The 56256-nt window shown below is 32.5% G+C and overlaps 6 protein-coding genes across 7 annotated transcripts; 4 read left to right on the top strand and 2 right to left on the bottom strand.

Annotated features, from left to right (window-relative positions):
- Nucleotides 1–9364: 9364 nt before the first annotated feature.
- On the bottom strand, nucleotides 9365–19897 carry LOC122592776. Of its 2 annotated transcripts, XM_043765086.1 has the most exons (15): nucleotides 19479–19894; nucleotides 17692–17819; nucleotides 16888–17020; nucleotides 16386–16542; nucleotides 15291–15369; nucleotides 15076–15116; nucleotides 14437–14553; nucleotides 14218–14298; nucleotides 14036–14098; nucleotides 13880–13931; nucleotides 13163–13237; nucleotides 12068–12115; nucleotides 11439–11474; nucleotides 11279–11353; nucleotides 9365–9643 (listed from the first exon to the last, which is right to left on the bottom strand). In XM_043765086.1, exons 1-15 carry the CDS (start codon nucleotides 19651–19653, stop codon nucleotides 9560–9562), a joined length of 1344 nt encoding a protein of 447 aa, XP_043621021.1. In that variant the 5' UTR covers nucleotides 19654–19894; the 3' UTR covers nucleotides 9365–9559. The 2 variants fall into 2 exon arrangements, with proteins under 2 accessions (XP_043621021.1, XP_043621022.1); XM_043765087.1 differs by lacking the exon at nucleotides 11439–11474 and having other exon boundaries at nucleotides 19479–19897.
- A 16177-nt stretch (nucleotides 19898–36074) lies between these two features.
- LOC122594688 (protein LURP-one-related 5-like) lies at nucleotides 36075–37266 on the bottom strand. The gene is made up of 2 exons (XM_043767111.1): nucleotides 36970–37266; nucleotides 36075–36613 (listed from the first exon to the last, which is right to left on the bottom strand). Exons 1-2 carry the CDS (start codon nucleotides 37162–37164, stop codon nucleotides 36131–36133), a joined length of 678 nt encoding a protein of 225 aa, XP_043623046.1. The 5' UTR covers nucleotides 37165–37266; the 3' UTR covers nucleotides 36075–36130.
- Nucleotides 37267–43401: 6135 nt separating this feature from the next.
- On the top strand, nucleotides 43402–44109 carry LOC122590559 (protein LURP-one-related 8-like). Its single transcript, XM_043762755.1, has 2 exons — nucleotides 43402–43626; nucleotides 43729–44109. The coding sequence occupies exons 1-2, from the start codon at nucleotides 43402–43404 to the stop codon at nucleotides 44107–44109; spliced, it is 606 nt and encodes a 201-aa protein (XP_043618690.1).
- An 813-nt stretch (nucleotides 44110–44922) lies between these two features.
- Nucleotides 44923–48127, top strand: LOC122591709 (zinc finger CCCH domain-containing protein 49-like). Its single transcript, XM_043763957.1, has 5 exons — nucleotides 44923–44960; nucleotides 45272–45332; nucleotides 46144–46413; nucleotides 46836–47059; nucleotides 47440–48127. Exons 1-5 carry the CDS (start codon nucleotides 44923–44925, stop codon nucleotides 48125–48127), a joined length of 1281 nt encoding a protein of 426 aa, XP_043619892.1.
- Nucleotides 48128–50772: 2645 nt separating this feature from the next.
- Nucleotides 50773–51481, top strand: LOC122591708 (protein LURP-one-related 8-like). The gene is made up of 2 exons (XM_043763956.1): nucleotides 50773–50994; nucleotides 51086–51481. Exons 1-2 carry the CDS (start codon nucleotides 50773–50775, stop codon nucleotides 51479–51481), a joined length of 618 nt encoding a protein of 205 aa, XP_043619891.1.
- A 3818-nt stretch (nucleotides 51482–55299) lies between these two features.
- LOC122590451 (protein LURP-one-related 8-like) lies at nucleotides 55300–55991 on the top strand. Its single transcript, XM_043762654.1, has 2 exons — nucleotides 55300–55526; nucleotides 55614–55991. The coding sequence occupies exons 1-2, from the start codon at nucleotides 55305–55307 to the stop codon at nucleotides 55989–55991; spliced, it is 600 nt and encodes a 199-aa protein (XP_043618589.1). The 5' UTR covers nucleotides 55300–55304.
- The last annotated feature ends 265 nt before the right edge of the window (nucleotides 55992–56256 follow it).

Genomic DNA, 56256 nt, shown 5'->3' with positions numbered 1-56256 from the left:
GAATTTGAGATGGAGTCATGGAGACCTCCTCCTAGCTTATAAGTCGGCAAAACAAAATTATATATATATCAAAATCAAATCACAAATCTTTGTTTTGCTGCTGTCGTCGAACCAAGCCTACACCACAAGAACAAATTTTAATCAACATTGTCAAAGTAAGCTTTGGTAATAATAATATATCCCCATGAAATTTTTATTTAAAATACAATTTATAATGAAATCCTAGCTTATAGATTGTATTTTATTTTATTTTGTCAAGGTATCTAAGAAGAAGATCATCAATCTTGGGGTAAAATCACTTGTCTTCTCTTTTCATATATATTAGTCTTTTTATTTATTAATATATATATATATAAGCATATCTTTTTATTTATTAATCTTTATTTATAAGTAACCTATTTGATGAATATATATTATGGCAAATTTATAATAATGAATGAAAGGGTTTTTTTTTTAGGGTTAAATCAAAAGCTTGAAGTATAAATCATATTAATGTTAAAAGTTTACGTATTTATTGTAGCATAATAATTAATGTAATTAAAGAAATACAATTATGAGGGCATGGAAATCATAATAACAGATGTAAATAGGTGTTGGAAGGATTTGAAAGTTTTATATAAGTATTTAATTGTAGTAGTCTTTAAAACAGTAAGTTTGAGTTATTTCAGAATCTGGACAGATTCAGTTTGTTAACTTTAAGAGGTCGTATCTTGGTCATGGAAGATGGTTAAGTCACGTTTTTGGTGTCTAAAATTATTTTCAGGAAGTCTACTTTCTGGTGGAAGTAGTTTCGTGTCAAAATATGAAGTTAAAGGTTGTCAAACGAATTTTATAACAAAACTGCGCAAAGCTGAGTTTTCCGAACAGATTTTGGTCGACTTCAAATAGTCATATCTTGGTCGATTTTATGAACTACAAAATTATTTTTCTCCAGAAACGTTTTTGAGATGTTAAGATTGTAAAGTAAAAAAATTGGATTCTTTTGAAGCTTCGAAGGCCCTTAACTTTTATAAAACTTTTCTGTGCGCAAACAGTGATTTTTCTGACTAGTCTGTAATCATTGAATTTTTAAAAGTAGTTAACGTGCCAAATAAATTATGTAAAAATTCATGTAAGTATATAACACTCTAAGGTAACAGTAGTTAAGATTTGGAATCTTGAATCGTTCGTTTCATCCTAATAAAAAAATAGATAAAGTTACCAAAAATTTCAGTTAATATGAACTTGTAGAATTTAATCTTAAATCATTAAAACAAATATTATATATTAAGTTATGTGACTTGTAACTTAATAATATTTGACAAATCAGTTGTGAATATTTTGAAAGTAGCCATATGTGTATTCCATCAAATGCGGGTTACAATGGACGGTTATTGACAATGTCCAATAATTGTAACTTGTACATGTATATGTTGTGTAGATTCCAGTGATCTTTTGGACTTTACACAACTGCTTGCTGATTGAGGTGAGTTTCGTGGCCCTTTTTATATTATTTCTTTGGGGGAAAATGATGCTCAAAACACTTTTCATTTCTTTACTAGCTGTGCCAAAACTTGTTTGTTTTCATGGACAAATACGTGTAATTATGAAATTGTGTATGCTAGCTTGCTTGTATTGATTTCTTTGATGCAATAGATGTCTTTTGATATCTATTGAAGACTATTGGAAAACTATCGACCAACTTTATACTCCAGATGGTAGTTGTTGGTATTTAAAGCATGATTGAGTTGTTGGCAAGAGTGATGGGGATTGTGTTGTTGGATAACTATGATGGCATTGATCAGTATTTGGATTGCATACAAGCTGCTACATGTTTATATTTACACTATTGTCCAAACCTCATATATATCATGCACAACAAATTCATTTGTATTACTTCAAACCTACGAACTCACCAACATTATGTTGACATTTTCGAGCATTCATTTTCAGGTAATAACAATGCTTAAGGAGATTGAGCATAAGGACTTTAGGAAGACTAATAAAGAGATCCTTCATGGACTCCTAGTTGCATTTAATCATTGAACTCTATTTGCTATTTGTTACATCTTTTGATATTTGAGGCATGTTGCCGAGACTTATCCCGCTTGTGGGAATTACATTTATTTTGATTTCATTTAGTATGACTCTATTATAAAGTCCATGTGCTATTGCTATATCTTTTCGTCATATCCTACGATTCCGCCTAAGGTGGGGTGTGACACGAGTGGTTAAGCATTTACTTCCTCTATTTTTTAAACTAAGTTTTTAATAACCCTAAAATGTCTTTTTCTTTTGTTCAATAATTTAAACATCTTCACCTAATATACCTAATATTCCTAATAAAATTATCTACAGCATACATATATCCCTTGGCCCTTTACCTCTTCTACATTAATTACTTTTAAATTACTCGTAATAACCACATTATTACCACCGCCAACATCTGTTGTCGCCATCATCACAGTCATCACCACCTGTCCCGCTACCGCCGCAACACCGTTGTATCTCGCAGAAATTTGTCTAGTATATGTATATATATACACACAAATATCTGATAATAAAGGTCTATCATTTTTTCTAGTCCGACCTCATAAACATGGAACAAATTTTTCAGCAGCTCCAATAAAAAATAAAATACACATAAGAGTTATGATATTCAATCAAAGCCAGTGTTCGAACCAGTTGTCCTTTGTAGACTGGAACCCGAACTTAAAGGAGGACCAGAAGCTTGAGACTCGACGAAAGAGAAAGTCTTATTTGATCGTTTATAGAGGTCGGTTTTGGTCCATTCCGACCACTTAAACACTGAACTGCTTATTGATCGTTTTTTATTTGATTGTTTGATGTTTGGTGCGTTTCTGAAAACATTGGTAGAGATTGGTTACCCGACTAACCGACACATACATAAGTTTGATTGTTGGATGTAATAACGTACGTCTAGCTGGTGGTTGTGTAGGTAGTTTGAATGGACAAGAATGTGCAAGCAAGTCAAACTGGCTGTCATTTTTTGAAACGTTTATCGGACCTAATACAGTTGGGATAATATAATGTATATCCCACTTAAATGCCTCCAAAAATAACATGCATTATCATAAGTCAAATCGTTGACCTAGTTTATTTTCATTTTTTATTTTATTTTTATTTTTAATCAAATCAAACACTGTTTTAATTTCTACGCTATCCACGTCAATACAGAAATATACAGGCAACCAATAACCAAATCGGCAGTGAATGCCACAACTCCCACAACAGAAATACAGGTACAACCATCTTTGAATACCAAAATATTTATCAAAAAATAAAATAAATTATGCCATCAAAAGCGACCTTTGGCCAAACCCAAATTCTATAGATATAGTCCTACAAGGTTACAACTTACAAATACATACAATTGTTTATATGTTCAATTTATGTATACGTATATATTACGTGTCATCCTAGAACTTTACGTGTCACAAGCAGAATTGGATTCCATTGAGTAGGTTACAAAACTTTTTATTATAATGTGTCCTTATTTGTCCATGTACAACGTGTCACCATAGACATATATTACATGTCGCGAACTGGATTACATTGGATAAAATAAAACTTCGTTATTGTAATGCATTCCTAGATATTGGGAGCTAACTCATGTAACAAACCTATATATAATATTAAATATAACTTAGTTTATTTATATATGAACGAATTTGTTAAATGCTATGGTTTTACAAACTTGATTATTCTCGCATGAATTTTTTCCATTTACACATATTATACATAGTTAATAAGAGAAATAAAATATCTTTAAAAACAGATTTTCATAGAATAGAAATGTATGATATTATACCGTAAAACATTAATAAATTATTAGTGTTGGATTGAAATATTTTATTATTTATCGAGTATTAAAAAATAAAGATTTTACTGTAATTAAGAGTATCAAAAGGTTTTGTTAAATATTACTAGCTAGCTAATTAGCCCGGATTCATTTCGGGCTGTTGCAAATATGTTTCGTTATATATACAAAATAAAACTTGTTATAGGAGGAAAACCTTGATCTTAACATTACCAAACATTGAATTCAATAACATTAATAAAACCGAAACTTCAAATTAAAGTAGAATAATATTAACAACATCGGTAGATAAAAATAATATAACATACGGCCTATAAAAATAAAACATAATTCACATATCTATAACTATAAACTCGAAACACCAAAGGTGTTAAACCTATGTAGTTATGTATTTTAACTCCAAAATAAAATTTTACTTGGAGATAAATATAAAAAAAATATCATTAATTTAAATTTATAAATATTTTATCAAGACTTAAATGAAAATTTTGAACTATGATAGACCAAAAAAAGAATATTCTAAATTAAAATAATGAATTATTTGTAATATGACATTATCTTTAATTATATATAAAATGTAAGGAAGAATTATAAAATAATACATCAGATTTTTTTTCTAGAAACAATCTTCCTTACTCCGTTATAAAGCATTTTGAAGTTTTATTTATGGTATGTCTTAAAAAATTAAGCATATTTTTTTTTTTCCAAAAAACCCTTTCACTATATATATGGTTCTCAAAATGGTCCTCCGTACACTAAAACACTGAATTACTGTATCTACTCTTATAACAAATTGACTCCTAAAACAAAATTCCGCCGCAACGTGCGGGTATTATGCTCGTTAATAATAGAGAAGAGATACGATTATCTATTTTTAAAGGAATCATCCATCATGGGTTCATGCATCGATCATATTTGAACTCACACCGTTAATGATTTATCTACAGAAAGGGCATTACGGCAACTCCAAATAGTCTAGAAGGTGCGAGAGCCTACTCGAATGGTTTCAATGAGGCAATGTAATACGTGTGGCTTAGACTTACCAAATTGACAAAGTCCATACCTGGAAAAAGCTGGAAAAGTAGAAAGTTTACATTAAAGACAATAAAACAAACACACTTTATAAATAAATGACTATAATTGATAGAGGTGGCAACATGGACCATAAACAGGTGCATAAATCCATATCCTCTAATAATACAAATTAGAGTTTTATTTTAAAAAATTTAAACAATTTTTTCAATATCTACGTATTGTTTTTAATTCGTACATTACCTTTAATTTATATTTACAAACACAATCAGACAAACATCCTATCAAGATCTAATATACAATCACTTCTTTCTTTCCTTCCTTCCTATTTACACGCACACATATCAATCCCCCCTATTATCATCACCGTTTAACCGCCGTAACGCGGACACCAACTCTCGTTATATAATAGAATAATGATATTTTCTTAATTTTATCATTTTTAAAAATACTTATATAATAAAGTAACGTTTGTATATATCAAAATAAAAAATGAAAAAGTTCTTACATGAAATTTACATATCATGTATATATATATTTATAAAAATATAAATTAACTTCAACTGGAAATGTATATACACACGAATAATTTAGAAACATAAACTATCACGAATTAATAAGAAAAAACTATCAATTATCACTTAGAATAAACAATATGTTTGTAAAACTTTATCTTCTACGTACTTGGTTTTTCCCAATGTCATAAAACCAAGTTTTTTGGTTGAACTGAAAAAGTTTAAAGGACTGCGGTTGAACTAACTGGTTTTACCGATTTCAAAATTCAAAACTTTGTTTTTTGTAATTAAAATGCTGCTAAGCTTGTGACAATCCAACAAAAAAAATTAAAATACCAGCCAACTTAAAACAGTCTAATATCTAGCCAAAAATACAAGACACCCCTCAAAATCCCATAATCTATCTAATTCAAGCCGGTTTTTAGAACCTTAGGGTGCGTTTAGTTCAAGAAAACTCCTTTATTTTTCATTTTCATTTTCCAAGAAAACATGGAAAACAGGAAACGCGTTCAAATTATAAATTTTTAGAAAAGTTTTCCTAGAAAATGAAAATTCCATTTTCTAACTTTTGCACTAAAATTAGAAAACTGTTTTTTTTCAGTTTTTGTTTTCACTTTTCTATTTTCTAAACCTAAAATTAGAAAACAAGTGAATTTGAACATGTTTTCTAGTTTTATAAAATGAAAAAATGAAAACTCCATCTTTTATTTTGAACGCGTTTTCAAAATTTTCAAGTGTTTTTTAGAAATGAAAAACCTTTTCATTTTCTAGAAAACTAAAAATGGAAAACTTAAAAACATTTTCTCCAACTAAACGCGCCCTTAGGGTGCGTTTAGTTTAAGAAAACTCCCTTGTTTTCCATTTTTATTTTCTAAGAAAACATGGAAAACAGGAAACGCGTTCAAATTATAATTTTTTAGAAAAGTTTTCCTAGAAAATGAAAATTCTTTTTTCCAACTTTTGCACTAAAATTAGAAAACTGTTTTTTTCAGTTTTTGTTTTCACTTTTCTATTTTCTAAACCTTTTATAAACCTAAAATTAGAAAACAAGTGAATTTGAACATGTTTTCTAGTTTTCTAAAATGGAAAAATGAAAACTCCATCTTTTATTTTGAACGCGTTGTCAAAATTTTCAAGGGTTTTTTAGAAATGAAAAACCTTTTCATTTTCTAGAAAACTAGAAATGGAAACTTAAAAACCTTTTCTCCAACTAAACGCGCTCTTAAGGTCCGTTTGTTTACAGAAAATGTTTTTAAGTTTTTCATTTCTAATTTTCTAGAAAATAAAAGGGGTTTTTATTTTCAAGAAAATGAATAAATATTTTGAAAACACGTTCTAGTTAGAAAACTAAAAAACATGTTATAGATGTAAGGGAGGGGGAGGAATGAAATAGAAAATGAAAATGGAAATGAAAAACAAGAAAAAGATGTTTTCAAGTTTTCTATGGAAAAATGAAAAACATTGTTTTTTGTTTTCTTGGAAAAAATTCTTAGAAAACTATAATTAGAACGCGTTTTCTGTTTTTCATGTTTTCTTAAAAAACAAAAATGGAAAACAAGGAGTGTTTTCCGTAACCAAACGACCCCTTAGCTTTTCCAATGAAAATATTTTGGGTTACACGAGGGCCGAGAGACAGTAAAGGTGCGGAGTGAGATTTAAATTTCTAGCCTCTTTTTTATATATATATATTTACTTCTGGGATTATTCGTGTGCTGTAACGGAACACGTACATCGGAAACTTAAGTGAATCTCTATGCGTATTGTGTAATGAGTGTGTAATGATAATAAATGTTTAACATTCTATAACAGTCCCATGACCTAACTGTCATTGTACGTAGTTTGATGCAAAATAGTTGACGATGTCCTTTTTTTTTTCTTTCGAACATCAGCTGACGATCTCCTTCTTGGTTACTATGGGATCCAAGAATCATTCCAGTACATGTATTCTTGTGAAAATGGCTTAAAACAACGATCATAAGAGACCATTGTCTTGAAAATACTAGCTTTAACGCTTCATCCATGAACAAGTTATCAGAAAAATCAATATGACTTGCTATGGGCCGGCATTGCAAATAAGCTCTTTAATGTGGTTGAGAATTAAGATAGCTTTTTTAACTAGCTTAAATTTGAAGGTTTTTCAAAAGAGAAAATTACCTTAATGGTCAAAAATCAGAGTTTTTTTTTTATTTTTATTTTTTTTAAAGGTGAATTTCGCAGGAAACTTCGTGTCGCAATTTGACAGCGGGAGGTCTAGCATACGTTGTCTTAACTGGGTTCGCGCTAAAGAGCTCCCTCGAAGTAGAAATGTCTATTTCAAATACCCGATGGGGGAAAATCCCTTACTAATCCGTCCGAAGACACGACGATTAATAAGGGTAAACTCTGCCCCCTCAGACTTAAACCTGATTATACCCAAGCCAAGTCCTCATGCAAGGGGATGATATTTTAACCATCGAGCTAAAACTCAAGGACAAAAATCTAAGTGTATATCTAGATTTAAACACCTACAAATCTTTTTTATCCATCTGGTCAAATATTCATTACTACCTATGTTATTTAGTAAGAAATGAAATTATCCTATAAAATTATGCCATATGTTACATACGTATATTTACCGCCATAACCTTTTCAAAATCCTCACCATAATTGGCCATTCCACATCTTCTCATCTTTTTTAAAGAACTTCCTGCCATATTGTTAGGAACCAATGTGATTGATTTGATGATATATTATACCGTTTTTATGTTTATATAGATATAGATATAAAGAAACGATCATAGTTCCGCTTCATTTTGATTATATGAATATAATAAAGTATTGTGAATTAAAAATTATTATGACCACTTTGTCCTAAAAGGTTAATTGCTACTCTTTTTAATTCAAATCCACTTTTTATGATTTTCATAATATTTTCTTTGAATGCTTGAAAACTGGGAAGACTTTTTTGGGTAGCAATCTTCGTATTTCATATTTATAATCTCATGCATCTTTGATTGATTTATTGCTTTTGCAAGCAAGTAAAGAATAAAACTTTAATCGAAGAGTTATATCACAACTTCAATCTTCAAATAATGTCAAAATGTAATGGCAGAAACAATGGATACAAAAAATGAAAATTAACATGCTGGAAAAGAAGAAAAAAATATGAGAAGGAAATAGCAAGTTTTTACTACAATTAGATATTCACTTTATAGGGATCATTTGTTCCTGTATAATTCATTTGAAAAATCAAGATATACAAGAAAACAGGAAACAAGGATTATATTGGAAAGATGATGACATTTGGCATGATTTGGATCGAGTGTTTTGTTTTCTTACTAAAAATGTTAGGTAGTAAGAATACATTGATATTTATAAATGTCTAAAGTAAGATATACCCCCAAAATTAGACCATTTAGGTAATTTTTCAACCCGTCCTCTTAAAATATGCCCAAACAGATAATCTTTGCCAAGGACATCCTCTTGATTCATAATGCAACAGCTACACGATTTAAAACCAACTCTAGTAGAACCACATCATTGGAGTCTCGGAGAGGTTGATTTCTTCCGAGGATCTTTAAATGCCAATCAATTTAATCATATGGTATAATACGTAGTTTACCCCTAGGTGTCATTTCACAATATCAATTCAATCGATTAGGTGGGTTGGCCAGGGTATTTTATAAATCCACTATGTGGGTCCAAGATGTGAGTTTTTCCCAAGGTCTCAGGTTCGAGTCTTGGGTTTCTCATCTCAAGATATTTTCCATAAGGAGGGGGTTAGAGGTCCAAAAAATCATTGGTTAAAATTGCCTCCAGCATGTCTGAATCCAAACTAACTTGAGAAAAAAAATCCAATCGATTGCATTAAGCCCACGTTCCCAACCGAACAAAAGTATGCAGAAAGAGAGTTTTCTATTAATAGTATTGTCCAGATCTCTCTACAAGCATATGTAGCCCCGGATACATTCCTAAAAGGGCCCTGTCCATTTTAAGAAAGAGAAAAAGAAAGAGGATATGCCATAAAAATTACACTTTCACAGAAGAAATCAACTCACCATATAGGTTAACAAAACGTCATAACTTTACAATCACCTGTTTCAAATGTTAAGGCTCTCTACATATCTCGCCAGTGCATTAAACACTTGGTTTGTATACTTCTAGGGACACAATGTGTACGGAAAATGATGTTATGTCACAATTACAAAACATACTACCCCCTTTCATCTGCTTCAGCCGCTGTAGAGGTTACCGGTTCCACAACGGGTGGTATACAATCCACCTTGTATCGCAAAGCCTGGTCCAAATAATTAAAAAAGATTACTATCCTAACATTTCCAAAGAAAGGATAACAAACCACATGCATGCATTGTTTAACAGGGCATATCAATAATGGATAAATTCATAAACGATTCACACATCCTTACAAAAATCTTTTAAGTCTGCTGCATAGTATCAATTATAAGTTTAATTAGGAAACTACATGAAAACACCGGTAGTTAAGGGACGTTTGGATTTGCATTTTAAAGGTCAAAAATAAAACAAGCAGTCGTAAAGTTCAGCTTTACCAAACTGCTCAAATGCCCCTAACCTTTCATGGAACCCTATAAATTTCACTTCCAAATAACTCAAAATAATTAAAGTTTTTCTATTTGGAATCCTTCATTTGAATGTATTTATACTGGTTGGAGTGTTCAAAATGTTCCATTTATATCCAGAACAGGAAAATCATGAAAGCATGTGTCTTTTGTATGAAAATGCAAGTAAAGCCCCTGAAGATAGACCAGGATAATGAGTATTTCCATTTTATCACCCTACATGATCAATTTGATTGCAGCAGTAATTGGTGAGTAAGTGATTATACAAGACTCAGTCTTTCAGATAACCAGAAGCGCAATTTACTTATCCAAACCTTAGATACTCAATTCGCAATAACCCGTTCCAACACAAATCTAACTTCCCCTCAAGCCAAAAGTCTACCAGCATCTACTCAAAAAGTAAGACTCTTTTCACTTCCGCAGCTTACTCCTTACATATACCATCTTTTTGAAAAATAGTGTAAATGGTAGCAAATGGCAGCCTATTATTTTATCCATTTCTATTTTAAGCCTTGTGCTTATAAAATAATATAAAAGGAGCATTGTTTTTCATGATTCTCTTCAAGTGACCATCGTATAGCTTCTTTGAGGTAAAATTCAAACAGTATAGGTAATATCTGAACGATACTTTATAGAAGCCATAATTTAATAAGCCATATACAAGTCACTGTAAATTAAGTTTCTATTGAACCAAGTGTTACGAGTGGTGGAATTGATAAACACAAAACAAGAACGAAAAGATAGTCCATCTTTGTTCTTTTTACTGATGACCTGAATATATATAATTAAGCTGGTAAAATTTAGCGGGGAGATGCATCTTATCAGACCACGTATTCAATAGCAGATCTAATGCCAGTCTCATCCATAATTAAAAATCAAATGAAGAATATAGGATTTCCTTAACTTCCACTGAGTGTAGACCCAAATGTTTTTGATCAGGCAAAAGTTCAGATATTGGTTCTGTTTCTTTACTAATTTTATCTTCACTTTACAAGCATTCAAGCAAATTCTATACATAAGAAGTTGAGGTATAAAAAATGACAGAAATCTGAACTTTTTTGTTGGTTTTATGAATGTTAGAATGTACTCAGAATCACCATATTAGTATGTTGACTTGTGTTTTGGATACCTTTAGATGATTGGCAGATTGGGGTACAGGTTAGATGCAAATCATCATGGTTTTTACACCTTGGAGGAAGCCTAGTGGTTCCTAGTAAGTTGTTATATTTGTAATACGAAACGATACAATTTAGCTTCCCAGGGTAAAAAAACAACCTTCCAGTAAATTTGGGTACATTATAAGTGGCACAAACTTAATAACCATTCGAACTAACCTTTTTGAAGAATGTTGAATACGAATTGTCCCATACGAGTCGGTAGTTACCAGCCATGATAGTACAGAAATTGCCCTGCATAAGTATATCCCACAGTGAGTTTAAGGTGAGTTCGAAACTTCGAATGACTATATAACACCTGCAAAGATACACTACTTACTTGGTCTGACTCGTATCGGTGGTAGGGCAAGATAAGCTATATCAAAACAATAAAAACAGAAAACCCAACCATTAGTAGAAAAATAGCATCATCCTCCCCTTCCCAGAAAACCAGAACATAGAATATTTCATGAAACAGGGTTGGGAGACGGGTCAGAGAATTATATTTTAAAAAGTACTTGTGAGTGGGACGAGTAAACGTGGGCAAAATAGGTGGGTTGAGTAATGGTCAGAACAAATAGGATTGGTTGGGTTAATCTGATACATTATGTTCAAATACTATTGTACTCTAAAGAGATAACTAGTTTACAAAATTGCCACAAAGGCACAAACACTATATTTATTTCAGGAATAGCCTAGATTCACGAACAAAATGATTTACGCGGTTTTATACAAAAAAAGTCCACCTTGCAATAACTTAGACCCATCCGAGCAAACTCCCTTTAAGCTTGTTTTAATAATTTCAATGATTTGACCCATTAGAGATAAAACATCCCTTAAATAGACCCATTCATAAGCAAATAATTTGAATTCTACACCTTTAGAAATATAGTCTCCTAATTAAAAAAAAAACCCAACAAGTGTCAACATTCATCTCAAGAAGTATATAGCTTCCCTGATTTAACTTACCGTCTTCTGTCCATTTGAATCTGTGTGCTCCACACTAAACCCAATGTCCTGTGACAGGATAGATAATATAGTTAACTATCCGTTATACAACAACTACCTATAGGTATAAAACTCTCAAACCGTATGATTGAAGACATGTTCGATTGTTCTCACAATATTAAGTGTGATATATATACATACATACATAGAGAGAGAGAGAGAGACATAGTTGCATCTAATATGAGAAATCTACATGCCAAATATTGACGCTAAATATTAATTAGAATAATTTTATAGAAAAATAGAGGGACTTTGCTATATCCATTGACTTAGGGGTTGTTTGGGATTGTATTTTCAAAACACATTTTGCATTTTTATAACGGTGTTTTGAAAGAGCATGTTCCAACCTGCTTTTTCAAAACTGAGTTTTAATTCTAGAAAAAATAAATAATCACTTCTTCTGCCAAACACTTTTTATAATTATGGGCGTAACGCAAACGCAATAATCAGATAATCTAATTAGAAGTTTAAAACGTGATCGCAAACACCTTCTTAGATAGCTGTCATCTATGCGCTCTCTATCCTTCAATTTTTTGTTCCAGAAAACTCAGAAACCCATCAGTTTTTTAAAGGATTTCTTGCTAAGTGTGACGTTGCAAACAACTTGAGCTATTTGATAACTTCCGCAAGAAGTCAAGGATTGTTCTAAGATGTCTTTACAATTACAGAATCAAATTCTACTCCAAGGAAAACAGAAAAATTTTAAGAAAGTTCAAAGATCATTCGACAATTTTCAAACAAAAACAGGGAATATTCTGCAGTTTATAAAAAAAGTTCAGCAGCCATTAAGAAAAAAGCAAAAGTACAAGGATTGTTTCTAGAACAACGAAAAAACTCAAGTATAAATCAATACTCAAAAAATTAAACAAATAAGGGGTTATTTGAAACCAAGAAAGTGAAGGAATTGTATATGAAGAACTAATGCAGTACTAAAATGACACCCATTGAAGAAAGATGCTTTATATAGTAAGATGTGAAGAGTTTCTTTACTAAGAAGCAGCTACAATTGCAAATTCTCTCCAGTACTAATATAATTATAAGGGAAAACATAAGTACCGTGCTTATTTTCCCTTGCAATATGGAGAAATCCCATGCAATGTATGAGTTTACAGACTCCACTTTCAGTGAAACCTATAGGGACAGCATACAATATAAGTTACTAGGTTTTATGACAGTAAGCAGGCACAAGCATACCCAAAAATGGAATGTGTATACAGCCACAAGAAAATGCACACAATCATTTATTAAGTACAGGAATTGTATTATATAACTGATGGTGAATTTGTGACAGGATCATACATATATGGTTTCGTGCCTAAAAAGATGATAATAAACATACAGTAATAATAGCAATGATAACAACAGTAACAACAATAACAGTACTAGTAATATTACTGAAGATCATGATACTTATTTATTAGAATTATATCTCCAATTGGAGGTATTTACAGTGGCCCTACATTCAGTTTTTACTTATTAGTTATGCCACCCAAACCTTGTCTAGCCTCTCTGTGTGTTTTTGTAAACTTGAAAAATAACAAATATCATGCACAAACAGTAAAAATCCATAGATAATTCAACATTTGACCTAGTAGGTTCTATGCATTAACATATACATAGTTGCGACCAATAATAGATAAGGCATAATCAAGATCAACCCATTTCTAAAGTAGATGGGTCATACTTCCCATCATACTCGATATGTTCATTAGTTAGTGGTTTGTAGATCAAAAAAGCAAGTAAGCGATAACGCTGCACATTGGGTAAACATACCTCATGACTTTTCCCTGCAGCAACAGTTGTTTCACTATAGCCATCGTTCTTTCTGCAAAAATCATATTGACTAGCATTAAAATCACACTTCGGCTTTTTGCATCTCCATTTCACCATCCGTATTGAAGAAGATTAGAGAAAAAGTTGGGTACTTACACTCCTTCTATTGCACCAGCTTCCTCTGCTGTAACAAAGAATGGAGAATTTGCGAACACCTCACTGACAAAAATATCCCAATAGTGAGTAAATATCAATGCACTAATTTGCATGCAAATTGGAAAGTAAAAAGAGAGAATTTAGTTCCTTCGTGTTTTCTAACATACTAAAAGGAAGAGTACCCGATAAAGTTCAGAAATCTTTCTAATTCAGAAACATAGACTTGAACTGCTTCTTCCAAGATCGATATTTGATTTTTCTGCCTGCTTAGTAGAAATTTGCCAAAAGCAGCCAAAAAAAAGATAAGCCTAAACTAATGGCATGTCTGAAATAAATAGCACTGCTAGCAGAAAAAAAGAAAAATAAAAAATGAACAGTAAAAAAAGAACTTCAACACCCACAGTTTAATATCATCCAAGCGCAACCAAGACAGAGAAAGGAAAAGGCGAATGTTGATCACCATTTTTGTCAGGGCATACAGAGGTGGTCCATAACGCTGCCGCTGTTCCTCCATGGGCCTAAACATTACAAGAAAATCCAGCTTAGCCTGGAAAAAAATTGGATACTTTTTCATCCTCTCAGATGAGACAAGTAACAAAACCTAAGGGGGCAATGTAAACCCACTTGGTATCCAACAGGTTGACTTGGGTTATATAATTATTCATCAATCTCTAATGCATTGACCTAGGTTATAACTTTTACTATTAACGGTTTTAAATGGGTAAAACTTAAAAGTGAAACATGGCAAATGGGTTGAAAGTTACCCATACAGAAACTCATTTCGACCTTGGTTAACCATATTCAAACATAACAATATAATTACAAGAAAATATGGTATTAGTCATTAATTAATACATTAACTAGATAAAGATTCACAATTATGGACAAATGGTGTTGATAGTACAACTCAAGCCAACAGCCCAACATGAGTTATTTTGACCAACCGCATATCCAGCTCTTTTGCTACCTCTAAAGTAAACACAGTTAAGTCAAATTTGAATGGTTAATGCTCTTGTGACAATGATAAAACTATATAATACCCGTGATCATCATTTAGCTGTCGAATAAAATCAAGAAGAACCTGCCACAAGAAAAAAGAGTAGATCATATATGAAACTTATGGAAGTATCCATGCTGAAGAACCTTAAAAAGAACCAAGAAAAGTTTAAAGCAAATGCATAATTACAATTAAAGAGCACAAAAAATATATGCAACTATATACCCTCAATTACTGAAAAAATAACGAAGGCTATACCTGTGGAACTCCTACTAAATACTTCACAAGAGTCTTGTAAACACCTGTTGCAGAACCAAGCTGGGATAACTGCCTTCTCCTGGCCACGTAATTTTTGTCAGTGAAGAGGCAATTGTAAAAAACATAAACATATTTGGCCTTCTAAGAAGTTACGAAAGACAGTATACACCCTTGGGGTGGCAATCAATAACAAGGGATAATGGTGAAGAGTGACAGATTCGAGCAATGTAATCACGAGGGAGTCCACTCAACTTTATATTTTATTTGGTGGGTAATATCAATATGAAGAAAATTAGCTTAAAAAAGGGTATCTGGGTTGTAATCTACATTTTTAATGCATAAACTTGTTATTGTGTTATGCAAAGAAGGCAATATGATCCATGATGCTAACAGTAAGCAGGATCAATAAATGTTACTATAAGGCTAGAATGTATATATACTGTGAACATTTTGCACTTGCACTACGCACTTAAATAATGCTTTGCAGTTAGTATGTTTTCCCCCAAAAGATAGATATTAATATATTTATAAAGCTTTTTGTAATCAATGTATGTGGCAGCCACCCCAGTATTAAAATTTTTCATTAAGGCCACCAATATATGTATAGAACTTGATAGACTACTGAAGTATGTATCTGATATTTATACAAACTCTGACCAAATATCAGCGAAATGAAACCGGAAAATTGTAAATGACACCATCCCCTTAGCTTTATATAACTGAATTAAATACTTCTAATGTAAAATACCCTTGTACCATTCATTCAAAAGCATCTTTCTTGAAGTAGAAGTGATGTGGAAGAGTGTAACCCGTGTTTTGTTATAATTATTACTTGAATATAACTTAGAGGAACCTGTCATGTTACATTATTCACACATACAGTTGGCTGGAGTTAGTACAAATGAAAGAATATACATATTTGATGGCTTATAAAGTCATTTCTATATCAATGTCCGCCATAGAAAGTTCTAAACATTTTGGACAATAAGTCTTTCAGTTCAATATAACCCAATTACACCCATGTCCCAAAATTTCCCATAGTTACCCACTATCCCACTTACATATATAGCCACCACCAGGAACAGGGTATTCTACCTTTCCATTTGTTGCTTCCAAAGAAGGGCATATCGGTCACGTATGGTTCCACCAGAATTTATCAGGGCATCAACTTCAGCTTGCTTATTTCTCTCTGACCGCTCTCTTTGTTGTCTTATTAATGTGCCTCGGAAATCTTGTGGCATGTATGTCATAACTATATATGCATTGACATCATCACCATCATAATTATAAAAATAAATTATAATAATCAGATAACATGTCTGAGTCATAGAATCACTGATCAATAAGTAGATAGGTTTGTATAAACTTAAATGGCAGTGCATGTACTCTAAATGCACAATGCAATGCAATTAGGAGCCAATGGCAAGTGGGTTGTCAAATTAGTGTACTTAAACTAACACTGTACTAAAAATATTATATTTATAGTATGTATATATATAGTGTAACCAATGTACAACACAAAAAAAGAAACGGTAAACGGGTGGGAACTCTCTGGAATAGTGTATATATATAGCGGCCAAATGTACAGTATATGCACCTGTAGTGAAGATATTATTAGAGTTTTTAGATTGGAAGGACTCCACCACCTTTGAGGCGACTTCAAACTTATCTTTCAGTTGTTTAAGAACTTGAGCAAGTTCAACGTCTTCTGGAGTGGACTGCTGTTGAAGCTGCCAACAGTAAACAAGAACAGCGTTCATTTATCTTTTTCAAGTATAAACTGTACGATGCTAGCAATCACATTCTGAAAGACAAGAAGTGATAAGCTTTGACAGCTAAAATATACATCCTTGTATAGTTGCATAGCTATATATCACATATACACTTTCATTCTGTATCAAACTCAAACAAAAGCATAATGAAATAGCGTTATAGGAATAGAGGTCAATATGAACAGCCAACTGCACCCCAAAACCTACTTAAAGCAGAAAAGATTTCACCTAGCTAAATATTAGAGAGGAAATGAGTTCCGATCCCAGTATCGTCTGGTCCTTAGTCTTAGAGAAATTGTTGGGGCAGAAAGAACAAGTTGGTTAATGGGTCAAAGGGAGGTCAGATTGGGCTGCCTAAAATACTTCCTCCAAATTTTATTAACTTTCATGAACTAGAGTCTACAATATTGATTACAAAGTTGCCAATCCTCCAATAATACTAAAAGAATACATTTTGCAAGATTTTTGACCAGTTCTCCTGTTAGCTATAATTTTTAACTTTACCGGTTTCACAAAATAAAGAGACCCATTAGTAAGTAAATGGGTTGGAATTGCCACCTTTGCTAAAGGATACTAAGAATGCAAAATAACTTATCCCAAAAGCTAAAGGATGATATATGGCATCTCACAGATTTTGGCCAATGCGAACTTTCAAGCAAAAAAATAATTTCTTCAATGTGCTCCCGGTTCTTCCACATGTTCTCATCCATTTTGTGTGGTGGGTCAGATTCTGCTTCTTGTATTAATAATCCTACCCCTGAAAAATATAACTTTATAAGTCCGTCAATTAAAAAGGTAAGTCTACCACCTGCAAATATTTACAATCAGACAATCCATTTTGATCGTAGACATAGCTAAGTGAGGACCAAGCATGGAAAAGGAGCCAAGGCTCATGAAGTCGAATCTTAGACTATGATAATCAACACACTTTGAAGAATGCTAGTCACATTGTCAATCAGTGTAATAAAATGATCAAGGTGTCTATTAAGTGATATTTTTCATTAGTGTAGATTTATGTGTGCAATGTGGGTAGATGTGTAAATACGTATAAATCTATGCCTAGACATGAATGTCGCATGTGGATAGCCTCTAGTCAGTTTGCCTATTCTCAGGCCTACAAAGTTGTTCAACTATCAAAGTGCAAAGTCATATAATATTCAATGAGGGTAGTTATAGGTCCATGTAAGGGTGGTCGGGAGAATCTAAGTATACATTCCATGAGTTATATTTATATCATGATAATTCTCTGACGATCTTAAACCTACATAATGATGGAACGAATATTGTCGAAAAGTGAGCTTGATAAATTAAAAGGATATCGATCACCTGAAGTGTTTGTTTTACTATTTAACAGGGCAATATTTAGAAAGTAATGATGCAAGGGCACAACATTAATAGAAGTAGTAACGACCTTAATTCAAAAGATGCACATGCGATTGGAAATGCACATGGGAAGCATGTCATAACTACAATGACATAGATTGCTACTAGCTGCCATATATGTTCACTATGCCTCCTGTAGTACAATACTCATAAAGCATAACTACTACTTCAATCAAGATGGAATGAAATTCTCCATAATTTTTTCAAAGCTTTCCTCCAAGTACACATAAATACATTGTATCCATATCAGCGTACCAGTCACTTAAGCCATAGACTACTCAAATTCAGGTATTCATCATCATCCAGACACAACATAACCTCTTATTTTTATTTAAAAAAAAAAAAAAAAAAACAGTTTGCTACCAGCTATTCATCCATAAATTGATTGAAAATAGCCTCTAACTCAGGGTGACATGAACTTAATAAAAAATTTTCGACCTTGATTACATATCAAAAAGTCATGATTCATAAAACAACCCGTCCCCATGACTAGCGCAAGTAGAAATACATAATCAGCTGACCTCCCACCCGATTGTCTAAGAAATACATAATCATTTATTTCACGGCTAATATGTTGAACTTCCCTCGATCACTAAAACACTAACTGTCACAAGGGTTCCGCTTCAAATCTAATATCATTATAAGTTCAGCTAATCCAAAGCTCACCAAGAACCACACTGTCACTCCCATGCTAAAAAAAAAAAAAAAAAAAAAGATAACAACCTCGATATCGGTACCCCACCAACTGGTCCCATGAGCCAACATGAGTGAAGCTAAATCGCGTAACACTAGGATTATAGAGACATAGGGATGTGAATTCCATCGGGCGAAAAATGCTGTTAATTAGTTCTAAAGCAAAATGGTAGTAATGTAAGTTAAAACTATCCTAAATTTGCAAATCCCAACTAATAATAAAAAATTAATAGGTAATTAAAAAACTTCATACAAGAAATGATCCACTAAACAATTACCATTAGAAACTTAAAAAATGATTAGACTATAATATTATAAAGATAGAAGACTAAAAGAAGACCTTGGGGCAGATGGTTATCAACGAGAAGACTAGCCATATTTTGCAATTCATTAGTAAGGCGAGTGACGTCAGGGGAAATAGGAGAAAAAGGGTATTTGTCATAATAAGATGACAGAAATGCCCTAGTTATTGGCACCATTCCATTTGTTGAAGAAGAAGAATAAACAGCAGCCATTCTAAAATAAATCCAAATTTAAATAAACTTGTATTTTTATTCTACTAGTATATCAATCAGATCACCGATCTTCAAGCTTGTCGATAGGGAGATGGATGTAAAGGAGGATGGCCGGATTGATATGTCACCGACTTTACCCTCTTCACCGACGACCGACTGTATATATATTTTCTGAGAGTCTCTCTGTAAGTATTTAGTACGTATTTACTAAACTTACTTTGACGCTGCCTTTCAAATGGAAAAACCTTACTTTGACGCCGTTTTTCGTTTCTATCTCTCGAGTCTGTTGACTATTAACATGTTTTTTATTTGGGTTAAATGCAAAATTCGTCCCTGTGGTTTTTTGGAAAACGGCTTTTCATCCCTCTGTTAATTTTTGAGTTTTTTTCATCCCCGTGGTCTTAGTTCTGTTAAAAACCATTCATCCCTGTCGTTAAACTCTACCACATAGGGGGTATTTTTGTCTTTTTACCACCTGGAGCCTTTGTTCATGTTCAACATATGTTGTTCCTTAAACCCCGTATTCTCAAACAAAACAAACCCAAAAACAAAAAAAAACTAACATTTAATCATTTCGTCTTTCATCACAACTCTTTTATCAAATAAAACAAACTCATCACAAAAGAAGATATGCTATACATTATCTCAACTCTTTCATCACATCTCTTTCATAATACTTTTCCAGCCATTTCAACGGATGAATCATCCCATAATTTCCATAAACAAATTTAACCTAAATTTTCCTTAGCAATTTGTAAATACTCATAGATCCATCACAAGATTTAATTACTCACATATCATGTGCTAATAACTATTATTCATCTAGTAATAGATATAACAATAATAATATGTGGTAATAACAATTCATGTTTTGATTTTGGGGTTTGTTAATTAATTTTTATAAAGATAAACGGAGTGATGAAATATTGCAGGGAAAAGAGCTTAAAATTAAATGATATCTATGACCAGTTAGAATTTATGTCAAGCACCAACACAGCCGGATCTTCCCATCGCATCGCATATTTATATCATTGCAGGGAAAAGAGCTTAAAATTAACTGATATAGTGATATCTATCAACTTACATATTTATAATTACCGAATCTTCACATCGCAACCACTTCCAGGCCTACCACCACTTCCAACTCGATTTCATGGCCGGATCTAGTAATATCTTAGTTTGAATTTAATTAATATGTCGATAAAAAGATTTGAACTTGATTAATATTTTCTTTGGATGTATATATGAATATGTATGTCTGTTAGGATTTTAAGAAGGAAGAGAAAGGGGTTACTGATTTTGGGTTGCATATCATGGATTGTATGATCTTTTATTTGGATGAATAATGGATGTGTGTTTCTTTGGATTTATTTGTAATGAATTAATCTTCAAAGTTTTGTGGATGAAGAAGAAAGGGTTACTGGGTTTGGGTCCTAGGAAGCATAAGCATGTCAAAATGACGAAAATGCCCCTCACGTGACTTGCACGTGGGGGCGAGTTAACGGAGACAGGGACGAAGTCCCACCACAGGGATGACAAAGCCTCAAAAACTAACATAGGGATGAAAGGGCCATTTTTTAAATAACCACGGGGACGAAATTTGCATTTAACCCTTTTTTTTTCTATATAAAAGTTAGTAGTTTAGATGGTTGGAGACTTGGAGATAATTTTAACTAGCGATTTGCTGGTCCTGTAACCTTCTCCTCATGAAAAATATCTTGGGAAAAATTCACGTCCTAGGCCCACATAGTGGATTTAAAAAATATCTCTGGCCAACCCATCTAAATGTATCTTATTTTGTTTGTTTATATCAATAATATTATCTATAATTTAATAATATTTGAAATGGGTATATCCTTAACTAATATATCCATAAATATTATATACGATTTATATTATCTATAACGAGAGAACGGTATCTGCACGGTGTGACGGTGATGGAGGTCATGGCGGGGTGGTGATGTAATGGCGATGACGGTGATGGGGTTATCTATCTGACGGGCTCTGCTTTCGGATTTAAAAATTCGTCAAAAGTATATCGAATGACCTCACTAATGAAAGAGCATGAAATTTTAAGAACATCCATATAATTTTTATAATTTATCGATATACGGTTTTTGAGATAAAAGATTTTGAATGAATTAAAGGAAATAAAATGATTTATGGATGAGAAGGAAAAAAATGATTGATTGAGATTTGAGAAGAGAGAACGAGTATTATAGTTATTTTAAGTAAATATAGAATAGATAAAAAGGACATTTTGAGAAAATAAATGTTAAAACTTAAAATTTTAAACAAGACTATTTTCTTTATATATAGTATAGATTTGTTTATATCCATAACATAATTTATAATTTATAATATTATTTATATCATTTTTCTTTTTAAAATGAAAAGATGATTAATAATCCTAACTAAAGCCTAAAAATCTTCTTAATCATAAAATGATTACAAATGGTAAAATCAAGGGATAAAACTAAGGGGCAGTTTGGTTCATAGAATGTTTTTGATGGAATTGAAATTTGTCAAAGGAATTGAAATTTGAAGGAATTAGAATCTGAAAGTTATAAAATATGTCTTGTGTTTGGTTGACAGATTCAATGGAATTCAAATTCCTAATCCTATTTGGTTTGTAAATGGGTCAAAGGAATTGGAATGTAATTTATTTCTAATGACAAAATTACCCCTTGATGATTTTTTGTAATTCTTTTTTCTTTATTAATAATCTGTAAGATTTTTATTTTTAATTTATTATATATATATATATATATATTCACCATATGTGTTAACTTGCTTGTTTTACTAGTAGTAAACCATTTATATATAATTAAACCACATTACAAATTACCAAATATATTAAACCATACATAGAATTGTTTCAAACAAAAGACATAATACAAACTTACCAAGACTTTTTAAAACTACAATTAGTTGAAGCAAATTAGTCATCTACGTACAGTAAAAAAAAGCTTTAAAATAAGTACCTTTCACTTCAACATAAGCTAGAATTACCTTTATCAGTCTTATAACTTTCCGACATCACAAAACGCACCCAATCCTCCCTTTCTTCTTCTTTTAAATCCCAAAATGTAAGCACATTATCATGATCACTTTTCATTTTTCAAATTGCCTTAAATCTTTCCAACTGAGACAAAGATGTTATTTTTTCAAGCGTCGAAGTTAGCATAGCGGTTTTCTTATTTAGTTCTACATCAAGTTTTATACCTTCACAAAATTCAGCCGACGATTCTTTGAGGCGTTCACCAAAAAACTTTACCGCATCATTGAAACTTTCAACCATAAAACTTGTTTGAGATGTGCACTTTCTTTTCTTACTAGGAACACTTGAAACTTCTTCAACTTAAACACTTGTAGTAGTATGTGTCGTATGGCTACCTCCCATGGCTTCATCAAAACTATCATGTGAGTCATCGTTTTGTTCTTCAATATTTACTTCCTCTTCCAACAAAAATTTCCACCTTACCTTCAAAAGACCAAAACATCTTTCTATTACATTTCTCGCTGATGAATGTTTCATGTTATAGAATTCTTTTGGTGTAGTCGGTTGGTGTCCATCACGCCAATCATTTAAATGATATCTTTGTCCTCTATACGGGGCTAAAAAACCCTCTCCATTTGTATATCCAGCGTATACCAAATAGTAACCGGGTCTTGCAACTTTTAATCCATTAGATCGATCAAGAGCATCTCATAACACTCTACCATCCGCTGCAGACCCTTCCCAACCCAGTAACACAGATAAATTGCATATCTTGTGAACACACGGCTAACACGTTTGTGGCAATATCTCCCTTTCTTGTTCTATATCTAGGTATCTCCCCGAGTGGTACTAAACATTTTATTTATGTTCCATCTAAAGCTCCTAGACAATTCTAAGAAGAAAAAAATAAGCAAGTTATTATATACTTGAAGTTATTAACATAAATAGTTAATTTGATGTATATATATACCTTGTACCATTTCCATCTATGGTAGTGGAGTTCTCGGGAACAGGTTCAGATTTCTTGAGCAAACGTGAATGAAATCTGATAACCGCATTACAAACACGAGAAAATGTTCTACTAATTGTTTCTCCCGAACAATGAAAGTTGGTTATCATGGTACGATTCTTAATATTATGAGTTATCATATGAAGAAATATTACAACCTGCTCTTCTATACCCATATTTCTACTTGATTTTATACCACCAAATGTAAAAAGCATGGCACACAACTTGTCGAAACATCTCCGATTCATCCTAATATTTGTTATTGCCAAAGTATCACTCTCATAAACATATCTATTCAATATTGAATGTTGATTTATTTTTGACAAAGTGTATCGAATACACGGTTTATCCATTTGGTATTCGATAAGCAACATGTAAAGATATACAATGAACTAACAGATAACTATATTGACTTGGTTCCACCAAGATAAAATCAATGTTTGTCTTCTCTTCTTACGTTTTTGGGCTGTTAAACTAAGCCGAGCCATATCCTGTCGGTAAAAATTTCATATAAAACCAACTACTTATTTCATATACCACTGCTCCAATTCCGGGTAAAAAAACATATGCTCCTTATTATATAAATGGATATAAAGCCCATTTTTTATACTCAGTTTATGAATCCCATATATTAGCAAGTGTGAATTCATATATAATCTTGAAAGGATTTCAAAGGAGAAAGTGATGGAGCCAGCTGAAGAAAAATTATATCTTTACATTTTTCAGAAACAGCCAAAGTTTTGAGTTTACATACATATATATATATATATATATAGAGAGAGAGAGAGAGTTGGTATTAACATAACACATAATAAAAATAAACCCTAACTTAGAAATTCCATTATAATAAAAAAGGAAAAAAACCAAATCAAGATGCAGGAACACAAATAATAAATATTCACTAGAAAAAAAAGATAAGATAAAAGGATATGAAATAAGATTTGTGAAGATAAAAAAGAAAAGAGAGAATACCTTTGTGATAGAAACCGAAAATTGTAGATCTAACTTTTGGAGGAGATCTTAAAAGAGCAGCTATGGGGAAGAAGGGTTTTTAGATGAAGATGAATAATAGCCAAACATAATAACGTCTGATGGAAAAAATGGTAGATTTTTTTGGTAGGCTTTTTATGAATTCCAATGGAAAGTTTTATGATTACATCGACATCCTGAAGGAATTTAACATTCCATGATTTAGAGAATTTGGTGGAATGTTTCTAATTCCAATTCAATTATACTTTTCAACCAAACATGGGAAAGGAAAGAAATTCCAATTCCTAGAAATTCCGCGAACCTAACACCTCTAAGAAAAATAATCAGTGGAATCCACGTGTCAACAAGATTTTTAGACTTATTTTTAAATGAATATATCATTTCTCGAAATCTTTTGAAATCACAATAAGTAATAATAAGGTCTTGTTGTTTAATACTTACTAAACGTAATAAAAAAAAATTAAAATTCATTTAGTTAATTAAAAATGTTTATTTTTTACTTCAAAAATTAACACAACAAACTATTTAATCATTTAGTAGGCTTAAAAAAAACAAGCCTAAATGTTTTTCAATTTATTTTAGAGTTGGGTAAAACAACCTTTTTAAAAGTATATATCTTTTAGGATGACAGTAGCTAATTGTTGTCGGATTTTCATTGTCTAAAAAACGAGTGTATAAACATGATTATTAAAATAATTTTTTATATAATGATATGTCTTTGCCATGAATACATCTTATATTATATATAAAAGTTGTATGAAATGCAATCAATTCTAAAATCAAAAATTATGATGGTAATTAATGAAATAATTCTACATTAGTAAACTTAGTAATTTTTTTAGTGAAATTAGCATTGTTTGTTTTATTATGTTTTTGCTTTACTACGTCAAATTGATCTATAAATTGATGAGGGTAATTAATAATGATAGTATATATAGTTTAGTTATAGATGCTTTATTGGTATGGGTCTTGTTAAACGAAGCCTTAAGGGCTTTCGTTAAGGTGCATTAATTAGTTGTATACTTACCATAAAATTTAGGGGTAAGCTTTTAATATGAAAATGTACAATCTTTTTATGCACGTTAAATAAAGCCCTAAAGACTTCATTTAGCATTATCCTATAGTTATCTATAATTTTTTTATTGCAAACTTTATTTTGCTTGAAACTTCGCGTCTCGATTTGACTGCGAGAGGTCTAGCATACGTTGTCTTAACCAGGTCCGCGCTAGAGCTCTCTCGAAGTAGAAATGCCCATTTTAAATATCCAATGGGAGGAAAACCCTATATTAATCTGCCCGAAATCTCTTACATGTATATATGTGAAGATAACATTACGAGGGATTTGGAATGCAAAGGGTAAACATTTATGTGTTTATAAATTTTCGTCATTAAATTTGTTGTCTTCTGTCAGTTACAATGTATTTAAGAAGTACAAGAATTAAAACATGAATGATCACTATTATCATATAAGGAATCTCTGCGATTGTAATTTCGGAATTGTGTACTTATGTTTGTGTTTATTTTGGGTTTAGATCGATTGAAGCTTGAAAATAAATCCGATGGAGCAAATGATAAACGAATAGCAGTGATTCATGATGATGTTTATCTAAAGTTGAACATAATCAATTAGAAAGGTGCATTATTATTATTGTTATGACTCTTCTTTTTCAGTTAATAAGGTTACAATTAGAGAGGTATAAGAATGGATAATATCATATATTAATCCTTTTTTATTAACATATTTGAGAAGATATTCGCCCTAAATCACAATATATATATATATATATTTGAAGTTGCGTATTTGGAAGACTTTTTTACTACTTCTAATGTGTAATGTCATTGTTCTAATATATTCATATTTTTTCAGTGGTTCATATTCAGAAAGATGGGTTTCCAAATGTTAATTAGCATAAAACTAGCTCTTCATAGAAGAGTTGGCCACCAGCTGCCACTTTCTAGGAACAACCTGGGTTCAAATCTTGGAAGCAGAATTGAATTTAAGTGGTTGAATTACCTTGACATTATCCCTGCTGGGGGTTATGTGGGTACCAATTCGGTACATGAGATGAAACGGTTCCTATCAATCTACCGTTTTTTTTAGTCTTTGGTGAAGACCTACATGATGACTTGGTAAGTAACCTATGATAAAGAATACTTGAATAATTATCCGGTCTCAATATATGTTTATGGGTTGTTTATTTAGATTATGTACGAAAACTTGGTGGAATTATGTCTGATTTTTTATACCATTTTTCTGTATTCCACTGCACGTGTAATTGTACTGGAGCTATATTATATACAATAATATATTTTGTATACAGATTCTTCTACCTATATTAACAATAAGTTACCTAACATCTGCTTAATGGCCCGAATAGTGGATTACAAACAATAAAGATACAACGTGAGTCTGAAAATCATTCAAGGCGGCTATTCGTCATTTGATAAACAAAGTTTGGAAGATATGAATGTAATAAGTAGAGTGTAGAAAAATGGTTGGTACCTATTTGTGAATTTGGTGTGTTAAATCATTATTAACCTTATAGTGTAAAGGTCCAGAACAATATAATCAGTTTAAGGAAAACTGTTATTCTATCTGCATATGCATGTATACAATTATCTCTTTAAATAGTCATATGTCAATTTGTGTTTGTTGAAATGTTTATATGTTGATGGATTTGATTTTCGAATGGTTAACAAAAGCTGTTTTTCTATAATAATAAAAGACTAAATATCGGTTGGGGTCCTTTGTTAGGCGAACCACGTTATTCGGCCTGAAACATTTTATTTGTTTTCTACTTATTATTATAGTCTAATTCTTTTTATTTAAAAGAGGATGAATAATATGATTTTACGAAACAACTTTCATTACCTATTTAAAAAACCGGAAACAAAATACATGCAAACAATATATTTGAACCACGACGTGCGTAGCACGGGTATTTAAGCCCTCGTGATAATAAATTTTCTAATGTTTGAATATTAAAAGTTAATTCCATTTAAAGTAGGAAATAACCATATAATAATAAAATCTTCCATATTAATAGTTTGGGTTTTAAGATTATGTATGTGCATCTTAACTTAAATTATTAAGAACTTAATATTTAAATTTACTTACACTTATGTTTATATCTAAAACTTAATGTGTTAGCCTTATGACACACCAATTGTGGTGACAGGGATGTCGTGGTGGCAGTGGCATCGTGGTGATGATAGATGGTGTATTCATTTTAAAAGTTGATATATATATATATATATATATAGGAGGGGTAAAATAAAATAAGTATTAACATAAAACAAGTAAGACATATTATGAGCTTGACATGTGTCTTTTCTAATTAATAATTAAATTTAATGCCTCAGGGATAATTTTGTATTTTACATTCCCCTTTTAATAGGTGTTTATTCATTTTTACTTTTAGTTTATCTCCTCTCACTCCAACCTAAACCTAAATGTACGTGACTAACTTTTTTTTCCCCAACAAACAACTTACATGGACGTGACTAATTTTTTTTACCATGTATGGATGATTAAACAATTGGCTGATATTCATGCTTTTTAGATTTTATCAAACCACAAATAGGTAATTATATTTGTTGTCTTCAAAAACCTCTTTTTTTTTCCAATTGAAGATGTGCGGTTGTTGTGTCTAATTTGTCGGTACTTACAAACATATATATTGGGCATCATGTGTTTATTAAGAGTATTACGTTGTAGATTTTTTTATATTTAGTCCTGTAACTTACGTGCAATTTTTTTTTATTTGGTTTCTATGTAGTTACTTTCCATCAAACTAATCAAAGTGCATCAATGGAGTATTTATTGTTAATAACTCACGAATAAAAATAAGAAGAAAAAAAAAAAGTTACGGTGCATCAGTTCTCATCAAAATTATGCTAAAGTTTTATTTAAAAAAAAATCATGGTGCATCAATTTTCATCAAGGTTATGTTAAAAGTTCATAAAAATTCAAAAGTTGTTGTGCATCAATGTTATGCTTAAGACTCGAAAAGGTTTATAAAATGATGACTATATTTTAAATCCATTAAATTTATCTTAAGAGTACATCAATGAATCACAAAGTTTTGTTGTGCATCACTTTTATTTCCGTAATGTGTTCGTATGTTACAACTTAACATTTAAATTAAAATTTTAATATGCTTTTGAAAAGTAAAACCAAAAAAATTATGGTACATCAAAATTTAGACAACTGTTAGGTGATATAGTTATTATGTATCTTATTATTTGTTAAAGTGATGGAGGTGCATCAAAAATAGTTAAAATAGTTATTTCTTTTTTTTGAATATCTGCTAAAATAATTAAGGAAGGAAATCAGGAATTACACACCATAATTTTTTGAATAGAAAACTTATTTATTAAAAATAAAAGTCTCGTACTACTAAATGGCTAATGAAATGAAAGTGCCCCAAAAGTGCATCCGTTCAAAAAATGTCCGGTGAGTGAAAATAGGAAATTTGTTAATGCATAAAATGTCACGTATGCCTTCTAAATTAAATCTTTTAATTAAACTTTTTGATTAATACTTGATCATGATCTAATGGTCCATAATATGTCTTATTTATTTTACATTAATTTTTATCTTACAATAACTAACCTCTCATTGGATGATGGAGAGAGAGTATTTAAAGGTAGGATATGTGGGGAAAAGGTGGATGGTACGTATGGGGTAGTAGGAGGTGGGGTTGGAGAGGAAGTTGGTGGGGTCATATTTGTATGTAGAAAGGCTTTATATGAATCTGCAGTGGGTGGAGTTTTGGTGTGAAAAGGGAAAAGGTGATTAATAAATTGTACATGTCTAGAGTGGAAGAGTTTGTTGGTAGTTGGGTCTAGACATTTATAGGCTGACTTTGAGGTAGAGTAACCAAGGAAAACACAAGCTTTTGATCTGGGTTGGAGTTTCGAGTTATAATATGGTCTAAGCCACGGATAGCAAAGACAACCAAAAGGTTTTAATTTAGAATAGGATGGATCATAATTAAATAATTTGTTGAATGGAGTTGAGTTGTTTAGAGCTTGGCTTGGTAGCCGATTTATTAAGTAGGTGGCGGTTTGAAAAGCATGTGGCCAGAAGTGGGTTGGTAGTTGAGCATAATGAAGAAGTGCAAGTCCCGTTTCAACGATATGACAGTGACGACGCTCGGCCACACCGTTTTGCTCGGGTGTGTGAGGGGGTGTGGTATAATGAGAAATACCGTGAGATGCTAGGTAAGGAGCAAGACCAACATATTCTCCACCGTTGTCGGTGAACAAGGCAACAATAGGGGTTTTAAGAAAATTTTCCACTAATAATTTAAATTGTGGAAAGAGGGTGGAAACATATATATATATATATATATATTATAACTTATTGAGTTAAGGTGGAGTTAATAAATTTATAAAGTAAAATATAAATTTTTGTTCTGCTGTTAAAAAAAAATATAAATTTTTGTAAAATTAATTCTTTTCTATACATCACATCAAAAGATGAAATTTATAGATGTATAAAATAAAATTAAACCTTTAAACCTAAAATACCAATAATGAAATTAACATATCGACAAATCGAGTTAACTTTCATTTTATTGCATTGCATTCGACAAAACAATTAAATTCGACACCAACAATGAAGAATTCTTAACGCATTGCGTAGACACTATATGTATCATCTAAACTTACATTTTATTAATTAACAATATGAAATAAATTATCGACTTAAGATAATATTAAGTTAAAGGAACGTTAGGTAATTTCTAATTCATTATGTAGGCCTCGGAAGTGAGTTTACCCAAGATTTTGGTTTGAGCCATGGGGTTCTCATCTCAAAGTTATTTTTCATTAAAGGGGGGGGGGTTGGAGGTCTAGTTAAAATTGTCTTCGACATGTCTGAATCGAAACTCACTTTGTAAAAAAATTAAAAAAAATAACGAATTAGGATCAATTAAATTTTTTTTTTTACAGTCAGTAGGTAGGGGACACCTCACCGTATAATAGTGAAACCTTGCACGTACTTTATACTACGAGATGTAGGGGTGTAAGAAATGAACCGGAAAACCGAAAAACCGATCCGAACCGTGGGATCCGAAATCGAAAAAACCAAAAACGGAAAAACCGAAACTCGAAAAAACAGAAAACAAAAAACCGATGTGTAACGGTTCAGTTACGGTTTTCAATATTAATTACCTGCGGTTAACCGAACCGATCGGAATTTTGATATATACCTACATATAAATATATTTATGTATATTTACACATATATGTATTACATGAATACATTATTTACGTATATATTTAGCTAAATTTTTGTATTTGTCGCTTAAATATTAACAATTTTACAAACTTTCTTTCACAATCTATGATTAGTTTTGGATATTCTAAATATTTTTCTTATATATATATACTCTTTTTAAGAAAAGTTGTTAACTTTGTTTAAAATATTTATCAAAAATATTAGTAATATCATATAAAAGACATTTTAAGTAGTAAATCATGATACTTTTAAATATAACTTGCATTGCATAAATATAACTTTAGAAAAAAGTAATTCAAAATTAGATGTAATGTATATTTATTTATAAAACAAAATATTAATGTAGTTAAATAACTAAAAATTAATTAATACAATGTAAATTTATTATTATAATTGAAAACTTAAACTTTATATTAGAATAATTTTAATAAATGGTTACCGAAAATAAAACCAAAATTAACCGACTTTTTCGGGTAACCGAAATTAGTGGTTCAAAATTTTTAACTAACCGAACCGAACCGAAACCGGAAAAACGGTTCAAAATTTCTAACTAACCGAACCGAGCCATTTACAGCCCTAACGAGATGTAAGTTTGGAGCCGAAATATGAACAAACAAAATAGATAGATTAGAGTGAAAATAAAGAGATTGTTTGATTAATTAAGAAAAGGGATTAACAATCCTAACATCTCATAAATCTTTCACGGAAAAAAAATTATGTTGAGAGGGTCAGGGAAGAAAAGAAACAACCAAAAATTATAGTTTGAGATGATGTGATATGGATAAGGATGAGGCTAATGTTAGAACTAGTGCAGCTACTGAGGTCATTGGAGATGAAGCTGATATTGTTGATGATGCACAATCGAGAGATCCTCCTCAAGACGTTGAAGTTGTTGAGCATGAAGTTGAAACTATAGATCATACTGAAGAAGTACATGTAGATGAGTTTATGATTCGAGCAAGTGCTGCTACAGATGTTGTTATAGGATTAGATATTCGAGATGACGCTCAATCCCAGGGCTTACCACGTGATCCTATGATTATTGGAGAAGATTTTGATAATTTGGATTTCCTTGAGAATGATCTAAGAGATGATAATGAATCTTCTGATGATGATGATTTCCCTGGCTTTGACGCTTATCCTACCGTTCAACAACCTATTCCTGCTCTAAACCGATTAAACATTGATAACCTAATCCATCACCTTGAAAAACCTCACCTACAACAAATCGCCAGACTTCCAAATATCCAGGTCAATGATGGTGGTTTCAAAAAGAATGTTGAAAAGAAGATTGATTATCTCAAACTACCATCACAACTTTTCAAATCTACCAATTTCTTGAAGCAAAGGCTTATGAGATCTTCTCGAAGAAACAAGAACTGGTTAAGATCGATATGGATGAAATTAGAGCAAGACGTGCTTATGATCTTGACCATCAAAGAGAAAAGTATTTGAAAGATCTAGTTGAAGCAAGAAAGCGCAAGATTCATAAGGCATGGAAAGATCAGTTCAACCTGAAGATCATTGAAGTCATTAGCTTTCACTTTAAAGAATGGCGAGATGCAGGCTTTGCCCGAAGACTGGGGTTAATGTGGTTTGTTGTTAGAAGGGAAGATAACCGAAGATATATGATCAATGAAGCTCGATTCCATCTTATCTCTATCGATTCAACAAGATCCAGAGAATCAAGAAGCTTATTATGCTATCAAGAGATACATGGACAGTCTTATCCTCAACCAAACTCAAAAGGACTTCCAACTTGGTATTGAGAAGAAGAGAAAGAAAATCAACCTATTTGTGCCTGACCAAAGAATCCAAGGTGTTAACCTAGAAAATTTCAACACCGGTGTTGTTTTTGATAATCCCCGAGGGTTTGTGTTTACCAGTGATCAAGGGCATAAGATTTTTATCAGACTCGACGAACTCTCCAAATATTTAAACGGTACAATGTTGCAATGCCTGAATGTTTTTAAAAGCCTCTATGAGTTCGAAGAGTCTAGAAAAGGAAAAAAAAAGGTTGATGAGGGTGATTGCGAAGACCAGAACAAGGTTGAATCATAGAGAAAGAACTAGGTTGATCCTAACGTGATGGTGTGTTTCATGTTCCAAAAGGAACATGGGTTAGATATTCTCCCAATAATGAACTTGGACCTCACAACATTCCCCCGGTTGATTTTGCTGATAACATCATTGAACCACCATATCGCCCAGAGGATCCAAAGTGCCATTTCGTTCTCAAGAAGTTCTGGAAGGAAAATTACAGTAAGTATAAGAAGCGAGCCTTTAAATCACAGTCAGTTCCACAAGACAAACCCAAAACATCAACCAAGAAAAGGAACCGTAGACAGAGAAAGAACAAGAGAACAAGACGTTGATCTTTTGCAAAACAAAACTAAAGGGGGAGATTCTTAGAACTAATAATTAGTTAGTGCGTGTTTTGTAATTTTGTAATAGATTAGTCCTTTTAATTAAGCATGGAAGGGTTTGTATTGTAATTAGTAAAGGACTTATTTGTAATTAAGGAGAGAGTTTAGTGAAATATGGTTGCCTATATAAACCTCTCGATCCCATCCTTTGTAAGGTTACCACACAAAATATAATTTCACATTTCCTTACTTTCTCTCATTCTCTCTCTCATACACATATATTTCTTTTACACCATTTAGCATTGTTTACATGTAAGAATTGGCCTTTGATTTCTATCTTCTACACAAAAGTTGTTTGGATCGTTGAGTTGTACAAGAGATGTTGGGAGACCTGATTGAAGGTATTAACTTGTATGTACATTTGAGTTTTAAAGTTATAACTAGTTTTAATTATATGTATATCAGTATATGTACGTGTTGATTGAATGTCGAAAATCAATTCTAAAATTAATGTCTAAAAATCATTAACTAGTTATATATACACTATATTGAAGGAAATATATGTGAATAGTTACTATTTGTTATTCTAATCTAAATACAAAATATATTAAAAACTTAATTTAAATGGGAGTTTAATGGAGTGGTTTAACATGTACTATCCAACGGTGTAACTATAGATTTATAGTCCAGTAGTAAGGGAATGTCTTTATGAGATCTTGGATTTGGTGAGATTTAGATTCGAGTCTAAAAGAGGTAAAAAAATTTCTTAATATATTGTTGTGCTTTTGGACGGACTATTAGGGATTTTTCCTTCTTATTTTATACTGGTGAAGGGCTATCTAGTATGAATTTTATTAAGAAAAACATAATTTAAACCTCCCATTGTGATATTCGATCATTATATGTAAAAAAAATCCGTTGGGAGTTTTTTATTCCCCTCCCATGTTTTAGTGCACTAATCCTAAAGGTTTAATTTTAAGAAATCAATTAGTTACCAATTAATTATCTAACCAATACGACGTTATATGATTTGAAAAAAACCTATACACATACATAATGAATACGATTTAAGTTTGTTCATGTACATTTATTTAGATAATTACATTTTTGTGTACTAATTCCAGAGTATAAAAAAATAGAAAATATAAATTCTAAGGTCCGTTTAGTTGTAAAAAGTGTTTTCAAAATTTTCATTTCTAATTGTTTAGAAAATAAAAAGGGTTTTTATTTTTTAGAAAACAAATAAAAATTTTGAAAACGCGTTTTAATTAGAATACTTAAAAAAGATGTTAGAGATGTGAGGGGAGAGTAGGTGATGCTATATCTCACCCTCCGTGATGAAACCTAACCTCCGTGACAGAGCCGAACCTGCGTGACGTAGGTACCTGCTGTAAGCCTTATCTAAATATGAAAGAGATTATCTCAATCTCTTCCTCCTAAATTAAAGAGACCTGTTCTTATCTCGTCATAAATACCAAGATCTGACATATTATTAAGAATATTTTTTAAACCCTAAACTTATTCTCCAAGATTACCATCCCTATATATATGGATGAGTCTAAACCTAAATTCTCATTCTCCCCCTCTTCAGAAAACACACACACAGATCTGGACATCCTCTTTTTTCTATTAGATTTGCTCTAGCAACTTACAATAATATCCTCACATGTCAGCAACATGCGGTGAGACGATGACTCTCCGTCCCGAAGCCCACACAACCTACGATGATTAGGCAAAAGCATAATTGAATATCGGGATATGATAATATCCTTCCATGGGCATGCTAAATACGATCGATCAGATCTAAAACTCATTCAATAGAACGATCATAATCGGCTATACATTACATACATACAATTGGCGTAAAGAGGCTAAGGCCCTACCTTCAAGGAATCGGCAACAAATAACCAAAAACACCCATCAATCCCAATCACATTCACATTACATGGCGTTAAGCACCACCATGCTTTATACCTCCGGGGAATCGCCAACAAATCCCTAAATCAACCATTCATCCCCTCGAGATGACAACCCATATTTAATGAAAAAAAGTAAGGGAATGAAAAATGAAAAAGGAAAATAAGAAAAAAATGTTTTCAAGTTTTTTATAGAAAAATGGAAAACATTATTTTTTGTTTTCTTGAAAAATATTCTTAAATACTATGATTAAAACAAGTTTCTGTTTTCTATATTTTCATGGAAAATAAAAATGAAAATAGAGAGTATTTTATCCAACCAAACACACCCCTATCGTTTTCATATCTATTATGTTCTTTCAAACAAGTAGAGCCAAAACTTCTATTCCGAAATGGATCGTAGGCCAGGTCAGTAACATATTATATTTCATATATGTTCAAACAAGTGGTTGAAGTAAAGACAACTGGAAATTGATGGTCTAATTTTGCTGACTCAGTTGAAGATTAAGTTTTTACAAAAAAATGATGTTACCAAACAGTTTCATTTTTTATTACTGCAAATTTTATTTGAGTGACTTCTGTTTTAAGGTTCTTCCCATGTCTTTAACTTTTGCATATATAGTTCTTAATTACTACATTTGTAATAAGGATATCAAGAATGGCCTAAGATGGTCAGATGAATCTTTCTAACCAATCCTCCTGAAAATCCTCTTAATATATCCACTTGTTAACACATGGAATCCATTAATTCTCTTTCCTAATCTCACCCCCTGATTTTCCACATGTCACAATCCTATTAATTAGGAGGATTTTTAGACTAATAATTTAGGAGGATTGATCATTACCCTTGTAATAATATGAACCAAAATGGAGAATTTGTTGAGGAGATTAATGAAAAACAGAAAAATGACAGCCAACAAAGGCTTGATCAATAACAATTTCAAGAATTTAAGAACACACCAAAGGGGTGAAAACCGGTTTGACACATATACGGTCCAGAATGATAACGAAAGCCATGATAATCTGAGGATCAAAGCCGGGCTGCACCACGAGGCTAAATACTTCTTCACTCAATATTAGTGTACTACTAGTCATTGTTGTTGTAGTTGTTCTTTTCCTCATAATCTTGGCTGCCACTTCTCCGCTAGTAGTGCTTCTAATCTTGCAATTACGGTTCCAAAATGACCCTTCTATTCTATAATCCGGTTGTCGTCGTGATGGTTCCTTACAACCACCTTCTGCTTCAGATTCTTTACTAGGATGGATAAAAAAAACTTCGGCTTCACATTGTGTTTCCTTGTTTTTGGTTTGTCCGAATACAAACTTTGAATTTGGTCTCCTCATCATGAATATCTTTTGGTCGCTCTTCGGAAATCCTTTATGGTCTTCGTTGTAAAGAAATCCATTCCACTGATTTTGAATGCAGAATATCTGTAATTTAATTGGCAGTTTTAACACAAGATTTTCTATTTATTTCACTAAAAGAAAGCCACTTTACGTTATAATTAGTTGAGACTGGTTATTGTAAAACAAGTATTAATAAAAAACAAATAATATAAGGTTTTGATTACTGGCACAAAGATAGATTCATAGAGCACAAGGATATACACTGATATACGAAGATTTTCATGATGCATAACAATTTCCAGTTAAGCGAAAATGATTGTTTTACTTTAATAATATTTGTTTTGTTTGAACCAAAACTGTAACTATATATACATATTCTGGGTTCCATGAAAGTATGACTATAAATATATAGTTTGAGTTATATAAAAAGACATATGAACCTGTGGCTTGAGAGTTAACAATGGTGTTCCGGATCCATCCATGAGGATGAGAGCTTTACTACCACTACTACTACCAGTACCGTTAGCGCCTAGAGAGGAGCAAGACCGACTATTCCTGGAGTAGTTGTCAACACGAAAAGCAAGGCTTCCATGACGATCATAGACCGTGAACCCATCGGTGCCTTGGAAGCTCATGCTTGATCTTTTCCATACAGTAAGAGTCGTGTGTTTGGGACTCGAAGGCGGAACTTCAACAACTGGATGATCCACATCATGATCATTTTGCAAGTCTTGTGATATTCCACTGGATGATGGATGAATCCTAGACATCCTTTTAATTATTTATTTTTTGATCAATTTACAACTAGTTAGTTAGCTAGCAATTAATTTAGTTTATGTGTTTTTGGGAGGTGAATTCGATGTAATTGTACTTGGAGTTTGTGGATCCTATATCTTATATATATCGACAATGTTAACTTTTATATCATGTGTATTTATTTTTATATTTAATAGATAGATAGTAATATTGAAAGTTCCTCTTGAGTGTGTGGCCTACATCGTCACGTCCGTGTACAACTACTTACGTAGTGTACGTTTAATTACTTTCTTTATTGGGTTATTTGTGAATAGGTATATATATATAAATGATTTTGAGCATTTTTTAGTAATTAATTGTTTATTATGTTATCTTTTTATTTTGTTTTGTGAAAATTTTTGAAGTCATAACAAGAAATATATATAAATTAATATTTCCAAAACCATCCGTTTATCAGAAACTAGTTAACACTAAAACAAGATATGGTATCGAAAGTCTATGTGCGCCAAAAAATGATAAAGTCATGGATGATTGGTAGTTCATGTGACATGAGTTACTAGAAAACAAATCTAGGGAATTTGTGTATGCTAATATTCTCTTTGTATAAAATATTCCAACATGTACCTTGGATGGGCCAGATAAACCTTGTGTATTACTACTAAATATATCACCAAATTAGTTATAATATAAAGGTACCACAACAAGTCAACAAACAACTTACAAATAATCTATCATCTAGATTTGAAGGGAATGATTAAAATCTTAATTTTATGTAAAATAGGAACAAGATTTGAATGAATGGGTTGATTTTTAGGGTAACCTCCGATAAATCGAATAATTTGTGGCTTAAAACAAACACTTTATTCCAAAATATACATGTTTATTCCAAAATATACATGTAGTGCATAGTTAGGTCAGTCACTATAAGCCCACTCATAATATTAAAGACTTAATAACTTATTATTCACGTACACTAATGTCGTTTTCTTCCTTTAAACGTCTTTTCTAATGACCTTTGGGCTGATCAATGGATTTCTTCTCTTAATCAAAAGGTAATTAATCTTCTTTAGGTTGCTATATTAAGTTACAAATAACGAATGTTGTATTAACGTATGATATGTATTAATAAACGATTGTGATATGTTTGTGTTGAGCCTTAGTTTGTTACAAACTAGCTATCTCAAAGGTATTTTCCACGAGGAGGAGGTTGGAGGTTCATCGATTTAATTTGTTGGTTAAAATCGTCTCCAGCACGTCTGAATCGAAACTAACTTTAAAAAAAAAAAAAAACTAGTTTGGAAAAACAATAAACGAAAGTGTCACGGATTATTTAGATAAAGGAATACGATCCATGAATATTTGTTCTAAAGCTAACTTACAATAGATAAGTAGACTACAACTAAAAGGAAAGTAAAGTAATGATGTTGATATGAGTCACGAGTTTCAATACTATTTTTAGTAGTGTATGGGAGGGAATGAGAGGTAGACAACTTTGTCTCACTTAAAGTAAAAAGATGACTTTGCAAATAGAAACTCTGACGTGCAATGAATAAAGATTGAACTCTTCATCTCTATATCTCCATAATTAGAACTTTTACGATTGACCAAAGCTTAATTGCTTGCTTAAGTACAGTATATAGATGATGTATTTCACATCCCCGCAGCCGAAATGAGGAGGATGTCACTACAAAGTAATGACCTTTTGGCAACTCATATTTTTGACGAGGGCGACGCATAATTTTGACGATGATATTTGCTAAAGAATTTATTAGAGGGCAAAATAAAATTACCTTTTGACTTTCAGATTCAATGACATTAACGTCGCTAAGACGTATCTTATTTTTAATTGAGTTTTATTTAGTAAAAGGGTGAAAAACTTTTGGAGATGTAATACTAGATAAATAATAAGATTTGTTGATTCATGTAATACTAGAAACAACTCTTCATATTATCGTTGGTTCGAATACTCATAATCTGTAAATTCACACACTAGACACGCACTTGTGTATAGAGAAAAAAAACGGAATTCTTGTATTGATAGAACTTATCCATGCATCTCCATGCCTAATTACAACCATATAAAAAGACATGTAAATTTCAAACGGGTCTAAAAACATAAGTAAGCCAAAAGTTATAACTAAACGAAAGTTAAAAAATCCGAAAATCTACATAAAAACATAAAAACTCATAAAAAAGCCTGTTTCAAGTTCCAATGGTCGTTTCAAATGGTCATACTCTAAAAACAAAGCCTTGTAGCAAAAGTTATGACCATTTTAATGAAGTTTTATTTCAAACTCTATCTTAGCCTTCAAATACAAAAATGTATGGTGTTCCACACAAAGGGGCCAACATCATCATTGCTAAACGATTTTTATCAAAAATATAGATTTTGTTCTCCCTCTCTATATATATTGAAAATATATCCAACCAGTTATTTGGTGATGCCAATGTCATTGAGTAATGATTTTTCAAAAGCCCGAGCTTTTTCTATTTTTTTCTTTACAGTAGATGTGAATTTGTTGGTGGTTATTGGCTGCCGACATATGATTCTGATCCGAGTTGTATGGCAGATTATATTTGTATTTCTTTATGTTTACCTGAATTTGTAGGGGCAAAGCAAGATCGAAAATATAACCCGTAACAACGGTTTGAAGGCGACGTTAAAAGGTCGTTAAATTGAAGAGGCGGATGTGTATATAGTTTTAACAAAAGAATTAGGTCCTTGTACCTATGTTAGATTCGAATTTTTTTAGTAAGCATTTGAAAATCATGAGTGGATACATGTTATTCAAGACTTTGGACCTATATAATTTAGAAAGTAAGTCTTGTAAAACATATGAAGTAAACAAATTATAATTGGATATAAGTGATTTTATTTCTATATCCGTTATAATTATAAAACAATTTAGAAGGACATGCACGCTCTTCTTCTAATCCGGGTGGTGCACCAATAACATACCATGAAACTTTTTGAATTTTCACTTCAAAGCTAAAACGCTTATGCGCCCGATGTCTGGTTGCTTCTGGTCCGAAAGGTTACATTGTAAAAGTTTAAAAAGTTGAGATCGAGCGTTGTCGCTGAAGACTTGTAGTCCGTTAGAGATTTCATTCAGTGTCGTAAATGTACATTTGCAAGTCTCTATTCGTTAGTACATGTAATAGAGGTAGTAAAAGAAATAAGTACATATAACAAAGAAGATAGGTGCACTATAAGCAAATAATAATGTACAGAGATAACATACCTTGCAACACATTTTGCAGTTGATGAAAGATGAGAATAGAGTACCCAAACACAATATAAAGGTAGAAATTGCAACATAGAAGATAAATAATTCAAATTTGAGAAACGAAGTGGCCAAATTTTGATTATAATTGTCATCTTTGACAAATGCACTGACTTCTTTAACCTAAATTAAAAATTATTTAAAGTGAATAAAGAATGAAATGGCAAACAGCAATCCGGCCATCATTTAAGAATCCGTAAAAAAAAAAAAAAAACTCTAATACATATAAAATATAGCTTCGAATATGCAAGAAAGCCTTAAATAGTTCATTTATTAAGAAATAATAATAAAAAAAGGAACAACCTATTAACGAAGAAGAAGAAAAAAGGAGTTGATGTTTAAATTGTATTTTGTTTCCTACAATGTAAATTTAATTTAATAGTGGAAAACATAAAAGAAGGGAACATACTTTGTTAGCTTCAAATATGTGTAGGTTATTCGTATTACAAAAAGTGAGAAGAGAATGGTTGTTCCAAGTGAAGAGTCTTGGCGGATACACAAAAGACCCACCTACTGTACAATGGCATTGTAGATTTGTGAAAGCTGTAAAAAATGCAATATAATTAAGTTGTACAGGTGAGACATTGTACGTTGCGCATAGTATATGGTACATAGCATATTACTTTTTAGAAGATACTAGATATATTGCATACTAGATATATTGCCCCGGGCGTTGCCCCGGGATAATTATCTATACTGTTGGCTAATGTCAATAAAACATTTCTTTAGGAAAAATGTACGATGTCACTGATACGTACGTAACAAAATGTAAATATTATATAACCCTTTAAGCCAAATCGTGGTTGCATTACCCACTGTGTTAAAAATGGATAAAATTGTTTACGTCTTAAGCTCTCTTATAGGTAACCATAAACGGTTTTGAGTCTCAAGACTCTTAAAAAAGTACAACAAAAGTAATTTAAACATATACCAGTTTTTTTAAAATATAATATGTTTGTTATTGTCATTGTTGATTTTTTGTTATCTAACTTAACTTTTTTCAAGTCATAAAATTATTAGTTTTAAGTTTGCGGTCACAATAGCATGATTTTCTTTTATTTTGGGTAGAGCTTAAATTCATAAATATTATAAAGAGCTTAAATTTATAAATATTATAAAGTTAAAAGTACTATGGTGTGTTATATGAGTGTATGACTCATATCCATGCATTTGCAAAGTTTTACATATGGAGTCATTTTCAAAGAAACTCAAGTCCAAAACCCTAAGAATCGAAGCTCCGTCTCATTCTATTGCCGTTACTCGGTTACTTGCACGTGAAAGGATAAATGTTGGAGTTAATTTCACAACGTCCTTGTGGTTTTACCAAAAAATCACATTTCATTTTTTAAACTTCAAAATGACACTGGTAGTCCTTTATACACGGATAATGATCACATTTCGTCATTTAATCTAACGGCAGATCCTGTCAAACAATTAACAAGAATAGAGGAAAGGAGCGGTGGTTCGTCCTATGCGGTGTGGGTGACCGAAAATCCAACCGGATGGTGCCGTGATGGAAAATGCAATGGGAAGGTATGATCTCATTGAATGGACGACTGGAAAATCTAACCGAGACGACATGTACGTTTTTCACTCTAAGTTAATTCCTTTTTTTTTTACCAGATTTAATGTTTTTGTTAGGGTATAAGCCTTGTTTTTTTCTTAAGTTTGTAAATATCATCTCCAGTTTCTTTAGAGTACAAACTGCTGCCATCGACTTATCGGCATATATTACCAACGGTCGTTCTGGTGGTGGTTGAAGACTTGGTAGTTTATGAAGAAGGGCAAAAAAGAAAGACGAGAAAAGAGTGTGTGTGTGTGTATCATTAATTGGGAATTTGGGATAATGTCGGGTTCAGATCCAAAAAGTTAATAATGTTGTACATTATGCTGAAGGTCATGTAGCTTGTACATTATGCATAAAGTCTTGTGAAAAAGCAGTTGGATTTTAGTATATGTAATAATAACATAATAACGAGCATGGTATATGTGCAATGCGGCGGCGAGACGACGATGACGGTGGTGTGATGGCGGCGACCGATGGTGACGGTGGCGGCGACATCAATTGGTGTAGGTAAATGTATTTGATTTAAAGGGGGTTAGTAGAGATATTTTATAATATAATGAACTAATGGTGACATGGTATAATTTAATATTAAGGGTTGATGATGATTTAATTTATTAAAGGTATTTTGGTCAATTCGTATGTCCCATTTTTTTAAACTTTCAACATGGACTCATAATTTTTATATAGTAATTTAGAAGTATAGATAACTTAAAATTTCTTTATATGTAACTAATTATTAAATTTATAAAGTTTATTGATTTATATACATAATTTCTATTGTCAACATGTTCAAATATATAAGAAAACAAAGCCTTTTACTTGGTAAAGAATTGAAAAAGCACATTGCTTAAAATAAACAAAGTATAATATCGAGTGATTTGGATTGGATGCTATAACATCTATGGTCAACTTAAGCTAATATCACCTATATATATATATATGATTCTTATACTTATCCAAAATATTGATATATTTTCATGTTTTTAGTAGATATAAAAACGTGACTATTCTAAATTTCTTTTTGTCTAACATAATCAAACCGGCCATATATCCATGTCCGATTCTCCATTTTTATTTAAGTAATGTTGAGTGCATTGCGTACGTACATATTCCTGATTTGAATACTAGCTAGCACTATAAAAGCACCAACAAACTTCCTTAACCTCCCATCATACAGACACAAGATATCTAAAAACCATTCACTTCCCTCTTTTGCTTTCACAATCTACCTACAAGCTTAATTAGTTTATACGTGATCATTAATTATGACAAAGGTGTACCCGGAGGAACAACAAGTAGCCAGTAAGAATCATGTGGTGTTGTTAACCGTATGGAAGAAATCTCTACTCTACAACTGCAATGGATTTACGGTGATTGATTCCAACGGTAATCTGGTCTATCGAGTAGACAACTATGCCGCCCAAGGAAAAAATGATGAGATCGTTCTCATGAATGCTTCTGGCCGCCCTCTATTCACTGTTCATCGCAAGGTTTGTTAAATTTCATATATCTTGTTAAATTTCATATATGTTTGTATAATATGTGTAGCTAGCTATATACAAACATGCTGATTTACTATATATCACTCGCAGAGGTTAAGCTTATCAGACAACTGGCTAGTGTATGAAGGAGACAGCATGGTTAAACCTCGGTTTTCAGTAAAGAAGCATATGAACCCTCTCAACACCACTTCCCTTGCTTCCATAAGCACAATTGGATTTTCAAATAACAAGAATGCTAGTATTATTTACGAGGTTGAACGATCATACACTAGGAAATGTTGTGTGATGTATGATGATAGGCGGCGTTGTGTAGCTCAATTCAGGCTTAAGGAAACAAATGGAGGGGTTGCACTCGGTGGAGATGTTATCCAGTTGATTGTAAATCCAGCTGTAATTGATCCTGCCATTGTCATGGCCATGGTAATTGTCTTGGATCAAATGTTTGGTTCCTCAAGACACTTTTGTACTTAAAACTCCACCAACGTATCCAAAACAGTTAATTGGTTCTTCTTGTCAAATATTGAATTCTATCATGTTAATTTGAAACATGATTTGTACATGATTTTTTCCCATCTATTTTTCCTTTTGGTTCGTAAATAACAAACCCTTGATGAATGATCAGAGAGCCCATCCAAAGGAGTTTCTTAACTTAGAGTACCATGTCAAATGGAAATTCTAATCTAAGTTGTAAGAGTACCATGTATGGAAAATCAATCTAACTAATTAGAGTACCATGCCAAAAGTTATAAAGAAAAAAATTTGAACACCTGTTTAATACTCGCGTTTTTCTCCCAAACAAACACAACAAATAAAGGGGAAGATGAGAATTTTCTAGTCACATACATCATGTAATAATCCTCTATATCGATCCATCCATCCATCCATCCGTTTATGCATTGCATTAATATTTATGCTCACACATTAGATTTATCTTTATCAGTTGTTTAGAGGAAAGATTATTTGAAGACCCTTAAATAAAAAAGAACGCGAGAGACCATACATATTCATCTTCTTTTTCTCTCTTCAATAAAATATGAAAATTATGTGTATGGGTAGTCTTAAAATTTTGTCATCTTTAATTAGAGATGTGATTCGATATACTTTTGACGAATTTTTAATTTTTGTTTTTTTTCTTCTTGTACTTGTGTACTTACACATGTGTAGGATCTTTGTTTTCACATATAAATTACTAAATGACCATTTGTACACAACAATGAAGGTTAAAGGAGGAGCCCATCATTCCATGGCAGAGCCATGGTGGCCAAGGGCGAAACCCGTCAGTCCATGGCGGAGCCAAAGCGGCTAAGAGCGAAGCCCGTTAGGTAAATCACCGATCATCGACTATGACCTATCATCCACTATGACCTATCACCCTCTATGTCCTATCACCTCAACCAGCTACCATTTATAAATTCCCTTAAGGGCGAAACCCGTTCTGAATCACACTTTTCATTTAACCTATACATGTGTAGGTTATGTGTAAGTAAAAAAAAAACAAAAATTACAAAATGTTATCAAAAGTATATCGAGTCGCATCTCTAATGAAAGAACACGAAATTTTTAGTTAATGAACGTAATTTTTTTATTCTATTATCTTGTATTCTATGTAATTATGTTTATCGTTTATGACTAGCACGATACCCGTACAATATGGAAGTGGTTGTGGCAGCGACAATGTAATGGTGGGGGCGACTGTTGGTGATGGAGACGTCGAATTGTGTAGTTAATTGATGTAAAATATTAAATAAGATATTTTAAATAATAAAGAATTGATAGTGTAGTTTAATTATTAATGTTAAGGGATAGTGCATATAAAAATATATTAAGGGATGGTAAATAAAAATATTAAGTTTTTTCTTTCTTTTATATTTATAATATAGTATAGAAAAATTAGAGGTTTTGAACTTAAAAGTTGGGCTATTCTGGACTTCTATTGGGTAATTTTGGGCTATCTCACTGGTCTTATTTAAAACCCGGGTTATATTGGCGCTTAAATACCAAAACGTGACATCTTTCTTCTATAACACACCAGTCACCGCGTCTAATCTCTGAATCAGGTACAATTTTTTTTTTTCTTTTCTTTTTCTGAATCAATCTCCGATTCTCCTCTGTCAATAATATATATATGTATACACATTATAGTTGTATATGTAATTGGAAGTTAGGGTTTCAAAATAGCCATTTGTTAAACATATATGCTACTAATGCTAATACCTAAAATTTACACAAATTTGAGTTGAAAAACGATTTAAATAGATTTTCTGCGACTGTAACCCTGTTTGACCTGTTCAATCTATTTGAACTGTTTGATGTCACACACACACACACACACACACACACAGACACCCAAATTGATCGGTCTTACTAAAAGTCCATGCGTCGGTTTACCTTTCCCGCTTTCTTTTTTGTTCTGTTTTTTTTTTATATGGCAAAAATAGGGCATGCATGGTTAATGTGGTTTAATCTGCTTCATTACAGCGTTAACCAACTTTGATATACGTGCAGACAAAAGAAAACTTTGGTAAGGAGTGCAAGATCTGCACGAGGCCCTTCACAGTCTTCAGGTTGAAACCGGGCAGGGATGCAAGGTACAAGAAGAGTGAGATTTGCCGAACTTGCAGCAAGTTGAAAAATGTTTGCCAAATCTGCCTTTTAGATCTTGAATATGGTTTGCCGGTTCAGGTTTGTGATACTGCACTCAGCATCAACTCGAATGATTCCATCCCAAAGAGTGATGTGAACAGAGAATACTTCGCGGAGGAACATGATCGTAGGGTATGTTACTAATTCATGTTATAGTTGATCTATTATTTTTTGCTACATATCATTGTTCAAAAATAATGCAACAATTCTGTGAAGATTGTTAGGAATCCCCATTTTGAGATGCCCCTTAAAATTTCCAACAGTGTCTGTTAGCTTTTCAATTATATGTATTCGGATTATGTTCCAAACCAGAAATTGCAATTTAATTTCATCTTTTTTTACTGAAAATGTTATGAAAAACATCTTGCTTATTCTTATTCCTATTGAAGTGGTCTTCACTAACAAGAACTTGACATAATTTTTTATTTTTAAGTCATCGGTCACTTGCTTTAAGTGTTTCCAAAGTGTATACTTCTTGAAAAAATGAGTTACCATCAACTATAAGTGTGGAACCAGTGGATTTCTTTTTTAATATTGTTTTATTTCTGTACCAGGCAAGAACAGGTCTAGATTACGAATCCTCATATAGAAAGGAACAACCAAATGAAACTATTTTGAAACTGCAAAGGACAACACCATATTACAAGAGAAATAAAGCACATATTTGCAGTTTTTTCGTTAGAGGTGAATGTACAAGAGGCACTGAATGCCCTTACCGGCATGAGATGCCCGTCACTGGAGAGTTATCCCAGCAGATTATTAAAGACCGTGACTACGGGTATGTGACTTTTCATTATCTACTCCCCCACCCATCTCCACCACCACCACAACCACACATACAGACATACATATGCAACAACACCCTAAATAATACTTGATACACTTGCCATAAATTTACCGATTTATCATTATTAAACCTTTAAGAGTAGGAGCACAGCCAGATACCAGACCGTGTGTCATTATTGACTGTTATCGGAAGTTGATCAATTAATATTAAAACGCAACTACCAAGTCCAAACACCCTTAATTGTCTAACAGTTAAAGTTAATTTGTCGTGACTAAAATTAATCATGTTTACATGGATTTTTATGATTATCCTTGATATGCCATTTGTCTGTTTTGGTAACTTTTTGTTTTTTATTATTGTTATTATTACAGAGTTAACGATCCAGTTGCATTGAAACTACTGAACAAGGCAGGTGAAATGCCATCTCTGGAACCCCCAGAGGATGAGAGCATTAGAACCCTATATGTTGGTGGGATTGATGCAAGAGTCTCAGAGCAAGACCTTAAACTAATGTGGGGCCGACCACCAGTACCTAAAACTGATGGTGAAACATATTCGAATGAAGTTAGACGGCATGCAGTTGCACACCAGCAAAACCAGTTTCAGCCACCAGGAGCTGCAGGTAGTCAGGAACGACAACAGCCACCACAGATGCATTATTTTAATATCCCACCGCCTGTGCCTCAGCATGGCAGGGCGTTTTATCCTTGCATGGATCCTGAGAGAATGGGAGCAGTGATCCGTGCCCAAGAAGGAAGTGGGGCTAGTGGGTCGGGCAGCGGCCCAGATCAGAGGCATCAAGGTGGTCCTGAGTTAGCTGCTTATCCACCACCATCGTTCCCATCTCAAGATGGTGGGCATTACTATCCGCTTTATTTTCAACCTGGGCCACCACCATCATATGGTTCACCTCTATCGTATCAACAATATCCTCCATTGTCTCATCCTTCTACCATGCCACCACCAGGACCAAACGCTGAACAACCTTATCAACAGAAAGCACCAGCTGATGCAGCTGTGATAGGGCCACTACTACCATTGACGGATCCAATGTATTAAAGGTGAGGGAGACCGATCCCAACGACTTGTAGCCCGGAAATGGAATATTGATATATTTATACTTGATTTATCCAAACAGAAGAAATCACCTAGTCTTACTAAGAATAAACAATCCCAGTGATATATTTATTTACATGATCTCCTCGACAGCAATTCAATGAAGGTAACTTTTGATATAGGTGTATGGATAAGTTATTTTTTCTTCGCCGAGCTACAATCAGTTTGGTTATGCACTTTTGTATCTAGACGGCTGGATTCTGAATTACTGATTATATAGATTTGTATTATGGATATTTCTGCATTTGATGAATCAGTCCTGTCTTTTAGTTTTTCTAGATATTCTGCTTGTTTTGCATTCCGAGGGCAACAATCTGTGTGTCTTAATGCATATTATAAATAAGTAATCTGGACCACACTGACTCTCTGAGAATGGTTCGGATTAGCGACTTAAACAACACCATGAGTAAATTTGGTTTAATGATGCAGGTATCAAGTTACACTATCGTAATCCATCATATACCTTACGATGCTTGCAGGCAACATTAAAAAAGAAGCTGAAGTTGTGTTAGTCTGTGACATCTAGCTAGTACGCAAATTCTATGATTCATCATTTAGAATATTGGTTGATGAAGACACACAAAAAGTACTTGTACTCAAAAATTATTTTTACACAAATTTCGATTTTTGAAAAGAAATATATATATTCTAACACAAGTAAAGTTTAAGCATCATATCCCCTCATTTAATTAGCAATTAATTAATTAATAAGTAATATACAAAACTTTAAAAAGAAATACTCCTGTTTGAAGAGTAGTGGACCTAGTGGCTTTAGTTCTGTCCTGCAGCTCTGCTCGGCGAGTTACACTCCGTTAAGTGTATTGACAAATTGCGTTTCCATTATAATCTGTTGACTCATTGAGTTCTCGTGCTATGATAGATTCTTACACTGATTAATGCTATACATCTTGGAGGCATTTGGTTCATGGAATATAATGTAATGAACTGGAATTGGAAATTTTTACTTTCAAAATTCTTCTAAAAGATCATTCTAGGCTAGGTACTAAAGTAATCCAAATGCAACGAATTAGTGTGATAAATGGAACTTGAGAATATTTAAGTCGCGTTTAGTTCACAGGATTTGATGAAATGTGATTGTTGGAATAAAACCAACAAACCTTAAAGCAAATCGAGCTACAAAGAAAACAAAGAAGAAGAAGATTCCCGAAAACTAGTCTTGTTTATTAACCAAGTGATTTTCGGCTTACATTGGAATGATTGGGGTGTCTCCAATCAGCCTCCCCCCTCCTCTATAAAGGAGGAGGGGGAACATCCTAGTCTAATTACAATATGGAAACTTTCATAGACTTTCTATAAATCGCTTTTCCTTGTATTGCACTCCAAGCTAAACGGTTTCCTAATTCTAGTCTTATAACATTACCATATATTAATCCTAGTCCTACATAGAATAATAAATTTACTAATATTATTTTACAGTGATGAAATTGAAATTGAATTTTTTTTCCATAGCGTGTTTGGTTATTTAAAAATGAAAGAATCGTTTTCCGTTGGAATATAAACATTACATCATTTGATTGAATATCTGTTCCTTGGGGATGGGAGAAGGAATTCCATTCCTTCCGTCTCGTGAATTTCTCAAAAAATCAAAAATATTTTGTCAAATTTCATTCATTCAATTTTAATTCTTTTGATATATTAATTTTTTTCCAAAAACATTCGGTGAACCAAATGCATCCTTATTAGTACAAAACTTTATTGATTAGAGATATTCATTCGCATTTCAAATTTCTTCATCACTTAACTTAGAACAATTTTGAATAAAATTTTTAATTCTTATTTCATTACATTTCACAAACCAAACACCTCCTAATGGTTTGGTAGTCTTTTGAGGGAAGTTCAACATTCAATCCTATATCATGCTATGATATATTCTTACACTAATGGTTTTGTCTTTCGTGGTCAAAAATTAAAAGATATATATAATATAGGGTTAAGTACTACGAAATGTAATTAACTATGACCGAATGTCTATTGTGTGCACAAACTATCAGAACCTCTATTGTATGCACGAACTTAGTAAAATTGTTCAAAGTGTGTAACTAACCATGGTCAGCCAATCAAAAACTTATACGTGTCAGCTCATATGAGGTGCCACGTATACTATTTACATGATTTAAGCGTTTTTACTAAGTTCGTGCATACAATAGAGGTTCTGATAGTTTATGCACACAACAGACATTCGGTCATAGTTAATTACATTTCGTAGCACTTAACCCTATAATATCTATAGGTCAACTTGAGCTAATGTCACCCTAAGATATATTCTTATACTAATTAATTATCTAAATGATGTTGAAATTTTTTCATGTACGTTTTAGTAGATAAAAACGTGACTACCATTTTTTTTTTAAGATAGTCAAATTATCTCACATATCCTATTCTCCATCTTTTTGTTTAGTATTGTTTATGGTGTATTGCATATATTCGTTATTTGGATGCCTAGTATAAAAGTACCAACAAACCTCCCTTAACCTCACATTATATATCTAAATATTAATAATCTCAATAACTTGGCCTTCTGCTTTTACGTTTTACACACAATATTTTTGGATTTATTCGTGATCATCATGACAAAAGTGTACTCGGAGGAACAGCCCGTAGCCGGTAAGAGTCATGTGGTGTTAACCGTATGGAAGAAGTCTCTGCTCTACAACTGCAATGGATTTACCGTGATTGATTCCAACGGCAATCTGGTCTATCGAGTAGACAACTATGCCGACCAAAGAAAAAGTGATGAGATCGTTCTCATGAATGCTTCTGGCCGTCCTCTATTTACTGTTCATCGCAAGGTTTGTTTCCTTTCATCTTGTTACTTATGGTTAACTCGCTACGCATGTTTTCCTATATATTACTAACATGTTGATTTACTATTACTTGTAGAGGTTAAGCCTATCGGACAACTGGCTAGTGTATGAAGGAGACAACATGGTTAAACCACGGTTTTCTGTAAAGAAGCATATGAACCCTCTCAACACCACTTCCCTTGCTTCCGTAAGCACGGTAGTTGAATCTTCAAATTACAACAATAGCAACTCTAAGAATGCCAATTACGAGATTGAACGATCATACACTAGGAAATGTTGTGCCATGTATGATGATAGGCGGCGTTGTGTAGCTGAAATCAGGCTTAAGGAAACAAATGGAGGGGTTGCACTTGGCGGAGACGTATTCCAACTGGTTGTACACCCAGCTGTAACTGATCCTGCCATTGTCATGGCCATGGTAATCGTCTTGGATCAAATGTTTGGTTCCTCAAGCAGACACTTTTGTACTTAGGCTGCATTCTTGAGTTTTTTTTGCAAAGGAAAAGAAAGGGAAAGATAAGAAAAATCACCTTTTTGCATTCTTGAGTTTTTTTTCTAAAAGAAAAGAAAGTGAAGGGAAGAAAAAATCAAGGTTTTTTCCCCCAAAAGTTTTCTGGCCATTTTGGCCTGATTTGAAAGGAAACTCGTGGAAGTAGTGGTTGCAGGTGGTAGTTGCAGGTTTCCGGTGGTGGTTGTGTTGCAGGGGGTGATTGCAGGTTTCCGGTGGTGGTTGCGTGGAAGGGGTGGTTGCAGGTGGAAAGGGTGGTTTCCGGCGGTGGTTGGAGGTTTCCGGCGGTGGTTGCAAGTTTCCGGCGGTGGTTGTAGGTTTCCGGCGATTGTTCCGATTATTTTTCTTTCACTTTTCTTTCAAACTCAAGAATGACTTTTATAAATCTAATCTTCTATCCTTTCTTCCCCTATCCAATCTTCCTTTCTTTTCTTTTAAAAAAAACTCAAGAATACACTCTTAAAATTCCACCAACGAGTCCAAAACAGTTAATTGGTTCTTCTTGTCAAATATTGAATTCTATCTGTTAATTTGAAAGCCTAGCTTGTAATGGAAAACAAATGCAAATTGTATATCCAATTAATTTTTTCACATCTATATTTATTCTTGCTTCGTAACTAACTAACTAACCCTTGATAATGAGTGACCCATCCAAAGGTATTGGCTTATTCAGGGTACCATGCCAATTAAATCTTAAAACTAATCTAGGGGTTTTATGATGATGTGTTATATATATATAAAGGAAGTAATATATTCAACCATCTACAACAATTGTCATATAGAGGATTTTGACCCTAGGGATTGCTTGAGGTTGTCAATGATATCATAACAAGCATAAAACAAAATGAACAACTTATTCCAAGGCATGCGGCTACAAGTTCGAGTAGTCTAAACAAAGAGAATATGTGTTGACAATCACGTCTAAAAATAAGAGGAAAATTATGATCATATCACCGATGTAAAGCACATATTAAATTGTGATCAATTCGTTTGAAAGTCTTAAACCAACACCTTTTAAACGTGAAATAGATGTTGGGACCCAAGTATCCCAAACATTATATATCTAAATCCTGACCTTGGTCATGGGACTGCTTACACTGCACCCTTGTGCCAGCCTCACTCATTATGCTTCTTTCCGATCGCGCATTCCTTCTTTAAGTGAACGGTTTGTAGAATATGGCTGATCAAAGCCTTTAATTACGCTTAAATATATGTAGTTCAAAATATTTACTGTATTTAGTATATCAATTTTGTAACATCGAAATTTTAATTACCCTTGGATTCCATGCATAGTTGTTAAACTCTTACGGGTCACGAGTCGACTCTTACGAGTCGAGTTGATTTACACCAAAAATAACTAGACTCGTTAAGTCACTTGTTATTGTCTAAACTCTAATTACGAGTCGCTGTGTGAACTTGGACGGTGTCACGAGTTGCAGAATTATAATTATTGTAGTTTGATGATACGGTTATATATTATATTATATTATATTATATTATATTATATAACCTATTTATAAACTTTCTACGTGAACAGTAATTTTTGTTGATTGGTCAATTAAAATACAACTAATCCCCCATTAAGATTCTTCATGGAATAAATAACAACAATAGAGATAGATGCGTTGGTAATTTTTGTTGCTTAGGGACTTCGTTTTCAAAAAGGTCGGACGACTCCCTCATGGCCTCATCAACATAATCATTTTATCAAATTAAGTCAACATCATAGCCAAGCCCATTGAAACTCAAAGCTTTTTAAAATTTATCCGTTGTTAAGGTATTTAGTGTTTGAAACTTTTTGAAAAGCAATATTATCTAAATTAACGCTAATATAGCTAATTTTTGTCAGGAATTTGAAGCTATAATCTTTTCGTTATTTTGTATATATGTTTATTTTTTTAAACACTAGCATTGTACTTGCACATTGCGGTGGTGGTCGTGACAACGACAATGTGGTGGTGGAGGCGATCTGAAGTGGAGTAGATAATTGATATAAAAGTTATAAATTTAAAGGATTAACGGAGCTATGATTGATAATGGAATTTAATTATAAATGTTAAGAAATTATTGTGAGTGAAAATATTTTAATAGGTGTTATATGAAAATATTACTCGTATATAGTATAAAGAAGGGAGACATTTTAAACATTTATTTCAATGTTTTTTTTTTGAACGACCAAACATTTATTTCAATGTAACTTTCAACAATAGAGTTGTTCTTTTTTTTTTTAATAAATAGTATAAATGTATCTGAATTTGTTATCCCCAGCCAAAGGTTGGGTATAACATTAGTTGTATATTATATTTATTTGTAACATTATTTTGTGTGTTATCTATATAGTTCATTTTATTGCGAATCTAAAAATGAATTATAAGTTTATGCCTCAAATTTATTGAATATGTATCATTTTGATAAATCTATTAAAATAAAACGTAAATTTATTTCTAAGCACGTCACATACATATAATTATATTATATTATGATATATTTAAAAATGTTCTGACTCTTACGAGTCGAGTCACGTTCCAAATTACGAGTAAAAATTTCATGTTTTCAAGTCAAGTCAAAAATTACGAATCTGATTTATTTAACATTTTATCATGACAAGAATTGAGATTGTGAGAGTAATCCTTAGTGTTAAGAAGTCATCAAAGCAATAACTTGAAAAAGTACATATATTGATTGGAACAAAGTTGAATATCAATTCATTAATCGGATTAGATTAGATGCTATACATCTAATGGTCAACTTAAGCTGATGTCACCTATGATTCTTACACTAATAATTAAATGTAGCAATTTACGGCTAGCCGTTACATCTATATGGGCAGGCAGACGCTAGCAACCGATCAACGAATTTAGGAAACTATCGGGGGGGGGGGGGGGACCCTTAATTAAATGGCTACAGAAGGCACGACGTTTAATTAAGGTAAACCTTTGCCCCCTCCAGGATTCGAACCGGGGTTGAATCCCTTCATGGGAGGACTTCCGAGATGAGGAAACCGTTGCGCTAAAGTTGAGATAATCTCAATTATTAGATTAAATTTAATTGCCAAAATCTAAAATTGTTGATTGACTCTTAGCCATTGATTTTGATATAAGGGTCAATAACCCTCTAATTTTCTATATCTATATCTATACTACTATATAAAGCAAACTAATCTCTCTCCCTCTAAGTAATTAAGATTTTTAAATGACCATATTGCCCCTCTATATTATTCACTAATTTAAACATCTTCATTTATTACCTATGACACCCTTATTGAAAGAAATTACAACATAGATCCTCTAACCCTCAAAGAACCATATTAACCCCTTTTACATTAGTTAATTTACATTTACCACCACGCCACCACCACCGTCACCACCTCCACCACTGCCGCCGTTGTCACACCTTCGTCGCTACCACCATGACCGCTGACACGAACATCTGTCTAGTATCTCTTAAGTCACCTTAACTTGAAGGAATCCTCGTCATATATCTGATTATTCAAACGTTGAAAACCTTTCATGTTTTAGTAATTAAAAACGTGAATATCATATTTTTTTGTTTTAACATAGTCAAATCATCTCATGTCCTATTCCCCAACTTTCGCTAAGTAATTAATGTTCAGTGTATTGCATATATTCCTAATTTGGATGCCTAGTATAAAAGCACCAACAAACCTCCTTAATCTCCCATGATTCAGACACATAATATCTAAACCATTAATCTCAAGCTAGCACTTTATTTTCTGCTTTTACAATTTACACACTAGCTTAATTATTAGTTTATATAAGTGATCAGTATGACAAAGGTGTACCCGGAGGAACAGCACGTAGCCGGTAACAATCAAGTGATGTTAACCGTATGGAAGAAGTCTCTGCTCTACAACTGCAATGGATATACCGTGATTGATTCCAAGGGCAATCTGGTTTATCGAGTAGACAACTATGCCACCCAAGGAAAAAATGATGAGATCGTTCTCATGAATGCTTCTGGCCGTCCTCTATTTACTATTCATCGCAAGGTTTGTTTCCTTTCATCTTGTTACTTATGGTTATTACACAACTCGCTACACATGTTTTCCTATATATTAACATACTATTACTTGTAGAGGTTAAGCCTATCGGACAACTGGCTTGTGTATGAAGGAGACAACATGGTTAAACCACGGTTTTCTGTAAAGAAGCATATGAACCCTCTCAACACCACTTCCCTTGCTTCCGTAAGCACACTTGGGTCTTCGAATAACAACTCTAAAAATGCCCTTTACGAGATTGAACGATCATACACTAGGAAATGTTGCGTCATGTTTGATGAAAGGCGGCGTTGTGTAGCTGAATTTAAGCTTAAGGAAACAAGAGGAGGGATTGCACTTGGCGGAGATGTTTTCCAATTGGTTGTACAACCTCTTATTGATCCCACAATTTTCATGGCCATGGTAATTGTCTTGGATCAAATGTTTGGTTCCTCAAGACACTTTTGCACATAAATTATAAAATTCCGCCAACGAAACCAAAAGGGATGTTGAATTATATCATGTTAATTTGAGATGTAGAACATACAGCTATATATATGTTCACATTCAACAAATATGAAAAGAAAAAAAACTATGTTTTGTAGAGACAACATTTTTAAATGATGTATTGTATCACGTACATGTATTGTCATACATTCAATATATAAAGGGCAGTATCATAGATCGATATTTTCAATTTTGCGACATCATTGAAATCCGGCTACTATCAACCAAGTCC

This window comes from Erigeron canadensis, chromosome 3, assembly GCF_010389155.1.
Source record: "Erigeron canadensis isolate Cc75 chromosome 3, C_canadensis_v1, whole genome shotgun sequence".
Lineage (NCBI taxonomy): Eukaryota > Viridiplantae > Streptophyta > Magnoliopsida > Asterales > Asteraceae > Erigeron > Erigeron canadensis.
The sequence above is the reverse complement of the archived record's forward strand: the minus strand, read 5'-3'. Positions and strand labels throughout refer to the sequence as shown.

Coding starts and splice junctions, on each gene's coding strand:
- LOC122591709 (XM_043763957.1), top strand. CDS start 44,923: ATGGCGGAGCCAAAGCGGCTAAGAGCGAAGCCCGTTAG. Junction 44,961..45,271: donor CTAAGAGCGAAGCCCGTTAG/GTAAATCACCGA, acceptor GTTTATGACTAG/CACGATACCCGTACAATATG. Junction 45,333..46,143: donor ATGTAATGGTGGGGGCGACT/GTTGGTGATGGA, acceptor ATATACGTGCAG/ACAAAAGAAAACTTTGGTAA.
- LOC122592776 (XM_043765086.1), bottom strand. CDS start 19,653: ATGGCTGCTGTTTATTCTTCTTCTTCAACAAATGGAATGGTGCCAATA. Junction 17,820..19,478: donor TGATAACCATCTGCCCCAAG/GTCTTCTTTTAG, acceptor TATATTTTTCAG/GGGTAGGATTATTAATACAA. Junction 14,299..14,436: donor CGCTTGGATGATATTAAACT/GTGGGTGTTGAA, acceptor TCTACTAAGCAG/GCAGAAAAATCAAATATCGA.
- LOC122591708 (XM_043763956.1), top strand. CDS start 50,773: ATGACAAAAGTGTACTCGGAGGAACAGCCCGTAGCCGGTAAGAGTCAT. Junction 50,995..51,085: donor TATTTACTGTTCATCGCAAG/GTTTGTTTCCTT, acceptor TATTACTTGTAG/AGGTTAAGCCTATCGGACAA.
- LOC122590451 (XM_043762654.1), top strand. CDS start 55,305: ATGACAAAGGTGTACCCGGAGGAACAGCACGTAGCCGGTAACAATCAA. Junction 55,527..55,613: donor TATTTACTATTCATCGCAAG/GTTTGTTTCCTT, acceptor TATTACTTGTAG/AGGTTAAGCCTATCGGACAA.
- LOC122594688 (XM_043767111.1), bottom strand. CDS start 37,164: ATGAGCTTCCAAGGCACCGATGGGTTCACGGTCTATGATCGTCATGGA. Junction 36,614..36,969: donor TGTTAACTCTCAAGCCACAG/GTTCATATGTCT, acceptor ATTAAATTACAG/ATATTCTGCATTCAAAATCA.
- LOC122590559 (XM_043762755.1), top strand. CDS start 43,402: ATGACAAAGGTGTACCCGGAGGAACAACAAGTAGCCAGTAAGAATCAT. Junction 43,627..43,728: donor TATTCACTGTTCATCGCAAG/GTTTGTTAAATT, acceptor TATCACTCGCAG/AGGTTAAGCTTATCAGACAA.